This window comes from Solenopsis invicta, chromosome 11 (assembly GCF_016802725.1).
Source record: "Solenopsis invicta isolate M01_SB chromosome 11, UNIL_Sinv_3.0, whole genome shotgun sequence".
NCBI classification, from domain to species: domain Eukaryota; kingdom Metazoa; phylum Arthropoda; class Insecta; order Hymenoptera; family Formicidae; genus Solenopsis; species Solenopsis invicta.
This window is the reverse complement of record NC_052674.1, coordinates 8,479,364-8,540,311: the sequence shown is the minus strand read 5'-3', so window position 1 is coordinate 8,540,311 and position 60,948 is coordinate 8,479,364. Positions and strand designations below refer to the sequence as shown.

At 41.4% G+C, this 60,948-nt stretch overlaps 2 protein-coding genes across 2 annotated transcripts; both read left to right on the top strand.

The window, feature by feature from the left end:
* The first annotated feature begins 5,768 nt into the window (after positions 1-5,768).
* Positions 5,769-8,188, top strand: LOC105208056. Its single transcript, XM_026136877.2, has 3 exons — positions 5,769-5,876; positions 6,140-6,232; positions 6,969-8,188. The coding sequence occupies exons 2-3, from the start codon at positions 6,170-6,172 to the stop codon at positions 7,299-7,301; spliced, it is 396 nt and encodes a 131-aa protein (XP_025992662.2). The 5' UTR covers positions 5,769-5,876; positions 6,140-6,169; the 3' UTR covers positions 7,302-8,188.
* Positions 8,189-24,467: 16,279 nt separating this feature from the next.
* On the top strand, positions 24,468-46,971 carry LOC105208059 (octapeptide-repeat protein T2). The gene is made up of 3 exons (XM_011177813.3): positions 24,468-24,785; positions 29,676-45,645; positions 46,004-46,971. Exons 2-3 carry the CDS (start codon positions 45,508-45,510, stop codon positions 46,553-46,555), a joined length of 690 nt encoding a protein of 229 aa, XP_011176115.1. The 5' UTR covers positions 24,468-24,785; positions 29,676-45,507; the 3' UTR covers positions 46,556-46,971.
* The last annotated feature ends 13,977 nt before the right edge of the window (positions 46,972-60,948 follow it).

The window sequence follows — 60,948 nt, the reverse complement described above, 5'->3', positions numbered from 1 at the left end:
AGTAATTTAATTTCTGCTACATTTGTGTTCTCATTATTTTTACTTTAATAAAATATAATAGCGTACATGTTGATACTGAACGAAAATGCTTGGTTGGCATGCGACAGATTTTTGTTCGATGGTAGAACTATTAATTAGGAGAACTCGTATCTGAACATTAACGTATGTGAACATCATGCTCGATGCAATACTGCTGTACATCATTATCTCATTATTCGCTGCATTATTATTATTGCCGAGAATGTCAAAATGTGCCTGTCTGCGATTAAAATTATCATACAACTTTCGAATTTGATGATTTCATCTGGCTAACTACAGGGCGCACGCGGCCGTTCGACCGTGCTTCTGCGAAAATTGATGAATTTTATTGCTTGTTCGCTCCATATAAAATTACGAGAGTGTCGTTTAAATTGGATTCTTCTTATCGCGCGCGACGGCGACAGTGCGTGCAAGGAGAGCAGGTGCGCCGCGATGCATGGCCTTACACGCATTGGGCGGATAATTTCCGTTGCAACCTTGTTGTCAGACTAGGAATCACTCTGCCGATCCCTATTTATAATAATTTACGAGATCATTTAAATTCCATATACGCTGTCGTGATATCGAGATGCTCGTTTAACGGCTATCGTTATTTTATTACTTTTTTTTATCAGCCGCACGCGGCGCAGATCTTGTTCGTGTAGATAACGAAGACGAATCCTGCGGGTTGTTTCCGATTCTCAAAAAGTCTCCGTTGCACCTGGGCTGAATACTGCGTTAAAATTGCGACACGGCAATCCTTTTGTAACGGAACAAAATGTAAAACTGAAATCCTCGATTCTTCCAGATTGAATATCGAATTGGAAAGTCTTTACTTTATAAAAAATAAACTTTTTCTAGCTTCTTGTAGCCTCGAGACATTTCCGATTAACATTAACGAGAAAAAGTCTGTGAAAGACGTTTATCAAATTCAAAAGCAGATTTACATTGTGACGATTGTTGTTCTCGTCTAGGTTACCGCGCGTGTATGTCATTTTTCTTTCATCGTCATGCAGCGCGCGGTGCAATCATCAACGCTAATAGGAACGCGCCCGCGATCACCCCGAGATGAGCGGCGCGCATCCTCTCGTCGACTATCGCTAGCGACCACTTTTAATTGGACGAAATTACAAGGTGCGCGAACAGAGTGCATAAGGACGACTTACGCGCGCGCGAGAGAGGCTTCACTCTGCCTTCGGGTACAATATATGACGGTGTCCGGTACCGCCGCCGCGCCGCACTGAGATATCGTGCTTTACCGTTAAGCGAGCAGAGATGGTTAATTATCCCGTTTAAGGCGGAGGTGAAAAGCCGCAGTCCCTAACGTAGCGTTCACCCGAGTAGACGTCGCTCGATCCAGCAATCGTCGACGTCAAAAATATCGTGGCGGTCCAGCGGACAGCTGACTCGACCGTTCAGAGGGTGTCCTGAAATTCTCTCTGATACTAGAAAGGATCTCCCCTAAAATTCGTGAATTCCAACCTAGAGATAATGCGAGTTGAATAGAATAAAGGGAAGACACGTCCATCCGCCTGCGTGCCCGTAAATGGCACAATACATCGTAACTGCCACAAACTCGAAGAAAGAAGAGGAATAGGAAGAAAACGAGAGAAAGCGACTATATCGCGGCGTCTGAATATAGAAAAAAAAATCAGCGTGCCATGCCGTTTGCTTCCTTCAACTCTCTACATTCGTACAATTTCATTTGAATCGCATATATTATGAGGGCGCACAATGGCCCCTGTGCATCGTCTCCCGCGTTTCAATTGAATCGCGCGAAGCCGAGCTTATCGCTATTCTTTACGCCTTCCCACGCGTATCTTTTACGATAATGCACAAGAATACGTAAACGCGTGATTCTTATGATAATGCACGAAAGGCGCGTAAAGCGTTTATCCTTACGTTACAAACTGCAGGCGCTCAAACAATTACAATCTCTCTCTTTCTCTGTTCTGAGACGGAATAAATAATCAGTTAATATCATTACGCAATTTTTCACTCGTAAATCCAAAAATTGGAGCATCAGAAACTATTTCGAATACATTACACATTTGCATTGGTTTCTAGATATTAACATACGTAGTTTGTGTAACAGAAGTCATTCTACCTAAAAGAACGAATAAATTCTTAGAAAGTTAAAGCTTCAGATTCTTTTCCGGTAAGATCGTTACGCATTCTTTTTGGTACCGATACAAGACGGCAGTGACGACAAGGAGAGAGAGAAAGAAAGATCGGTTACAGATACGAAGAAATGGCGAGATGACGAGGAGTCGACATCGCGTCGAGGATTTAGCGATCGTATATGCGGGCGAGTATCGGTTACGTTCTTCTTTCGTGGGTGCAACCGAACGAAGGAGCGCCGTCATGGCACCCATTCTTGCGTCAGATTAAGACGTTTATGCGCCCTATTCGAAATAAGAAAACGCACGCGGGACCGTGTCTCTCTCCTCGGGGGATCGGGCCGACTGCCGGATTAGTATCACACTCGCGATGCCTGATGGGAATTAACGACGACGGCGATCGTATCGCGTTGAATCGATTCTCACGAAACGCAGTCTTCCACTCTTCATCCTTTGGTCTCGGCTCTCCGTGATCGCGAGATAAAACTTACCACTCGGATACGTGACAAAGTAATTAAGCTTTCGGACAAAAGTTATATACATTGAAACTCGCGTCTCGTCTCTCGACACCCGAGATGTCGAGGATCCCCTTTGAAATTGATGTAGCGTTATAAACCGTAGTCACGAGAGCTAAACTATCCCGAAATTTAATACGATCTTGTTTAATGTCTACGACAATGTCTGCACTACAAATTAAATATATTTTAATCGTTTTGATACGGACGATGAAATAATTTTAAATTTGCACCGAAATATTCGATTCACTTTTTGAATAATAATAATCGACAGCGATTTCTACTTCTCCCATAGATTTTTACCAGTTTTATTCCTCACACCTTATCAAGCGTGGCTGAATCATTGTACGCCTATTGAGAAATTTCGCCGCTCGTGCCAAATGGACATGGAAATCGGCGTGTCAGCGAAATTCGTCGCGCTTCGATCGATTTCACCAGTCGCGCATAAAGGCGTGGGTGTCATTCCGGACCTCTCTCGCGGGGACCGGTTTCAAAATGCTGGCCTAGGGGCCCGATTTCCCGGTTGGATCCGTGCCGCGCGTGTGCCGGCAGCATTCTGCTGCGAGGGGAGTCGCCTATCGACTCTCTGACATCGGTCGTATCTATTACGCGAGAGATCTATTATAAACTCGACATAACTACGCGACGCCAATCAGCGTGACAATATACACAATCTCGATATGTGTACAGTAGGGCGCGGCAAAATCTATCATTCGCCGTCTCGAGTTGCGATAATACGTCCGAAAAAACCTGGCCAATATCCGTGATTAAATTAACTTTTATTGAAAAACAAACACACTTTAAAATAGCAGGTGTGTTTTTACGAATAAAAACATTTGTAACACTCGCGCAGCTCTCACCTAAAGTCGTATTTTCTTCCAAGATCGCGGCAAGGTAGACGTAATGCAACGGTAGCTTTTAAGAAAATTGAAATGACCTCATGACCACCTGTTCAGACTGACAGCTGATAGAGCCGATCGTGCTTATCGATCTCGCGCCAAGTAGGTTTTTCACGCTTCGATCTGTTTTTAATTGAAATTACGACACCTCCGAACGCGTATTTGCGAGCGGCCGGTGTCTGTATGACATGTCTGTTTGACGCACGGAACAAAACCGGCGCGACGCATGAAGCCGTCTCTCGTGCGTGCTTGTATGCGCGCGCCCTGACACGGCGGCAGTGCGTAAATCAGTACGTAAATCGGTGGTAGAATTAAGCGACACGGCTTGACATGTATGTACACGCGCGCACGTACACAGGCGTCTCCGTGCTCGCGCGATTGTCCGCCCTTTCGCGCGGCCGGGCCCACACGTATAGATAGGTAACGCGAACACGCGGTCCCGCGAAGTAAGGCTTAGACCCGCGAGCGCAGAGCTATTTTCATTTTTGCCGCGAGCAATCTAGGCGCAAAAAAGAGACACGCCAGACAATCGCCCCGCGCCCACGCGCGCACGCCCGGCGAGCGCGAGCGTAGCTGGCGCGAATTGCGAATCGCTCGCAGGCCCTGGCATAGCTTAGCGTATGGCGCGCGCGGCCCGTGCGTCCTTTGTGCGGCTTATCGGACGAAGAAGAATGATAATGAACCGTTGATCGTTAGTCATCCTCGAGTCCAATATTCTAAGCATTAATCTAGCTTTATATACAAGAGATTGATTGTAGAGAGAGGGAGAGAGAATATTAATAAATAATAGTCAAAGCATTAACGAATAACTTTGTTGAATGAATTTGTGATCGTGGAGCGAAGGATCGTGGTAAAAGGTACCGTCGCTCGCCACGTATATGTAAATAGCCAGGAACTATTGCACACATCCACTCGTCATTTTAAACTAGAACTTTCACGCGAGACCTTTCTAGTAAGTCGATTCGCGACACTTCCGTGTCGAGTAAACGAAGAAACGTGTAATCGCGAGAACGCACACACGCTCGGGATACCCGGGTAATTTGCGATTATAGTCGGTGGCGTGTGTTACCTGCTCGTGAAGAAGCACGACCTGTATCGAAAGAACGTTCCGATGGTACCGGGGCGTCGAGGGACAAGTCGTATCGTACCACGAAACACGTGTTTAGCAGCATTTTATTGTCGTAACACGACTGCGCATTGAATATGCAAATATAAACGCTCTTCATAGCCCGCTTCTTCATTTGGTATTGATAGAGTGCAATATTCAATTTTATTTCGCCATATCCCCCCCTTCCCTCCCGCACCACTGCCACATTAACGTGCTCATTTCTATAGTACAGTATCCGAAAACTCACAAACGTGTATTTAAATAATGTGGAAACTTTTTTATAAAATTAAAATTGTTTTATAATAAATTTACTACATATACATACATATATAACAAATTACTTTTTTTGGCTCGAAGAGTACTTTACAGCAATAATTAAAAAAAATTTTTTTATTTATTTTTTATACTTCCATAAAAATAATACTCTTAGAGCCATTCAACTTTTATTTAGAACATTTTCTTCTATCTCTTGTAGTTTTAACAATAATCGCTTGAAAAAAGAAAAATCGATTTTTTTCAAAAGGGTGTCTCAATCCCTAAAACTGAAAACGGGCACAAACAAAAAATACTTTTGTGTTATGGATAAACTCTTTTTGTGTACAAAAAAAAAATTTCAGAATTTTCTGAATTTCCGAATTCGTGAACGTTCCTTGTCAGTATAAGTTTGATCAAAATCCGAATTTTTTAATTAAAAATGGGTGGCTCACTTCGTCATGAATTACCCTATAAATATGCATATTTAGTCTATTACTCTATTATCAAGATTGAAAAACTCTTCGATTCCAAACGATATCGAAATTTTTTTACAAAACTAAGATTGTTCTATAAAGCAGAATTGGAAAGACTAAAATAAAAAACCCAAGAAGTAAAAATAGCAAATACATGCCGTTTACAGCATATAACTCACGTACATGCTTTTATTAGGCAACGTTGCAAATGTTTAAGAAATATAATAATATTGCATCAATGTCATTTATAAAATGTGTATACAAGCAACTTTAGTCTTTAAAAAATATTTGACGACATGCACATTATTTTCTCGGATGATTTCACAATTGTCATAAAATATTCGTAGTGTCAGCGATTCTGTCAAAATATGGGTATACAAAACGCCAGTTCGAGAGTCACTGCCAGTCTCGCCTTATCTCTTGCGAAGAAGTTACGAAGACGTTATAATATTTCCAAAGCTGTACGAAAAATTGATAGTTTTTAATTGGTAAGTTTTTTTTATACATTTTTGTAGAACTTAATACATAATAAAAGATTTATTCCTCTTTTGTATTTTACTTATTAAATTCTATTTCTAATATTTAAAAAAATAATATTCCGCAGTAAATTCAAAGATGTGTGTAATTCTTCGCTCTCTCACTTTCAATAATTTCAAATTGTTTAATAAACAAATAATTTAGAAAATAAATTTTTGCTGTCTTGAGTAAGTCATTAGAGAATCTGCATAAAGCTTTCTTAATCTCATTCCAGTTTCTGGTAATCATTCCATTAACAAGTTTCATGCAAGGTAACCCTGAAGCAAGGGTTTATAAATTATGGTTCAGCAATCCACCGCAATACAAGGTACACTTCCTTATTCTCATAGAAGAATTTGTTTAGTTTGATATTTTTAAGAGAAAACTCACCAATATTAGTATACCACATTGTTTCAATATTTCTTAGATAAAAAATAAAAATTTTAAAAATATAAATATAAACTAAGAAGTGTCTTCTATCAGATGATATAATAATTTTTGTAATACTGTTTTCACAATATTATGTTGTATATTCTAATAATCGTTTTCATAACATAACAAAAATAGATAAATTGCGTTCCAAAACTGGCATATTAGTGACAGAATTCAGATATAGTCCCGTAGAAGATTTAAATATAAAATAAATTGATGAACTAAAAGTAATAAAATATATTTCTATGTATTAAATAATACAAAATATGACAAAAATGGTACAAATTTTATTATCGTTTTTTAAAAATTCGTTTAGTATATTTTCTATAGATTTTCTATAGAAGCCCCGAATGTAGAAATTATGAGTTTTTACTTTTTTAATTAACCAGGCAGATCGTGTTTTTATCAGTATTAATACAATACAATGTTTAGTAGAAATAAAGGACTGCCGCTTTAAAAGATCTAAATATTAGCCAATATTAGCGACCTTCCTCTAATTAATTTGGAATAAATTTAACATCTATATCAGTTTACCTTACAGAATAAATACGTGCATCACTATATTATTGTCAAATAGCTTGAGTTATTAATGATAACGCAAATGCTAAAATTTGTCATGTTCTTGTACACAGAGCAGTCCAGAGATTCAATTCCGTCAAACTCATAATGTGGCCGTAAAATCGCCGATGAGACAACAAATCGCACCGACCATAAGGGGTGATACGAACTCGACACTAGCTGAGCTGCAGGCGATGGGCTTTAATTGGGTCTTTGGCGTGTTACTGCACTTTTCGAATGAAGAACAGCCCAAACAGAGTGGACCGACCAAACATGATATAAGTTACGTGTTAGGGGATTATAAATCCGCCGCAGTACGATTACGTACAACCGAAGGTCAGGTATCAACGAGAACGTGTATCAGTTTAAAGTTCCACCACCTAGTATTTGCAAATCCTCTCAGTTAACTGAGCAGTCCAGAAATTCAATTCCGTCAAACTCATGATGTGGCCGCAAAGTCACCGATGAGACAACAAATCGCACCGACCATAAGGGGTGATATGAACTTGATACTAGCTAAGCTGCAGGCGATGGGCTTTAATTAGGACTTTGGCGTGTTACTGCATTTTTCAAGTGAAGAACAGCCCAAACAGAATGGACCGACCAAACATGTAAGTTACGTGTTAGGGGATTATAATCCGCCGCAATACGATTACGTACAACCGAAGGTCAGGTATCAACGAGAACGTGTACTAGTTTAAAGTTCCACCACCTAGTATTTGCAAATCCTCTCAGTTAACTAAGAAGAAAAATGATAAATTTAATTTTAATGGCAAATTTAAAATGAAGTAGTATCTACTTTACTTGCGTTGCAGTCTAATATTCCATCACGCAATTAATTAGAAATTTAGAGGTAAGCATATTTATCCAACAGTTACAAATCGTTCGTCCGTCATCCCACAACGTTTGTCGTAATAACAACCAAAGAATTGGCCGTTACGCTTGTAAGTTGTGTTGTTAATTTTGCTATAATTAGACATTAAGTGAATGAGTAACCCCAACTGTCTGTTTAAATGTAATGTACATGGCACATTATCACTTCATATATTGCCAATTAATAGATTCATATTTAACAAATTATTTTTAAAAACTCTCTTAGATTATAAGCTATATGATGGAGAGACCGAATTAAGAAAAGTTATTTCCATATTGCAAACCTTTGAAGTCATACTTTACATTACTAATGACGCAAATAAAAACTATCAATTTATTAGACGGATGTCGTTGAAAAAGGAGTATTTGTCCATGTCACGATTATGTATAATTGTATGTAATAAAAAGATCGATTCGAAAATTGTTGCCTCTGCTTCGCTATCGAGATCACTGTCCCGTATCTCTCTCATGCCCGATACGCGATCACCGTGCGGAAAGATAACACAGTAACGACATGATTGATTCGTCACTCGAGCGAACAGGCTGCGAACACGGCGCCAAAACGGTGTCATAAAAGATTGTTACCTGCACAATACCGATTTTTCCCTTTGCGTCGCGCGTGCATGCGCGCTTGATTATTACTCCTCTTTTTCAACGTCATCGTGTGTGAACTATCATTTAGTGCAATAATCGATTAATATTACTATTATCGTACCGCTTTTTACAGACGCCGTTCGCGGCAGCGAAATGTCGGGTGCGCTCTGTAAAAGTTATTAAACGCAATAGCAGCTCGGTGCGGTATACGAAGCAGGTGGCGATTTCTCTTGTGAATTATATGCGCAATGAAAATACGCTATTTACTCTGTATTCGATATAGTTCTCGATTAACCGGGATCATAAATTACGCCAAGCGGGTCGAACGGAAGGAAAAGTCGACTACATAAGAAGGGTTGTCGTATGAATCTATTACTCGCTTGAAAAATGTGGAAATCGCAGCCAAGACCGGCCTTTTATCTTTCGTAATCGGGACAAAGAGACATATTTTCTTGTCTTTTGCGCTCGCAGAAAATCATACGTCTCTCTATGTATATTATTTATTATATATTATAGATATAGGTATTACGCAATTGCTCTGATTGGGATCTCGAAAATTATTAATCTTCTCATTTATTCAAATGACAAACCCAAGTGTATTAAGGACGCTTGTGATCAAGCACAGAGCTAGTATAAAACAGCACAATTAAGAATACAATAATTTATGATACCAAATGATAGAGCACAAATATAATTTTGTAAATTTCTTTCTTTGATGCTCGATATTACGTTTGCTGTGTTGCGAAATAATTGGACGAGAAGCCGCGAGGCGAATAATTGCACTTCCGTGGGTTATATTTAAAGGACAATAATAAAATCAAACGTGTTGTGGCGTTGAAAATTTTTAGCTTAGGGCACCGTTCACAACATTGACGGCACGGCTCGGGTATGAATTAAATAAGAAAATTGAGAATAATTAATATTGCAAAATTCGATAAGTACCACCGACTGGGAGGGCAGATATCTCAAGAGAGCGGGAGAAAATAATATATCAGAAGCGCGCGGCTACCGGAGCGCCCGATCTTTGCTACGACGCCCCAGGGGTATCGGGAGTGGTATTCGGCGTATGAGAGGCAGGTAGGTGCGCATCATTCGACGGGGGTATCATCAGCCGGTAGACAAGCTAGTGTGTACGAGCGACCTTCGTTATAAACCAGGTGCACTCGCGTACTCGTCCCACGCGCACAAGCATCGGACGCGATACGAGCACGCGAGGAAGATGAGAGAGGCGCACAGCGCAGTCATGAATAAGGAAATAGTGCTCGCATATTAATACCGGTATCCTGTTGTTGTGTTCCTTTTCATTTGAGCGATACTTTTATTCACGTACTATTCGACGGATTTATCAATGAACTTTGTATGAAAGAAAAATGAAATTCTCTCTTATATGTAAACTTTGCAAGCGTTAAACTCAACGATACGTGAATATCCGACCATGGACGCCGTTCTTTCTTGGGGCAGAGAACGCGCGAGATTTTCAATAAATAAATCCGGAAACGATGAGGCAGGGGCGAATGAAATTACCTCGAAAGAAATTACAGCGTCGAAGGGCTCGGGAGCTGTTAAAAAGAAAGAGGCCTGCAGTTAGGTGGAGACGCAAAAGAGGGAGATGCAGCAAGATACGAAAGAAGAGTCGCAAAACAGCGGGGGTGAACGGGAGAGAACTGCAGAGAGGGGGAGGAGAAAGCAGGCTTACGCTGATAAACACGTGTAGCTTTTAGCGAGGCATCCTGAAGATTGTATCTGCCGTAAAATATGCCCTCAGGAGACAATATTAACTGCTTCGTGCTTCTGCAGCTATCTTTGCCTTTCGCGCGCGCTTTTCCCCCCTCGCTCCCTCGCGCTCCCCGTTGGACCGAGTTGCCTCACCAACCGAAAAGGATCCACCCTAATGAACTGCGCACGCTTGCAACACAACGCGCAATATCCTACCAAATGCTTTTCGCCGGCCATTCTCCCGCCGCCGCCGCCGCCGCCGTCGAGAGTGCCCGGCGCTGAGTTATCGCCCGTCCGAATCCTTCGCGGCAACTCGCCGGTAATTAAGCGCATTTAATTATTATTATTTCTTACACGCGGGTGGCAAACCCGCGTCCGCTTTGCGGACTCGCACATACCTTTGATCTCCCTTCGCCAAAGACAAACGTGGGTAAACTTTGATTCAGAGGAACGCGCGTCGTAGAAGCGCACACTGATGTCGCTTGAACGTAAGAACATCCTTCGGACAACACGCTGAGAAAAGAGAGAAAGTTAAATTGAACAAAACGACGACGAGGATTCCCCTTCCGCAATGACAAGGCACATGTATAATTATAGAATTATTAAAAAATTACTCGTAATATCGGTGTAAAACTTAAGCACTTTCGATTTGCCAAGCACAGCCTTATTTTCTCATGGCACGATGTTTATTTATGCTAATTAGTATGTAGATATTATCTATGCATATAAGGATATTGCAGCGGGTTAAAGATGGCCGTTTAGAGTTCCCTTATCGTCAACCGTTGACAGCGCATACCTTGAAGCATGAGGCGCGTGATAATCCGCAAGAGAAAAAGAAAGACCGCGACGAGGCAGCATCAAAAGAGCGCATCACGAGATAAGAACGCTGCCACACTGGAATAAGAAGTTTAACCCGACAGCGGTGTACCGATGTCTCCTGCCGATTCTTACTGATGATTACGCACCAAAGTGAGACCTTATCGACTTTGTGACGTTCGTTTCCTAACAAAGTTGTTACTGAAGGACAGCTCGCTCGGCATCGCTCTCTCGTAATAGGAGACTAAATTAATGCACGATGCTAAAAGAGATAAACTTATCCAAGCGTACGATTTTTTATATTTGTCGAAATAAGGATACGGCATTGCAAAAAAGTGCTTTATTTTAAAAAATTATTTTAAAAACTGAATAAAACAAAAGAAAAAAGAAGATAATTGACGTGAACGTGAATATATAGATACTCTTAAATTTCAAGTGAGCTTTCGAACTCAATCGACGAAAACAAATCTCACGCTATATCGAGACGAGCAACATTGTATTAATATTGTAAAAGCGTATCAACGGGTCATCTATGGAATCTCCGGTACGTACCAATGAGATACGGACTCGTCCCACTTTACTAATGTCATTACAGGACGTTGCCATAAGTTCCCGCCGTTCCCTGAGAATGCCAGCCGATTATGCACGCTGATACCGGACCCAGTAGCACGGCGCCGCGCCGTATAGGACTCTCTGGTCCCAAAAGTATTCGTCGTTCCGCGTGAGTGGCCGAGCCGAGTGAAAAATAATCGCGGCGAAATCGCCACCTCGAACAAACCAGGGGATCAGGACCTTAACGGCCTTTAACCGTTACAACGTGATTTTTTTGCGCCTCGAGAACGGCGATTCGCACGTTTTACTGCCAGCCAGTCGCGTAACTTTCTCGCTCGAGGGGTTCGATATTACTGGGACTCGCTGTTATGTCCACACACGCGGATATCGACGGAATGATGAGTGGAAACTAACCAGACTACCACCAAAATATAGGTATGGAATCATGAAACTGTCTAAATTAATAGACACTTCCAAAACGATGCCCTCTTCGTGTAACAAAAAGTTAATAAGTAGGATGCGAACTTAATAACTTCGGTAGTTAAGTGGTTAGAATTGAAAGTTCTGTCATTGTCCTTACTCCTTCTTCCTGTAATTATTAGAAATTAATGTCTAGAAGACGAAACCACAGGCCGGTGGAGCGATTTAGAAATAGCATATTCTTGCAAACTGCACGAAGTAGGCAATTTCTGGACGCGGGAGGGAATCGTTCAATGGCTATGAAGGTACGAGTTAAGATTTTTTTTTCGCTTTTTATATCGTCGATTTATTCTCGAGTAGCAGGTGGAGGCGTATACTAAGTTCACGCGAATGCCAACACATTTAAAGTACATGAAGAAGAAGGAGATGGAAGAGGAAGAGGATGAAAATTAAAAAAACCGACAAAAAAGTGAGGAGTAAGAATGACGTGAAGCGGAAGAGAAAAAAAAATTAAAAAAAAATAGAAGAAATTTATAAATTCAAAAACAGTGCCAAATAATACCATTATACTGTTACAAAATAACTGTAACCTAAATTTATATGGATTTTTATAAGTTTATAATTGAAAATAATTTTTAGTAGCATCTCAGTATATTAAATAAGACATGTACTTAAAAATATAAGTGTTTAATGAATAATTATTTTCTAAAATGAGATTCCCGATGGCGTGTTAAAGATACCATAAAGTAATGAACGGAAATAGCAAGATTCTCAAGATAGATCGAGGTAATCTTATCTCTTCCAAATCGATACAAGTAATCACGTGATAGTTCGAGACTGCTTTCATTGAAGAGACATCGTAGGTGTCATTAACAGCTTCACAGCTTAAGGATATAACCAACACCCACCTTTATCCTACCCACTCGCTCTTCATCTACACTACATTGTGTAACCACGAGGAAACAGTAGTATCATAAATATCTTCGGTAGTTTAAAACGACCGAGTAGACTTTCCATGGCGACGAGCTGCGCGGCGACAAGCGACATCAAATTTTCGAAATAGATCATAAACTGTAGACGCTAACAATAAGAAGTAAGCTCTAACGAGTTCTTGGACAATGACTTTTCTCATCTTCACAACCTAAAAGGTCGTAAATCCTGACGATGATATTTTTCAAGGAAATGTAGACGCTTTCTCAGATAAGGCAAAACCTGTTTTATACTCCAATTTTATTCCGCTATACGACAATAACGTTTCGTCAGTGGAATAGCGATGAAAGTATTACAAATTTTTTGTGATCAGCAATCAAAAAAACAATTATATACATATCGGAGAAAAATATTTAATTTTGTTACTAATAAAATTATATACGAATATATGTGTCATGTTGTATCTATTTAATTGTAAATTATAGTAATTAAATAACCATAATTTCGTTTTTTCTTTGTTTTCTAGATAACAATGCGCAGTTTCACGCCAACTTATAATAATAAAAACGTATATGTATAATTATAAAATACGGGTACTATTTTACGTTACTCGAATTCAATCGATGTTCTTATCCGTCGCTCTATCGACTTCAGACTTGTACAATCTGTATAGGCAAGGCAAAAGAGGCGAGGCAGCTGCCTTCGAAGATGCGTCGCGACTCCCGTAGGTACAGCAACTCTCATTCGGATCTGAAGAAACGAGAAGTCCCAAGAAACCACGGTTGTACCTATGCGATTAATGTCGATGGCACGCGTAGAAACATGTAGCAAAGTACAACGCATGAAAGCGTGATTGCGGAAGTGTCGAAGCAGTAGCATGTTGTAACGCGATCTTTAATCTTCTCGGAAAAGTGATCTTTAATACAATCTTCATTAGTAATCATTAGCGGAATTTCTATAGTACGTAGTACGTAACAAGTAATGACGTGTACCGTTTTATACGCGGATTTTTAAGGTGATTATACAAAAATCAACTATGTATATTTGCGTTACCGTAGGATAGATGGAAAAGTTTAAAGAGCTGCATCATTGAGCCAATGCGTAAAATATGCGGTTAAAAACAGGATTAATAAACTCAAAAGCAAATTCCTGGAAAAGAATATAGCGCAGTATATTTGCAAATATTTTCTTTACTCATATCATAATTTTCCTTTCAGAATGCGTTTTTTTTTGCATAAACAAGTTCATAAATAGCCCCTTTAATTCGTTGTAATTTTGCGAGTTACAGGAATCTCTTCCGTACACGCAAGCTGTCACGCTCACATCGATTTACAGGATTTCTTGGCAGGTGTACCGTGTGAAAATCACGATAATTGGATCCAATTATCCTAGCGGTCCAATTATGATCGCCCTATACCAAGGCGTTCATTCAGTTACAAAATGTTTTTGACGCATAATCTTCGCTATCGTATACAATCATCGATTTACAGCTGAAAAGCGAATCAATTCTGTAATTTCCAGTCACGTCGTAATAATGAATATGTCCTGCCATCGTTTACATGGATGTAAAGACATGTTCCTACCGTATACATGCCATGGTTTTATGGTCGTGACCTTTCTGCCGTGGCTTTTATCGCTTCGTGACTTTATTTAACACAAGAAACGCCATTTCGTCAATTCCAAGTGCCGCCGATCGTAAACTTTGGCGACCTCGTCGTTTCGCACACATCGCCGTCGCGGCGTCGTCGTCTTACGAGATCTTAGAAAAGAGCTCGCATGAGAACCACGATGATTGGACCCAATTACAGGTGGCGCGGGCGTGCTCAGGACGTTCTTGTGTCCCTGTCGAGCCGCGTTCAGCCACATCCTCTCCTCTCTTCTCGGCTCTTCATTCACCCTCCCCCACGTTTCCCCTTTCCGTCCACGGGAGTCGGCACAAGATCCGCCTATGTTGTGTACAAGCCTGCGTGTTTCTTGGCAGGTGTATACACGTATTTTCCTCCCTCCTTCCCCTCCCCGTTGCTCCGTAACACAGCCGCCACTCTCGTTCGCGTCTCTCTCCACCCGCCCGCACCCAAAGGAAATTAAACCCCACTTAACTCGCTGATTATCGTTGTCACGTACGACCGTCGTGTTACGCGGCGAGCGCTCGTGGAACGAACCGCGTGCTCGCTCTTGCTCGCGCTCTCTTTCTCTCTCTTTCTTTCAAACGCGACGCAAAAACTCCGCCCGGAGAGAAGGGATGCGAAAAAACGAGAGAGAAACGCGTTGGTGGGGAAGGCCAGGCAGGTTCTCCGAGTGGAGAACGAGCGGCAAGGATGACCGAAGGCTCGCTCCTCGTGTGTGTGCAATTGAATTTCAATTTCGCGCTCGACATCGACGCGATGCCGCGCAGTAATCTCGAGATCAATGCGTTTCGTACGCGGCGCTCTTTCTAGTGGTATCGATACTATCTCTCAGTCCGCGACAGTTATTCCACATAATAATAGTATAATTTATAATACACAGTTGTTGAAAAGAACTGGCCCATTATTAAAATATAGGAGATGCGTGATTTTCTAATAGATTTAAGTCTCTATACAGTAGCGAGTTATCAACCGATAAACGGAATACGGATAAACCGAAATACGGAAAGTAGTTTCATTACCGCGCCCAAGTCCTTTTTAAACGAAAGGGTTGAAGATTATTACTTGAAGATTATATTGCATCTATAGGCACACGTTTATCGAGTTCGTTACAGAAGAGGTCTATCATCAATTCACGTCATTATAAGTTGTTGCGGATTAATATTGCAGTGGTTATTTCACAATAAAGAATTATATAAAATATTGCGCAAATGTTACATTACATACAAATCCGCTTGTAGAGGCGTATAGGATTAAATCATGAACGCATACGAAATTATCCAGGCCGCAAATTAGATATTAGATTGTATTCATTTGGGACCGTTTGAGGCTGTGGCGTAAATTATACGATTATACCGTTTCATACGGGCGTTTTCTTGTTCCGGTACGTGTTCGTTGCCCGAACACGTTCCGTAGTAGACAACGTCTGGTGGTAAATGCGCCAATTACCGCCGGATAAGTCGACACACGCTAGAATTGAAATTCAACTTTGTAGAAGGGAAGACAGATTGCAGGGTTCCAGCCGCGAGGTCACGTCTCTCAGCCTGCGCTCAGCTTCGAAGCCGCTTCGAAGGCCGTTCCATCGCCGTTTGGCTACGGCTAACGAGATGTGACAGCATAATTTTATATTCGGAAGAAAAATGCAATTTAAAAACGAGGCGGCACAAGTACGCGCGCACATCCGTACTTTCAACGTTCATCTCCCTCTTTTCCTCGGGCGAGCCAAAGCAGCGTGAAAATTCCCGAGCCCCTTTTTGATTTTATACTACGGATAAATTCGGAAATTAAAATTATTATTTATTTTAATAAAGAGAAGTCGATAGACAACGATGCACGGCGAACAAGAGGGATAGACGAAGAGAGAAGCGAGTGTATCAAAGTAGATTTCGCCATAATGAATTCCACCCTCAATGGGTAATCACGGGCCTCGCTTGATTATCCGTTTCTCCCTCGCGATAGCGGCGAGGAAGGCGGGGAAGAGAGGTAAGGAAAGTAGAGGAACGACCGAAGGGTAGCACCGGTGGTTCGGGACCCCGGTGGAGTAGCACTTAGGGCCCTCTATACGTGCCTCGGATGATACCCTACAAGGAGCAACGGCGGCAGTCGACGCTGCCGGCGTGGTAATGTTTTAGTGCACGGAGGCGGAGGCGTGCTCTGGTAGTTAGGTTCGCCTTCACCAACCGTCGTGTTACACCGCTGTATATATTCCGTCGTCGAAGCTGGATGCTGCCGCCGCTGTTGCTGCTGTTGTTGTTGCTGATGCTGCTGGTGCCGGAGCGGTGCATCGAGGGGGAAGGGGGGAAGGCAACGTGCACGCTATCATTAGGAGAAGCAAGAACGAGAGGAAGAAGGTAGAAGGATGGATGAGATGCGTACCCCCCTCCTCCGCCTCCCGCTCTTCCTTCATCTCTTCTCTTCTTGTCTCTCTCCCTCCCTCTCTCCTTCATTCGCTTCGAATCTCGATTCTACACTCTTCTCCAGAGCCCCCTTCGAGTCTTATGCTCCGCCAGAGAGCGGGAGGGAACGTCGGTAGCCGACTCACGCCTTAGGCTACGGCTCTCTTATATGTAGAGCAATCCTCTCCTCCCCCGCCTGTGCTCTTTCCTTCGTCTCGTCCTTTGCGAGTCGTTCTTATTTCTTCGACCTGGTCCTTCCCCGAGGCTCCGAGGTCTGCGCCTTCTTCGTTGGCGTTTACGTGAGCCCGCTCGTAACGGAATCTCTTTCAGAATAGTAAAATGCCTTCGCTGCAGGATGTCGAATTTTGGAGTGGAGGATTTTTCTTCAAAAATTACTGATATTACTTCTTGGTCAGCTGTACTCGTCTGCGCTGTTAATTTTTTAGTGTTTGTACTTATTTTTGTTTTTACGTATTGCAATAAGTATCAGATATAAGTATATAATTAATTTCTTTTTAATAAACAAAAAGGACTTAGAAGCTGTCTTCGCATGTACCTACAATAATTGCTATTGGAGATACAAGACTTTACACGTGAACCAACAGAAGGCGTCAAAGATCTCTCGTTGATCTCTCATCGCCGTTTCTTGAATATACGGATCCTATAAAATTTTTTATTGGCTTCCAGCGTCCAGATGTGTGTACCTAACGTACCGCCTGGTCAGGTCGGGCGTGCCGCCGCGGCGCATTGCGAAAACAGTAAAACTGAGATAATACCGGCGGATTGACGACGGCACGAAGAAGCAGATATCCCGTTTTAAAGCGTCGTTTGCATATTGTGCGCCTCGAGGCGGCGCGTTTTTGGCCGCGCTGGTAACGGTGGCCTGCCACTTTCCACTTGGCTATTTTCTTCCTCCTCGTCCCTCCTGATGGCTCCCGCCTTCCTTCTTCCCGCTTCCCCACCTTCCCCCCGAACGCGTGTACGTATGCACCACGAAGAGAGGATTATTCCTCATCACCGATCCCCCTACAGCGAGCGATCTGCAGGGATCGCGGGGAGCTCGGTTCAGAGACTCGCTCGATCATTCTCGATCACGCATACTGGATCGCCGCCGCTCATTCTGCCTCTCCCGATCACCCGAGGGCGATCCTCGGTCATTCACGCGATTTCCATTCATCCGGCGAGAGGTCTACTCGTGCGCTAAGAAATCTTGAGAAACCGGATACTACGTAGCACCAATCGGGAATACACAGCTTGTTGTCTTGTAGCTTTACACGAAATTTCAAAGGCGTAAGAATTACGAACGTTGTCTCCCTTTTAAAATATTGTGGTAGAATATATAACTAACAAATGAACCAATTATAAATTTGATGTTAAATCTTATAAGATATCACACTACGTTTGATTTAAAATTAGAAATGTTTTAACTGTGTAATTTACAAGGTAACATCAAGACTGATTTGAGAATATTTTACATTTCATTTCTGAGTTATTTCATATTTTTGTATCGTTGTCACTATTTTTACAGGCTGAAACAAACGTTAAAAATATTTCTGAATTCGCAACAGTACACATCTTATAAAGTGCTCCCAAACGTTATCTCCAGAAGGTCTTATTCTTTTAGTTTTTGCCGTTGGTTGATGGGGGTTTAAACGTTGGAACGCGAGCGGAAGACCGCAAGAAAAATCGGCCGTCTCTTAACGACCGTCAACCCCTCTCGATGTCGAAAACGTATGGGCGGGCGTGGCGCGAAGCAATTTGGGGAAAACATAATTTAGCGGGCGTGGCAAGCACCGCGCGCAAGGTGCAACGAAAATGAGATTTTTTATCATACGTCATCGCGATGCACGCGAGTGCCCACCCCCTCCTTGCGAGTCGATCTTTTCGCGCTGCTTCTTCATGCGTACTTCTTTAATCGCGGAACATATCTTGAATCGAATATAATTATTGAGACTCGCGATAATTTTACAGCACAATCTGTTTGGTGGATGTAAATTTTTAAATTATTATAATTTTTAAATTATCATTTGTGCAGGCACTGTGACAAGTGCGAAGCATGTTTGTTTGACACATACAATTGGAGTATTTCGAGAAAAATGATTATTTTTATAAAATTTTACTTTTTTAAATTTATAAATAGATTCTCAGATAGCAAGCTGCCGTTATTTGTCGTCATTTTAACGTCAAAATAACGTTTTTGACATTTTCACATTAAAATGACGACAAATAACGTCAGCTTGCTACCTGGGTTGCCAATTTCCATTTTTATTATATATAATTTCCGTCGTTTCACTCTCTTCTTTTAAAATCGCGATTTAATAACTTTTATTCATTGCAACGAGACATGAGGGTACCTTCGCTATTTCTCGCAAGAAGGTTCCATATCCTTTATTACAGCTGCTATATGTAATAATTGCAACCAGTAACGTAAAGGGAACTTCGCTCTTCCGTGTCTTTATCACCCGGCCTCTTCACATACACACGTCCGAATGCTAAGCGTAAAATGCGCGAGTGACCGCGCGCAATTCCTCGCAGTTGGATCGGCGAGGCGCGAAAGAGGGTGAAAGAAACACCGGGAAGGAGAGAGACCAAGCGGATTCGCGCTCAGCGGAGATATATCAATCCGAGTCCGTATGAATCTCGCTGACAGGCTTAAGGCTCGCGGCACGAACGAGTCTCGGACAGGTGCGATTTCCGTGACAGAGGCGCGATGCGTGTGTATGCGCGTGTGCGTAAAGCGTCCGTGTGCAGTATTCGAGGCCCGGGCGTGTGTATGCCGGTTGAATTAGGTGGAAAGGCAAACAAGACATACGCCTTCTTTAGCGCGCTCAAACGACGACGGCTCGAGCAACGGCCATTAATAAGTCGAGCTGTGAATTGAGACCTTTTTTTTTTTCTTTCGTGTCGGGCGAACATCCTCGCGTTCGTCTCGCGATTCGTCGCGACGCGATTCTATTCTTCGTTCGGGGGAATGGTGCACCTGTGTGAATTATTAATTGAACTCTTGTCCCCGTTTCTAGAAAAAACATTGCCTATTGTATATTTTGTGAACATACCTACAAAATGATATGATTAGAAATTTTTTTTGAAATCTCTCTTTTCGTGATATCGTACAAATTTTATGTTCTCAATGTTTTTATGATCTCAGGAATTTCCTAACTAATCTTAAATTTGATTTTTGCACTTGTTGAAAATTCGGTAGTAAATTATCCAAATTATAATAATTACATTATCGTATTACGAATAGTAAAGATAAAAAAAAGAAATTTGCAGCGTACTTTCCTTTACTTCATCAAAAATTTATCGTTGAGAAAAAAAACATTTATAAATTTTTGCGTTACAAATCATGATTGGACATATAGATAAACGCGACAACGAGAAAAACAGTTATCCTCCCAGATCGGCTCATTTTTGCTCGCGTTCTGCTACAGACCTGGACATTTACATGCAAAAATATTTACGAGATCGTATAAGAAATAATAGCAATTTTTTTAAGTCAACGGAGCAATGCTAGAGTTTTAGTTATGTTAATAAAAGCTTGTTGCAGACTTTGAGATATCGTAATTATAGACGGTGCGACATGCGAAATACGATGTCAAACGATGTTGGACGCGTTGATTTATATGTGATAATACACCATATTAATTGCATAGGAAAGCATACATGATATACAAGATAATCACGCTCCTAATCGTAAATTTTAGAAAAACCGATGTCGCTTCCCATTAAATCAACAGCCAAGTTTCTTTTGAAGTACTCTTATCAAGTGACACCGCTATATCTGCCGAGCCTACAAAATAAATCGCAACTCTGTTACAGCATAATCGCCTATAATTACGGATTAAGATACTCTCGAGCTAACGAATGATATCAGCGCGCTGCAAAGTCGTAACATAGAATTTACCTCATTCCGAAGAAATAGATTCTCATTTACGGACTTGCAATTACTTGGAATTGCGATTAATTCGATGCAACGCGCAAATACTTCACGATCGACTATTCGCACCGATGCTCCGTATTCTTCCGTTTTGGCGAAAAATAAAACTTGGCGTCGTTTGACGCGCGCTATCGGCCGCGGAACATTTATCGGTGGAGACACGCGACGCACACACACACGCTTATAATGTGCAATGTGTGCAACGTTTTTGCACCGTGCGGACTTTTATACGCTCGCGCAACGTAAGGCGGTCCGCTTGGACGACGTTGACGCTAATTAATGCCGAGTCGCTCATTTGCATGCATGAAAACGATTTTTGCCGCACGCGTATGCTTATATCGTATGCGCCGATATTAATTGCGGGCGCTACGAGTGTATTAATCGGCCGAGAGAAAGAGGGAGATACACGGCGAGAGGGAGATCAATGACTCGCGGCGGATCACAACGCACCGCCATCATTGTAAAGTCCATCAATCGATGCTGACTTTATCGATCATTTGTCGTGATCGCGTTAGAATCTAGCGAGTGATACCTACTCTCGAGATCCGACACGATATCGACAAGCCACATTTCGCAATTTCTTCATGATCACCGTCGTCGTCGAGCGATAGACAGCCAGCCAAACTAGCAAAAGCAATTTAATTGGCAAATGTTAATCGACGATGCACAGGAATCTTAAAACGTGCAATATCACCGCGACATTGTATCGATGCGCGATTTATCACTGTCATCGTAACGCATTTAATTAATCTTCGTTAAAGGACGTCAGATGTCTTGGTTCGCGCAACAGCTTACAAGCAGTTAAGTATCTAATAGCCAGCAAGAATTGAATATTGCCCTTACGACGGTGACCATACGCTTGAATGCAGAATCGATTAATTACTTTCAATGTTTTATTTATATTCCTTTTTCTCTCGGCTAAGGTAATTAATAATTTTCCATAGTAATATAGTGTAATAAAAATTTAAATATCGTTATTATAACGCGTACATCGCAGCGATGTATAATCACGATTAAATATTTATCATACGTTTACGAAACGCAGTGACACGCTTGTTACGTTTGCTCGCGTTAATGAAACGGCATCAACGCGAACTGTCCGTTAGTAATAAAGATGGAAACAGATGAGAGACGTTCAGTAGACGATGATATATGGCTGCGCTACGAAGCAAGGTCGAGGTTCCAACAATATTTGGAACGCACAAGCGGGGGTGTTTCTATTTTCGCCGCGACGTGTCACCGTCTAATAATACTTGCTTTGATGTACTGCGCATCGTTCAGCATTTAATAAATCCACATGTAGCCGCTCGCCTTTCAAAGCGACTCGGTCTGAAACCGAGACGTCTCGTTCGTTCGCAGCGTGGTTCTGTTGACGCTCAATCAAGAACAGGCTTCAAAAGTTTTAAAGATGTTATGGTTGAAGAAATTTTACGATGAAATGTCAGATCAATAGAACGTGGTTAAATGTTCATTGATTTTACTCCTTTAGAAATCGAATAATGTACAACAAAATTGCTTTAATGGCATATAAAAGTTAAACTTTTTTCCAAACATTGTTTGAATTTTACGCCAAATCTCTAATTTATAATTATTATTTTTCAATTATATACAGTTTGCAAATGATATTTTTATGTATTGAAAATTAAAAATCTAAATAATAATTGTGTTGCATAATATTTAGAAAATTAATTTTAGAAAAAAATTTTACAAATTTTTTAGTCGATACACATCAAAGTCTAAAGTATGATAATGCCACTTTTTAACATCGTTAGTCGTGTTAATATTATCTGCAAATATATATTTTTAAATGCAGCGGTTTGCGTATCAACAGTCTCTTCTGCTGAATTCTCAAGTGCCAAATATCCATCAAGTTCAGCATTCAGCTCCGGCTGATACGGTGTTATAAGATCACGCATACTATCGCGACATGAAAAATCATGTAACTACGGAGGCGGCGCAGCGTCAAAGGACCGGCATGTCCGAATAATTTGATCGCTGGCGCCTTAATTGCCTTTAAGCCTTGGCATGCGGGCGTGATTTTGTAATCGTAAAGGCGATACAACGATGACGGATGACTGCGAGCGATAAGCAGGTATCCTTTCTCGAAGAGAAAAAAGAAAAAAAAACTGTCCTCTGATACGAGATTCGCTTACGCTTGTTATATCCGTGCGATAAACGAGGACACGAGGATGTAAATGATCGCATTTTTTACCGCAAATACCGCTGTCAAAAAAACTTGCGAACCACTGGACTAATTTATCGAAATATCCTCGTTATAGAGTAAAATTAAAATATTTAATAAATATATTTTCCATATTTTTAATTTCTAATAAATTTAACTTTCATTCTTATTTCTTTGCTCTCTAATCTTTTTTTTTCAAGTGTGTTTAAACATAAGAAAAAAATTTTAAACTTATTTTTTCTTAAGCTAAAAAAAAATTAGATTGAGGTAAAATTACGATACACGATATGAATAATAATTGCTATTCTCGCGAGGAAATCTTGCAAGAACAGCAAATGGATTCACGACTGCGACTCTCGTCTACCAACCAGGTTCTCGTGGCAAAATCTCTCAATTTATTATTTTACGTTTGTCTATTAACTTCCTCTCAGCTCTTCCTGTTCGCGATACCACGAGCCACGCTCGTAGTCGACTAGTTTTCCTGTCTCGGGCTTGGTCTTGCACTCGATGAGATACATCATAGAGGAGAAAGAGAGAGTGAGAAAGAGAGGGGGGCGGGAGGGAGGGAGGGAGGAAGAGAGAAATTTTTTTCCCGAAGAGGCAATTTACGGTAAAATTGCTCGGCGAGGCGTGAAGAATTTTGAGAGGCGTGCAACAAGTGGTTGGGTGCAACAAGTTATTGCCGGCGACGTCTGGCTCTTTCCAAGCCTCGTCGTATCTTCACTCTGTTCATACGACTCTCTTCGTGCTTTTGTACGCGACGATGCATCCGAGATGTGTGCATCCTCGGATTCAACATGTTTCACATCACGTTTCGCGACAATCTTATCGAAACCTAAAGGAGACACCTCACCTCTCGGGGTGAAGGTAGTCTTATAGAAAATCTATTCTGTGTATAAGTTATCGACGAATAACAATATCCGATGGATAAAGGTTCGATTTCTTATTGACGTGAAAGATATTTGAGCGCTGTAATACTATTCATCATTTCTGAACCCGCTATTATGCAATTCGACTTGACGAAGATATAAAATGTCGTTACAAGCCCAAAAGTATAAAGATTATATGTAAACTCGCCATTCGATTCTGATAAGAAAGGATATTTGATTATCCTTTTTTTTACTTTCAAATCATTGAATTCGAAACTTTGATATATAAAGTAAAACTTCAATATTCAGCAAATTAAATTAATTATTCTTTATATTCAGTTTATTTAAATTTATTGGTTTATGCTCGCAAAATATTGTTCTTTAGTGATATATACTGTAGAATAAATACATTAAATCTCATGGTGATAATAATATTCAAACTCAACATTACTGATAGTAAATTCTCTTTAACTTATTTAATAATTTTTAACGTTTACTATTACTATTTTACATGACTGGTGTCGCAAAGTCGCGGGATGTCCAGCGATAATCGATTAACCGCACGCTCGCGCTAATAATCTCCGCGGGCGATTGGACGATCGCCCTGGACAAGGTCCAACGTGACGAGCTCGTAGACTCGACCGCAGACCCGCTTCCGCGGCTCGCTTGAAATAGTAGCGAAGAATCGTCAGCCGCGTACGTGGCTGTGGTGCATGTGTCTAACGACGACGACCGCGAGAGACGAAAGGGGGTCGAACGCGACCGTACGTAGGGCGACTCTCCTCGCGGAATGAGCGATGATTGTAACATTTCGCACGGGCCGTGCCGTCGCTGCGAAACGACATATACGTCATCGACGACGAGGGGAATAGAGGCACATCGTGGTGCGCGTCGGTCACGCTGTCCCGCGATTGGCAAGACGGACGACAGGGCGGATAGACAAATGGAGAACGCCACTGTTAGCCGTCGTTCGCGTGGGTGGTAAGTTCGTCGCGTCGTGTCGCATCGCCCGTCCGGGGCGATCGTCTCGTCGCGTGAAGCCCGTAGAAATATTGTTCCCTCTCTCTCTTTCTCTCTCACACACACGCTCGCTTACGTAACTCATCGAGCTGCACAAAGTGCACCGAGACTTTTATCGCGTGTCTTTTGTTAGACGATTATGAAATGTCCCTCTTGCCGCTCTCTTCCCCTTCACCGTCTCAAGAGTTCTTCGGTACGCATTGCTGAGCGTTGGACATCGACGAACAGAGAGAAAAAAAAAATATTTAAAAATGTGTTAGAACAAATAATATGAGAATAAAATAAAGAATAATTTTGCAGTCGCATTACGTTTTTATATAAAAGTATGATTAGAGTTTTTTTTTTTTTTGTAAATAACGATTTTTAATAAGAAAATTGATGAAGAATAAGATTGTGGAACTGACCAAGAGATTACTGCTCTCTGGTGTCTAGCCGAGATACTATTATCGATAGCTATCTATTATAGGATAATTGTATTTTCATGCAGTCAGAAGAATCTTTGGGCAGATGATCGAAAATCAAATTTATATTTGATACATACATAACACAGCAACTTAATAACGTTGAGTTCTCCATTAAAAAAAAAAAAAAAAAAAAACAATATAATACATTATTTATATTTGATTGTAAAGTTTGATTCCTTTTTAGAATCAAGTATAATTATCGACATTTTTTCGGACTAAACAGATTTTATTATGAATTCTCTGTAACATGATAAATCGATATCGTCTTTTTCACGATTTTAGTGATAACGAATCATCAATATAAATTACGAGATACTGATCCTCTTTAATCCTTTACTCGATAACATCTTTTATATCTCACTTTTATTCATGCAAAATTTATCCCGCGACGTTTTACGATCGTGAAATCGGAATCACGTGTTCAAGTTAGCGACGTGACAACTTTGTTTTCGACACCACGAACGGGACACCGCTATTCTCAAATGACGATGGCATGTTTCAATCGCTGTTAATTAGGCATCGTTCGCAGGTCGGCAATATCGCTGTCGACGACGGGACAGCTCGAACTGCGTTACGCGTTTAGAGGCAGCGGCATCGTGAAAATTACACGCGCTGCCGAAGGAATGCAATGAAGGCGTATTACGTGAAACTGCGTCAGTGCGGCGTCGTGGAATGCGCGAAGAGTATGGATTCTCTGGGTGAAACGAGAACATAACGAGTCAGGACCGAAAGGGAAAGTACTTAAGGTGCGGCAGGGTAAAGGGAAGAAGCGTTCGCTTATATTTAGCGAACGGACTAGCCGAAGGGAAGAGAGAGAGAGAGAGAGAGAGAGAGAGAGAGAGAGAGAGAGAGAGAGAGAAAGAGGCGCCTGGAACATGATCCTTACAACACTTGCATTGTTCACGTGGAGTATAACTTATGAGTTATGACATATCTCTCGCAAGCGCGTTACTCATCTTTCTCGCGCTTGTTCGCCTAAATAAAGTAGTCAAATAAAAGGAGTTTCGTGTCGTACATTGTCCCGCGACAAGTCGCGTTAGCGAGAGCGGCTAATAAGCGGCGCGAGGCTGAATCGCCAAAATTGTAACAAGTTGGATGATGAGTGAGTCATACACGCGGAGTTACGTTGTCCGACAACAAAGTGTCAAGTAACATGTAATTCTGTCACGTGCGTGGATGCGTGCGTGCAAGATGCGAGCACGAAACATCGTATTGCAAATCCACCGAGAGTCTCGAGGCAGTCACGAAGGAATTCTCAACGGCCGTCGGACGTTCCCGGCGCGGCGATACTGCTGACGACGGTGGAATCGTCGGCGACGTTTACGCATCTAGCGATATAATTGCTCACCGCGACGATACGATAAAACATCCACGATGTTTACGGCGCCGCGTGCGTCAGTACGCACGTGTTTTCAGAAACGGTGTGCCTCGTGCCCGACAAACGTAATGTTTTCGTATAAATTTGCGTAATATCGCCACTGTATATGCTGGCATTAAGAGGATATACTCGTAACATATTTCAGTATGTCCTAAATTACGAAGAAGAAAACCCAAAGTAACGAGTTGTACAATGTATTTGATATTTCTCGAACTAATGTGTTCTTGAGTGTACTGTGTTAGCAAAGTATGATTTCAAAATTATACATTTCCCGTAATCTATGCTAGCTAGGAAACAGCAAATCAATATATTTTAGAAATCGAAAGAAATCAATAAATTAACATGTTGGTCTCTACTTAAGAATATAAGATAGTAATTTTTTAAATAAAATAGTACATTTAAAAAGTAGACATTAACACAGAAAGAGTGCCAATTTTCAAATTTATATAGTTATAAATTAAAACAAAACTTTGTGATAATTTTGTTGCATAAAATCAATAGTGCACTCGCAAATTTTATTAAAAAAAATAATGCGTTAAATTATCTAATAGTATTTAATATTTTTCCTGATATCTAGTCACAGACATTCCACTGCCATGTTTTGACAGACAGAAATGCATGTTCGAACCTTTCTAATCATTCAGTTTAATCTGACTTGAGTTGCGAACTATCAATCACAAACTTTATTATAATAATAATTGCGAAATGTCACGAGCATCATGAGTCTGTACTCGCCGCCCACAGAGCAGCAAAATAGCAGAAGAGAGAGAAAGAGAGAAGTAATTTTTTGTCATATTGTTTATCAAAAGGAATGTCAGGGGTGGTAAGGAAGTAATAATAACGATAGATGATAATACGGTTCGACTCTGCACAGGATCGCCGAACGAATGGATCACTATCGTCTTTCTTCATCTTGTAATAAACATATCTCTTTCTCTCTCTCCCCCTTCCCTCTTGAAATCCTCTTTTGCGCTGTTCTTTCTTTGTCCGTTCTCATCATCGATCTCCGTTTCGTCTTTCAGTTCGCTCTCGCGTGTGTAACATGTCTGAGGTGGGTGGCCTCAGACTGAACGAACAATAGTACACGTGTAGCCATCATGCCGAACTGTCGTGTTACCTCGAACGAAACAACGAAATGCGGCCCGATACCTCCCACTACCTCCTATTCGCTGTAACCGAAGATTATTCGCGATTAATTTAATCAATGATGCCTCCCCTCTCCTCTCGCAAATTATTGAATACCTTATATTATCCAGTCATTGACATTTCATTTTCTTGTTATTTTTTAAATAAAAAATTACATCGAAAATTATTTAGAGAGTTTATTAAAATTGTCCTTTTTATATTTCGTTCTTTTGTCAAGCCCATCATAAAACCACGCGAGCACTTGTAGGAACAATGTTCTACAAGTATTAGACAAGTCAGATTATCATGTCGCATTTGAGGAAACAACAGAGTCCGTCTGCTGCCTCGTACGCATGTTTCTCTCTAATTCATATTTGTTCTCTAGGCAGAAATTGTTTCGGACATTCTTCATATTTTCGTTATGATGCAGTATAATATCTAAAAATATCATTTTCTTCAAGTTAACTATAATAAATTTTGTTTCAGATATCTTTATTTTTAATTAATTAATTTTTATTAATTTTATTAATTAAGCTTGAGATAAGCCTAAATAATTTTGATTTGAACAAAGATAGTACAAAAGCAATCGATGAGAACCAACGCTTTCTCGCGACACTAATATGTGCCTAAATTGACAATCATTGCCTGTAATCATCATCTCTAGCAATTTGACAAGGGGACGCATCGTAATCAAGACTTCATAACACGCAAATAAACTGTGGACCAAGTACGCAAGATCTTCTCAAGTATAATTCAGAAAGCATAAGCTGCAAATTATTCTATCGAAAGATAGAATCTCGTATTGTCCGCTCTCTTCGATAATTCTGAAAATCACCAATCACATTTTTTTTTACCATCAATTTCGGTTACGACGCGCAACGCATCGCATTGAAGATCAAAGACGCATCAGTGCAGTGGACAGCTATCGTATTTAGATAAATTTACGAGATCGTCGTAAATCGCCGATGATCTACACTTTGATTAGACGGACCTTCGGGGTCACTGATTAACGATATCGCATTTTGGCGCTAACGAACGTACTGCAATTGAAACTGCCATCGTCACCTGCAGAGCGGAATTTATGCATCCATGGCATCTATCAAAGTCCCGGAGCGGAGGCAATACTAAGGTCATCGTATGGTGCTGCATGCATATTCTTGTGAGACACGACGACGCCAGCAGAATGCAAATGCAGCAGACCTTAGTAGACGACGAAGACAACGACGACAACAACGACGACGACGACGACGACGACGACGACGAGGCGGTAGACGACGACCACGTCGACGCCTCGTCCGCGGCGACAGCGCCTGACGTCGAATATGCGAGAAGCCGAAGAACTCTCGTGCTCGGTTATGTAACCGCGCATGAAACTAATATATCAGAGTTGTCCGGCGTTTGTGGCAAACTTAGACCGCGCGTCTCGAGCCAAACGTTCTCTCGCTTGCTCTCTCTCTTTCTCTCTGAACATTTCGGTTCTCAGCAGACAGCGAATGTTTAATCAGAGAAAAATTCGATAGTTCGATAATGCTCGTCACGTTGTTGTAAACTATATTTGCACGTCCACATATTTTGTATTAATCGTGTATTATAGAATTGAGCATTTCAGAAGCGCAACGCAATAAACATTTTTAAAAATCAATACAATCGATGGAGAAATAACAAATATAAGACATTTATATTGATAAACGTTAATAACGTTATTTATAATTAGAATGCTCATAATAATTTTACATTTCCTTGTCAAATTTATTATTGCTAATTTCATAAAGAACTTTTTATTAATTAGTTAAAAAATTCCAATTAAATACCGACGGTTAAAATTACGATCGTCAGACATAGCAAAAAAAAAGATGAGACACCAATAAATAATTCCTTTTTCAGATGATTTTGGCAGGAGCCCGGAGAGAGAGAGAATTTTTTCGCGGCTAGAAAGACCGACGAAAAAGAGCGAGCATCTGGTGCTACCAAAAAGTCCCGAGCGTTCCAGACTCTCTTTTGCCTGTATGTATCATCTCTATACGGTTTCTGTACTTTTTCGTTCTTCCGGCTTGTCATCCTATATTGTTCGCACAAACGGTATGCTTGTTCTTTTTCTGCGACTGGGATAAGATGTTTAGTCTGACGCAGCGGTGGGATTCGTGGGACATTATGAAATTAAAAGAAGAAAGAACAGAGGAAAGAAACTATAATAAGAATTTGTGCATTGTCACTTAATCGAAATTACTTTTATCAACGTAATAAAGATAATAACGAACTCTTTACTTTGGAAATACAACTTATCTCACATTAAATCTTCACTTTTCCCAATATTAATCTTTAATTTTTTGTACAAAATTGTAGTACAAAAAAACCCAAGTTCATAAAATAAAAATAACAAGTATACTGAAAACGTAATTACTAAAAGAATATTAAATAAACTTCGAATGACTATTAAGATTTAACTTGTCTAGATCTTAAGATAGCGAATCCACTACATAAGGTCTCTATTGCGTCACCTAAGAACGTGCGCTGCGGAAAATATTAGCCACCAGACTATATTATGTGGCAGACTATGTAGTGGCTTTACGTATTACATAATTCAATATTGTGCGTCCGCGAGGCGTTTGCGTATCGCGGCTAGCAAGCAATGCTGTAATGTCTCGCGTGACAACTTCCGCGCGTATATTACGGACAGGGACCGCTTTAGCCAGCTGTCATGATCGTGCTGACGAATTCACGAAGAGAAGCACACTGTCGTCGTCGTGCGAGGCTGGGCTGTCCCTTCTCGATTTCAGGGTGTGCCCGATGATGTCGCCGATGCATGGCTGTCGCAACGCCGCGACGCGTTATACCCACGTATACGTACGACTCAGGGCACGCACGTCACTTCCATTGTCAACGGGACGCACGCGTGACACAGGCGTGCGACATATTACGCACATAAGATTTACCACGGCGACACCCACGTGGCAGATGGGTTACATGATACAATTGTTGGAGATGATCGCGAGCTGCATTTCCGATTCGCGACTGCTTCATAAAAATTTAAATAAGATATGAAGAAAAAAGAGAACGGTAGAGACTTGTAATTAAAGAAATATTGGAATCATGGTATCTGATTTTTATTTCTCAGATGCGAAGTGAATGAAGAAAGCTGTGAGATTTACTTATATATTTCTCCAACAGAATTTTTTCAGAAGAACATGTTCCCTAATGGATACACGAGTATATAAATTGACCTCAGATCTGCGATAGCGTCAGTTTACCAAATGTGGAACATTTCGTATAAATCATCATGAATATGAAAATTTAAAAATTATATTGATGCAGCCAATGTAACGAAGAGTCGTGCTTGACTATCGATTACAACAAAATCCAACTTTAATGACAATTTTACACAACTGTATACCGTAATAACATTCAATAACTATATAAATTGCAATAATTGTGGAAATTAACATCCATGTTGCTAATATCCAGGTAGGTATGTATCCAATGAATGTGTTTACAACTGAAAGTGAGAAAGCATTCGAGAGATGCAGAAACTCGATAATCAAATGAGCCATACTCTCGTAACTGTACCGACGAATGTAACTCATCGTGTTCAACCACGAAGAACGCCGCATCGCATCGCATGGTAGCCGGATTCGCGGCCACAAGGGTTTGGGGGCTGAGAACGCAATGCAATTAACGTGGCGTTACATGACAACGCAATGTAACGCGGGGAATCGTCAAAATTAGTAAACAGCGGGGAATTCACCGACGGCAACACCCACATGGCAGACGCGCTCAACAGCGCGGAGCGCGCCGCGTCGCCCCGAAATAAACCACGTTAAATGGATCGTGACCGTTTGGACAATGAAAATGCGAAGTCAATTAACCCGGTAAAGCTGGAATCCCTGAAACGATTCGCACTGATCGTGTTCGATGGTAGCATAGATCGATAAAAATTTGGAGCAACGCATACAAATGTAATCAGCGTTTTGCTAGTAAGTCAGTACATCTAATTGATTATTAAATAATACGTTATATATCGTAGAATCTATATCATTGAGTACTTCTACACCATATTACTAAAATTCAAACATATAATATGTAAATTCGTTGCACAAGAAAAAAACATTTAGAATTCGGATTAGAATTTTATAAAATGCAAAGATAATTTAGTATATTTTTTAGAGTGCATAGAATATAATACATTATAAAAAATAATATGCAATATAAAAATGTAAAAGTACATATCATGTATGAGATGATGTATGCGTAACATAAAATTCACAACAAAAATGCCGCGAGACATAAACGTATTATCCGCTTAGCAAGGGAAGACGCATGAAAGAGGTAACATCGGGGATTAGAGCGTTGTAGTAATAGCGGTGAGGCGTTTAGTGTAATTATTGGCTCATCAGCGCAATAACATATCAGCTCGTTGCAATTAACGCTGTGCGGCATAAAAGTGTCCGTTAAGCGACGTGGCAGGTCGTAAAAAAAGACAAAGTGTGAGCGTTCAGACGAAACAGTAAATTATGCAGAATGTTTCGTTTAATCGGCGGATCGTTACGTCGCGGTTAAATTTAGGCTAATCTGCGAAATTATAGATAAGAATAACACCTATAAATTGGACGTTTTCTCCGTTCTCTGCCTTTCTTTTTTTTTTCAGCGCTACCACTTTGCCAGATCCGTGCGGATATATTACGAGCGGCATTTAAAATCCAATTTGCCGAGCAAAAAATAAGCACGGATATTAACTTGGAAGTCACGCGTCGTTTATAATTATTCCTAAATATTGCCGACAATTTTCTTCATATCAATTCAGAGGTTAATCGCAGACAGAAACAAACGATGTTAAATGAAATAGAATTTAAGCTTTGAAATAGTCACGGGTCATCAACGATGGTCACGATAAAGCAATGTTCTCGTGTATGAAGCGTGTCGACCTCTGTATATATTTAAAAAAAAAATCGAATCACGGAACCTGTTTCAAGCGGGGTTATACGAATCGATCGGAGAAATGGACACACAATACGCTGTAAAGCGATGGCTGCTGGAAGTTGACAAATGCGCGTTAAAACAACGATGAAATATGTTGTAATTATGAGATATAAGGAAACTCATGAAACAACCGTACGTAATGGGATTATAATCGCCTGGCGTGGATTTTCAACCTCGGCATCGATGGGTTAAATACAGGTTTCGTCGCGCTCAATGATACATATTAGTCCGAACATCGTTTAGAAGCCAACCACGTTAGAGAATTGTTGGAAAAGAAACAGTTGTCACGTTGGATACGCGTTAGATACATTTATGTTATTAAGTTGGTTGACGTCCAACAAGCGAGCAAGCGAGCGTGCCGTTATTCCGCACAGAGCACACGCGCTCTCTTCCCAATAATAGACGTCTTTTAAATATTTCAATCTCTGCTATTTTACCGCAGAATTTACGTCGCGCAAGAATGGCGATGTTAATGCACGTGCGGTTGTACGATAACTTACCATATAAAACGCGTAAAAGTAGAACTTATTTGGTTTAATTAATGGAAACCGGCTAACCGGCTACTAATGAGATAAAATCGAAGAAATATTAAACAAATTTTTCTCCATACGTCATTATACGTCATATTATTAATTGGATAAATCCAATTCATTTTACGGTAATTTTTATTACCGTAATTATATCTTTATATAGCACCATTAGAATATTAAAGATATCTTCACGTTTCCGAATGTATTTCAATTCATAAGCTGTGACATTTTTTTGCAACAGAAAATTATCTCCCCGTCATAAAATCTAGAATTAGAGATAAAATAAAGGTATTCGTAATTATTTCTTGATTTGAAATTTTTCCAGTAATGCCGCCTTCTTTTTAAGTCTACTTTCTAAAGCAAAGAGTTGATTTACTGGATAGTAAATCTAAAATTATTGGCGTTTTTATTATCACTTAAACATAACAACGTGCCTGCGATTTTTTTAACTATTTTATTATTTTAATTATTTTTCTCCAATATCTCTCTCTTGAATGACCCAAATCAAAATTTAAATTATTATTTGAATATTATGTAATTTTATATAAAAGTGTTTTCTTTAATTTTAAGAGTGGATAATGGCAAAATGACAAAACAGCCTTCTCTAATCGCAATAAATCATTTCTGTATATATTAAGTGGTCTAACTTTACGCAACATTGGTGACAAATTCTACTTCTCAATCGACGCATACTCATTTTGTCAACTAAATTTCGCGCTCATGGTAGCGCCATAAAGTTAAAGAAGTTGAAAAAAATCGCTTGTCAAGCATTGATTTTTGACACGATATAAACACAATTTATGCGGCACGCCGCGCCTTGATGTATCACATGTTGCAAACCGGCCCGATCCCTATCCTTTCATTCGTTTTCAAGCGTTTGATTTATGACCGTCTCTTATGTGCACTCGTAAACGTTATATTGGTTTCCCGCGGTAGGGGGACCGCGTCTGCGACTTTGGGAACCAATTAACGCCCTATCAGATACACTATTAAAAAAGAAGTGCAAGCGATGCGAACAAAACATGTACTGATGTTACAGAATCTTTTGAACTTTTCTGTTATGTGTAATATACGAAATTATAAAAGGAAGAATGTCCGTTTGCAACTAGAAGATGATACAAAGGAGATTGATTTTTTATAAATTTAATAATTATCGTAATGATAATTATCAATATCGGCTCATCTCTTTGATAACTCCGTTCTCTAAACTGAAAGTTGTATAAAATAGAAACCTCGATTTTTTCTTTATTTGCGCGAACCTCTGACCGTATGCGGATAAAGCGATGAACGAGACGTGTATTTGTTTCTTTTATCCTCATCCGAGACGGAGTTTAGATGGGGGCAAACTCTGTCTGTTGGCACTTTTTGCTAGCACCTAGACACTGGTGGCTCAAGCGAGGGCGTGCTGACGTGAGACGCCATGACGCTGAGTGCGTTCCAAAAATACGACGGCACTTTGGCACAGTGTACTGCATCCACAGTGATTCTAGCGGTTGTTTACATCGATAAAGAAGCTGTTGCGCGTACCATTCCGCACCATTAGTGATCTCCTAAGTTGTTCGTGACTCTGAGAGAATCATCGAAGTCACTTACTGTCTTCGGCGCTTTTCATCAAAAACATTGCGTCATCTTAGCACCTCTTGGACTAAAACGAAGTGCAGAGCCTTGAAAACCGACAGCTCCCATCTTTTATCGGTTATTGATGGTGTCTAAATGAATAAATAAATTTACAAGTGAGAGCGTTCCTCAAATAGAATTTTGCAAAAGTGTTTAGAATATTCAGCGTGTAAAATATACAAAAATTATACGTTTAACATGTAAAATTACATGTTTTAAAAAATTGTATATTTCCCCAAATGTAGATTTTTATACATCTATTAATGTATGTAATGTTTTATGTGCTGCCGTGATGCATCATTTAACGCATATTCATTGTACTTAGCGCCGCAATTCTTCAGCAGAAATTATTATCTCCACCTCATCTCTGCGAATATTTATGTAAGCGCACCTGACATCAATATTAATGATATCGCCTTTGTTAGCTGGATAGCTCGCGTTGATTTATCGCGATTTTCGAGACAATTTGGTAAGATCGTTCCCCGTGGACGCGCGCAAGCCGCTAGTCGACCATTCGCACCGGCTATTATTGTCACGGGCGTCACGATACGAGGGCGACGACGAGTTCTCGCGCGGGAGAGACACGCGCGAGTACATTCATCCGCGTTCACAGGCCGCCATGCGGACCTCAGCCCGTTCAGAGCGGCGCGTTTCCACCATGGCCACGATTCATAGTCTCACGGGTGTACCATTAATGAGAGTTCCTCATTGCGGCAACTGGCCACTGTTATTATAGCTGCTCATAACAGTCAAGCATCGCGCAGGCCGTCGCGTTGGCAGCCGCCGTCTACCGTCTGCACGACTGTGAGGCATTGAGCGTCTATTTTCACACGCGCCGCGCGTCGCAAACAGCCTCGCTCCTTGTTGCACGATCCCGAGTGAATGTCCAGCGGTGTGGACCACCCCCTGGTCAATTAAAGTCGACGAGCCGGAAAGATTTCGGGCTGGAACGGCGGCGTGCTTGGAACGAAGTCAATCGTTTACGCGACGTTGAAAAAAGGATGGAAATCCTCCAAAAGGAATGATGGAATTTGCCAACGTATTTGCATTTCAAATAGCAATTATTTCAACGAATGCGTTTCAATATGTAAAATTGGAATTACATAAAAACAGCGAATGGGATAGCTGTAAATGTGGCAAATCTTATGGAAAAAGATTCTATTTCATACCGCTTGTATCACACGCATTTGGAAACGCTTTTCGCAAAAGGATTGGAAGAGCGAGAAATTTAGGGCACTTAACAACTTTTATCCCTGCGCAATTAAAATTAATAAAACGATAATTAATAAAAACAGCAAAGACCGGGTTCTCTTTCTCTCTCACGCGTGTCGTTAATTCGTTATAAGCTCCCGGGGGACGTTTTCCACAAGCCACTTTGGCGCTCTCGACACGACGAAGAGGACACGCTTCTCCGGTATCCCTCAAGAGCAGAGTCGGCCGTCATAAATGTCATTAACTGATCGCCAGCGTTTACGCGCTTGAGAGCCGGTTGTCATCTCTTAACATGGCGGATATCTTCTCCGCCAACGGCAGAGTACGCGTAGATACGATAACTACACCGCTGGTAATTATTCCCTTTAAGCACATCGATTATCATTTCATTAACTGACACCGCCGCTCGACCGCGTATTCTAATTTTCTTCAGGGCGAAGGTACGGCGCGTCAAATTAAAGTGACTTTAAATCTTTATTACGTCTCAAACTTGACGTTGCTCAATATTCTCGCTTAAAATGGATCGCAGGAGCGTGTAAAATTTTCTGGATGGCGGACGTCCTTGCTAATGTAATATCGTACCTAATTTAGTTGCATTTAAGTTTTATCATAATTATAACTTTCATTAATTATATTAACATTTAATTATATATTTTCTATAGATAACATAATATAATTTAACGTTTATAACTGATTTTGAATAAAGTAATATATTTTGTCATTGAATCTGATGACTGTATTAAATCATGCTTAAAAAGTTTGACGTAATAAAAATAATAGAAAAAATTTCAATGTATAAAAATAAAATTTTTTTTCGTATTTATAAAAAAAATTTCCTTCTTTTTTTGTAACGTTCAAGATAAGAAAACTTTGATTCCAATTTCTCTCGTTTCTTTTGTAAAATTTAACAAAATATATATTTTTTCTTTCTATATAACAAATATGTTTCAAGATTTGTACGCAATTTAAAAAATATTTATTTCACGCGTGACTTTGATAATGTAAATATCGCGATATCTCCAAGAAAAAGCGGCATTAATCTTGCCTTCCAAAATTCGCACGTAGTACAGAGAATCGAGAGAGGGAGAGACATTACTAGTAGCGAGCGGGTGTTGGAAACAGTACAAAAAGAGAAATCAAGCCAGACAGTGGAGGGCGTGGGAGATACATTTATACACTCGCATCTGTGAGCTTAGAATCGCATGATTTAGTGACTACGGAAGGAGATCGTCGCGTCCGCTTTAAGCGGCTCTTCAGTCGTCCTCGTTTGCGAGAAATGGCGTTTCGCCGAGTTAAAGCGTCTCATCGATCATAAGTAAAATAGATTGCAAGATTATCGGACAGACGGTCAAGTACTTTTAACCTTCTTCATGATTTAATTCCGCAAGACTTACTAAAACTTTTATAAGAGTTCCATCTCTCTGACGGAAAATGATCGTATAATTTCGCAGAAAAACAATAAAATCACATTTGTATTGTATATTATGTAGATTATCTCAGAATTACGAGTCTTTTCTATTTTTAATCTACAATTCGTAATTATTTATACTATGGAATAAATTAAAAACAGCAGTCTTAAATTATAAGATTAAAATGATTAATAAGTTTAGATGGATGCTACTTATATATTATATTATTAAATGTTTATATAAGTATGAGTAGAATTAAATTTCTTTTTGCTAAATTATGCAAAATTTAACATAAAAAAAATATCCAATGTTAAAAAAGTTGCGCAATCTTTATAAAGTTTTTACCGAAAAAAAATTGTTTTAAAACTTATCACAGAATATATGATTAATAAAAAATTATGATAACATAAATCTTGACAATAACAAAATTTTAAGTAGTCGAAGATTAATGTTCGATGACACGTATGTTGCACTCGCTTGGAATTGAATCCTGTCGAGGCATGTTCCAACATACGAGTTGCATTATTTCCTCACGCATTGTATATCGCTAGTTACAGAGATTCCATTCATGTAACAAATGTCTGCGTATATAATCCGCCAAGAGGGAATCGCGTGCGTTAACGTGCACTTCTTGCCACATTTCTCAGCTCCGACCCACCGTCCCTCTAAGCTCGGGGTGTCTCACTCAATTGTTTCATCTGCGTTATTTGTGCGATACAGATCTTTCGCATTCGCCATATGTCAAATTTAAATGCCTGTTCACGTCATACTGAGTAATATCAGGAGTTGTTAAAGTAAGTGATTAAAGACGCACTGCAAGAGGAAATATATGTCCCCTCTTAAATTAACTGCAATTAATGTGATGTTGTGGAACACAAATATCGTAAAGGCGATATCGCATAATTGTAGGTGAAATTATACATTATAAATGTGAATTTGAAACAAACACATTTATACACTTTGACATTCTATAAAATCGATCATTATGTATTCCAATATAATTCCTCATTCTTCACATTAGGATTAAATATTTTAATATCATTTATCTAATTTTAATGTCGTAAAAATAAATGAAAAACTATTATACTATGTTTATGAGAAGATTGCTATCTCTTCCCTTTAAATTAGTTACATAAGTTCCTTATCATACTTTTTCTAGTATACTTTATTTAACTCGACGTGAGCACATGAATAATCTTAAGAAAATTAGCTGTGCCTTAGAATTCCGTCGTGTTCTCGACGGTCGATACTCCGTCCGATTCCCTACGTCACCGAGGGCATGCAAACGCACTAAATTTAGATCACTATCGTTGGTGCGCAATCCGTTCTGCATTGTCGACAACGACAACGATGTTTTTCCGTATTATTAATTATCTTCGGACTGCGCGCGATTTGTAAGCGCGCGACTAATTGGAGACGATCGGCGCCGTCGAGCTACGAATTCCGACGATGATGACTAGACCACGTACGTGAATTTCGACTGGGATCACGAACACTTTGCTCGCATTGCGGAATAGCGCGACGTTAGACACGAGGGAGCACGTCCGACACAAGCGAGCGTCGCAAATAGCCGAAATAGCTAGCACGCATCCGAGAAAGTCATGGTCCGTGAAATATGTGTCGTTACGTTGTCGAAGATACCTTTACGACTTTTAAGACTTTCAGGAGTCCAATGTCGTCCATGACGGGTCCGGTTAAGCCACTTTTACGGTAAGGCCGTTGGACTCTGTGCAAGTGTAATATCGGTATTTGGATGCATCTTTTTTATCATTTTACATTGTGTGAGTTTCAATATATTTTAAATAATCAAATTCTTCAACAAGAAGAATTGTCGTTGTCATCAATTGTAAAAATATTAAAGTCTTGTTGAACAAATTGCTAGATGTTTCATTGATTCAAATTTTTGTTTCACTTAAAATAAATTTGCATACATGCAAATAGCTTAAAAAAATTAAATAAAAAATTGTAATCCAACTTTGATTCAAAATTCAACGTTAACATGTAACGAAATCCTCTATCATGTTTCCTACGCGTAATAATGTGTGAACGTGACAGCTCTAGATAATATTTCCGACGATCTCTAGCCAGACGGAACATTTCAGGAATCGGTAACGCCTAACCAGGCACGAGTCGCTCAACCTCGTTATTACATCTCTCGCCGAATTCCTTTCCGCGTTCAAGGAACGTCTCGTCTCTCTCGGGAACGTTGCCTACTCGCTACGCAAAGCACGGTGTTCGTAAATCTTTCGCCGTAGTTACAGCCGCCGGGCATTACGTTGATGCACTATTTATAAACACGTGACATCGAGACGAGTGGTAGGTGCGGGTGGGCCAAGAAAACCTACGTCGCTACCGCAGTCGAGTAGTTTCGTGTTCTCGCCTCTTCTAATACACCTGCTCTCGTGTAATCAAACGTTCTCGCAGTCTCCGCCTTCCCCACTTTCTTCTTTCGTGCACACTCGATTTCGCATTAAATTCCTCACGTGAACGAACGTTTCTCGATCTCATTTAATACCTTCTTTTGCAAAACTTACTATCAACTATTCTAATTGCAAGTAATTTTTTGTCGAATAGCTTAAATTATACTTAAAAATAAATAAATAAATAAATAAAAACTCAACATAAATAGAAAAAGATGAAAAGAAATAAAAATTATATTTAAGAAGACATATGGTAATTAGGAATATTTTATAAATAATAAATAGTGCTGAATAAGTTAAGTATTAATTGACGTGAACAAACATAACAATAATTTACAATTGTATTCATATAATATAATAAACATTCAAAAGACACTCAAATTGTTATATCAAGTTTTTTATCTTAGTTTATCTAAGTTTTATCTTAGTTTATTGTAAATAGTTCACATTTGTTTAAATCAATTTGCATTAATTTCACGCACGATCGTTTACTATGACAATCTCTCGGACAATTTGATATCTACGACATTTATCACAGCTGTCTCCGCGATGCGATTCGCCCTGATTAAAGCGACATAAAAAAAACGTTTGTTTTATTATGCGGCACTTTTGAGTCGACCAACTTGTCACTCAAACTATAGCACCTTTCGATACGCAAAAATCATACGATCGTAATTATCTTAAAGCTACCGCGGTGCAATGGTGCACACCGTGTAGATCATATTTCTTGTCGGCTCCTACCTTTCCTCGGTGCGCACTTGCGAGGAGTAAGATGTTCGAGAGCCGCGAGTGCATTAATCTCCAGCGACGGTTGCGTTAATATAATCGTTTAATACGTCCGGTTTATTAACTGCGTTCATTTTCATTGGCCCGTTAATTCACCCTTCCGTCACGAACCCATCGCAAACCAAAAATCCGGCACGCGAGAATGAGCGAGTGGACGGAAGAAAAAAGAGAAAGGAAAAAAGAGATCGTTTCGACCGACCCACCGTTTCTTCGCGTGCAACGCGATGCACCTAAACCTAACGCAGCACGCCGGCACATCAAAGGTCCGTTGATGAAATAGTACGTATAATTTGATGAAAGCCAATTCGGATTCATTGTATCAAAATTATTTTGTGCGAGGCCAAGAAGGGATAAATTTTCGTAACAATTATAAACATTATAATTTTTGTTACGATATTTAAGATAATTGAAAACGCAAGATAATTGATCACTTACGATTGATCACTTGAGCTTAGATTGTTGCAAAAAATGGTCACATCCGACAAGTACGAAAAATTATGCTGCTAATGTATCGGTGGATAACACTTTCGTAAGCGGCGCCACACATAAGCGGAAAGATTATATCTCCGCGCGAATAATTAAAATCTGGTTGCCACACTTTCGCGCTGATAGATATTCGCAAGCGGGACAAATTATGATAATAAAATTGTCAACGCGTCTCGATCTCTCCGTTCCGAGAACACCAATTATTTATTACGCTCGTAATATTCATGCGCGAGATATTGTACTACCGCTGCGAGCGAGCACTCGATGATTGGTCGATCAAATAATTTGTATATTGCGTCACGGGTAAAAACGCTAATGTGACGCGCACCAAGTCGGTTGATAATTAATCCAAAATGGCGATCCGTGGTGAAAAAAACGCGTTTACGATAGATAATGAACCGCGTCGGGTGCCGCCGGTCAAGTATGCAAAGCGAATAATACGTTCGACTTATGCGCGACTGTCGGTTGCGGAAGGCAGAAAGGTGCCCGATCGGCCAATCGCAATGATCGTGGTACCCGATGTACAAAGTGCCGATCGACACGTCGATTGGTCGACCGAACGGCGCCAGTGTCGCGAGGGTTGTGTCTTTCCACATGCGGACTCTACTGTCATTTAATAAGCGTCCTCCGGGTATATTTCGAAGCGCAATTGAGTCGTGTCCTCGAACCGCGAAACCTCTCAAGATAGTTGTCGCAGCCTTAGGTCTTTTGATCTTTACAGGTAGCAATTAACCCTACGGTTAAGCGAAAAAAAAATGATGGAATTTCTACACAGGATGTATTAAAAGTGTCTTTCAATTTTAACGACAGATACATAATAGAAAAACAGCCTCGATTTTTCCTTAATTGAAACGTCGACGTATTAATATTTCTCGAGCTATTGAACAACGATTGAGAAACTAATTGAGAAAATAAGAGATGGTCGTGGACAATTAAACAATTTATAAAATCTCATTATTTACTATTGGATTCATACTTTGTAATGTAATGTAGATAAATAAATAAAAGATGACTGGTATTATAATTGACGGAAATCGAGCACTCTACAGTGGAGGATTCATCGAAGTATGCCTCGTAACAGACCGTTGCGATCGTAAAAGGCGAAAGATCTGTGATCGGCAGAACTTAGCCTTCTTGCTAGTAAGGTCCCGCGTTCCTCTCGCAGCATTCTAACGACTTTCCGAGCAACAAGAAGTAGTCCACGTCGAGTAAAATCGCGGACGCGCATACGCGCTCCGGGAAGCCCCGGCATTGTCTTAGAAGAAGAAAGTACGCTGGCGAAGTCACGGTGATTAGACGCCGCGAGGTGTGGAGGATCGGGATCGATGGATTCCTGGAAAGAGTGAGCGTAGGTGTAAAAATGCCTCGGTGGGCAATCGTCACGCTCGGTTCGCCACATTCCGTCCAACCGGACATCCCGCGGTGAGGGAGGTGATGACTCCCCCACACACGTACATACACATACACGTGTGATAAACGCATGAAGCGTGGTGAGCCGAGTGGTGGTTCCATCGGAGCGCGCGGCGCGGTGCGGCACGTGAGGAACCGTGTGCTCTGGATTGCGTCGCTCATCGTCCTCCCGCGGTGCGGCGTCGGGAACAGCGCGCTCGTCGTGGGAGCGGCGAATTCCGTGCGCAATTGTCCTGACGCGCGACATTTGTTAGGGTCCTGTCGCCCGGTCGGAGTCCCGCGCTCTCGGCGAAGCGAATAACGAAATCTTGGAACAGAGCGCGCCGCGCCGGTTTGTTCGCTCGAGCGTCGAGTGACGTTACGATGTCACGTTCCTAGAAGTTCCTCGAGATTCGGTTTTGCCGGTGTTCCCTTCACGGTGAAGCAATGTCCCGCGACATCGGCACGGACCCCCGCCCGTGAGTTGCTGCATCGAAACGAGAATTGGAATTGACGTAATCACGGAACAAAGTTTCGCTTTCAGAGGCAACTAATGCAAATTCAATCTACGACGTGTACCATACGACGGGCAACAACGCAATTGGCGATGGAGTAAAGCCACCGCCTTTGCCGTCGCGAATGATATATCGTGGATTACGCTCGCGCGGCACGTCGATTGAATTTAATTACGGAAATACACCGGCACTTGCAATCGTTCCAACGCACGCGCGCGCGCGCGCGCGCGTCGTGTCGCGAAGAAGAAATACTGCAGCGGATAGAAACGAGGAGGAGATCTAAGTGTGCCGTCGTCGCCGCGATCAATGAATAATAAAAGGCCCGAACGAATGCCGAAGCTGCCGGGATGCCGCCGCTGACTTGTCGTGCCCCCGCTCTCAACGCGACGTTGATAAATAATTATTGGGGTATAGACGTGGGCATTTACAAGCAGGTGTGCGCATTCGAAGAAAGGCGGCATTTCGCGACACCTGGTGCTGATTACCGAACGAAATCGTCGGCGCGAGCGAGCGCGTAGCGACTTAAGCGGCCGGCTAAATTGCCGCGTTATTCCTGTAAACCGCGGCTATCCCCACGACTGTCCAATTACCGGACGAGGTGGCAAGTCGTCGTCGTCTCGTCGGGGGATATACACGCGTTCCGCGCGCGCGGCGACTTGGAATCGCGACGTTTTCTTTTTCTCTTACCAGCGACGGCATGCACCGTTAAGGACGGATAATGAGACGAGTCGCGAGACGCGGCCGGAGAAAGAGAGAAACCCTCGCGAGAGCGCGCGTCTCGTCGTATATTACCGCGAGCTACCGCACTGCGTATGCGGTAGCGCAATTTCATATACAAAGCCCGGGGTGAATCCCGACGTGATGACCCCAAACCTCCATTAGATTTATACAGTCACAATGTTGCAGACCGCTCACCGTCGCGATTCCAAGATACACACAGGGTGTTGCAGCCCGAGGCGCATTTGCATTCAGCAACGAGCGAGAGACGCGATCACGAGCGAGGCACGATTCCGCGCCGCGCTCTTTATCTTGAGCAACGCCGCAAACGTTTTGTCGTTATTAATATTACTTATATTACATTCATCGCGATGATAAATGCACGGATAGGGATTACAAACGACCGCGATCGATCGAAAAGTCACGCGTGCGGATCATCGGTCAACACATCGCTGATAATTGATCGAGTCGCTTATTTTTCTTAATTATGCGTGCCAGGATGTTGTGAGTGTTAAAACGAGGCGCGTATTAATTAAGGCGCTTTGAATAGGAGTGGTGCGTCTCGGTTACGTGACACGATATTTACCCGGCCGGTGGTACTTTACGTGTTACCTTACCTTACGCGTGTTATCGCAATGCACGTGTGGCGACGAAGCTAATTATGCGGGAAATGTAAAAAAGGATACCGCGCGCGCGCCCGAGGAATATGAAATGAGCGATGAAGAGCAAGAAACGAGGCTATTCAATGATCAACATCGACAGTTGCATAACTTAACGTGCGAGACTACTTATTTCTTGTTATTATGGCCAATGCGTTTTCTTCTAAATTATTGCTTGAATTTATTTGGGATTCTTTCGATATGCTAATACTAATAATATATCTCGTAATTATTAATATAACTCGATTATATAACGTGAGAATTAGCGTGGTATCATAATCTCGTGTCGATTAAATGAAAGAAATCTTCTTAGAGAGGTAAAAATAAGAAACGCGTTTTTCATGCATGCTAATATCCGCTTTTCTTATGCTAATATTAATTTCACTAAGCATGTAATTTACGCATCGAATTATTTCTACAACATCGCATTTGTTTGCGATTTGAATAAAATTTCGGGGTATCATTTGGAGATCTTCACTTTTTGAGCGATCCGAATCTAGTTTCCGTGGCCTCTTCCTAGCAACGCGCAACGGACAAAATAGCGCATCAATAACAACAGTTCAGTTATCTCCGGACAGGCCATCGACGAGCAACACATTCCATCCTCTCTTCCCAAAATTATATTCGGCATCTTGATATAACCGATTTTTATCGGTTATTAAATCTTCTTAGTGATTATTTAAGCGCCGGCTTAAATGTGCCGTCTCCAAGTGTTCGCGTTCACCGAGTCTAAGTAATCTCAGCGTCGTCGCGCATTTCGGAAAATCGCAAAGGAGCCACCGCGATCATTTATCATCCAGATCATCACGGATTGCGCCAGATGATAAGCGGATCGCTGAAATTAACGTCGGCGACGATCTTCTTGCGACCTTCGACTTCTACGAGCTCTTCGCATGTGGCCTCTAAAATTCTGACGAAAGCTGCTCATGAGACGGCACATAACGGCATTATCCGTCTTGGAATTTCTTCAAAGGAGATAGAAGAGACAAGAAAGGGTGAAATATGACGAAGCCAAAGATGTCGGCCCTGGTGGCCTCCGCCATTCGCAATCTGCGGGAAATTCGTGGTTCGACGTCGAAAGAAATCATGAGTTACATTAAATCTCAATATACGGGGACGGATTCCAGCATACAAAAACAGGTATTTAATATAATTAATATACAAAAATCCTTTTATCGATATTCTCCATTTTCTCGCATAAAAAGCATGTTCCATGTATTATTTCATTTATTATTTACAACTCTCCTATCAATATTAATTTCTTATTCTCTCTCTCTCTCTCAGAAGTAATTAATATGTAATAATTAATATCAATACTTATTATTTTAATCTTTTAAATTTCAAAAAAATATCTTAAAATTACTTGATTTGATTACATTATATTACTTAAAAAACAGAAAAAAATTTATTAGAAATTGTAGGTTAACAAATGCAGTGAAGCAGTTTGTTAATCATACAAGAAGTTTATTAGTTATGTAACAAATGTTTTTTTTTGCAGATATATGCTGCCTTGAAACGCGGCTTGGACTACGGTATCTTGAAAAGGGACCGTGGTTATTACAGCCTGAATACGGATCCTGAAATGATGTACAAAGCGCATACCGTAGCGCCCTTGGAGCAAGGCAGGAGAAGGCGAAGGAGGCGACGACGTGGCCGTGGAGTATCGCGAAGGCGAGGACGAGGTCGTCGAGGCCGCAGGAGAGGCAGGGGCAGAGGCAGGGCGGCCAGAGGTAGAGGCAGGGGCAGGGGCAGAGGAAGGAGGAGGAGGAGGAGGAGGAGAAGCAGAAGCACAAGAAGCAGAGGAAGTCCTCCGGCTAGAACGAGGTCCCTCGCAGCCAGGTGCAACAAGTGCTCGCTCAGGAAGCGCGCGGAGGACACTTTGAGAAATTCCCCGGTGGAGAACCTCCGAAAGGACATGACTTATTTGTATAAGAGCAACCAGACGCCGTCCAGACACCAGAGCCGTAGTCGGGATCGAAGTCAGACGCGCAGCCGGTCGAGTAGCAGTGACAAGGAGATGATTGACGACCGAAATCGCGATCAGCCGTGAACATCTGCACGCGAAAGGATACTGCGAATTTTAATTCTTCGCAGTCGTATATCGTCCACGTAAAATTGACATCAAAATTTTTAATCATTTAAAATTTTTATTAGCTATCCTAAAAAAATTATTTTATTATTATATTATTTTATTATTGTACATTATTTCGTAAAATTTGATTTGGTTCGGAAGCAAGTTTTATAATCTTTTAATCGGGACTGCAAAGAATTAATTGTTCGACGCGGTGGTTATCAATCAGTGACGCGGGGATAACTCTCACGAATCTAGATTTTGTTTTATTTTATAGCGATAAATTACAGTGGTCCGAAATGTACGTCGACAGCGAGTCTTGTTTGTAGTCTTCGACTTTTTACAAATTTTATGTTTCCTTTACACTGACTAATTATATACAATTTTATCACTAATCACTTTTGTTCTTATTTTAAGTAATTTAATTATTTCCTTCTCATTAGTAGTAAGTTTCTGGAATTCTAGAAATCCAATCAATTATTTCTAGATACAAATGAAATCAAGGGACGACGATCAATGCTTTCTCTGCTACGTTCTTTAAAAAGTGAAATCACGAATTCTCGGTGCATTGATAAGATTTTCAGGTGCGAACCCGGCTCAAAATCCTCATGGTAGTTCAAATAAAACTAATTGCTATAACTCTTGTCGCGAGGGGGTTAAGGCAGGTTAGAAAGGATCAAGAAGCGATTACTAGCATTTACCGGTCTCGAGTGAGTATGAAAGGGAGACACGGAGCGAGAGAGAAAGACATCTGCCGATTGCCGGTACCGTTTAGACTTCCTGCAGGTTCGCTGGTCACAATACCGCGATCTAACTGCTCCCTATTCTCCGACAGGACTATCCCCCGGAGGTCGACACGACGCTAATACCGGGGATCTATCAAGCGATACTAATGCGATTCTAACGGTGACTCTATCCTAAGATCCTTCTGTAGCCGGAGAACCGTTCGCCGTTCAAAAGCGAAACTCTCTTTGGTGGTCCATCCGCAATATTAATTTTGAAAAATATTAAAGCTAAAGAAATTATCTAAAAGTGCTAGTTGATTTGTCTCAGTGCTTGACGCGTCATTAGCTTTTAAAAAGACTTGCACGCGATGATGATGTCATACAAAAGCACGGAGTAAGTAACTCTGAATAAATTCTTTTTCACTACTAATTAACGGAATAATGAAACATTACAGCGTATATCTTCTTGTGAAATCGCGTAAATGGAGAGATATTTTTTTTTTTATAATCTCACTTCGTCAAAAAATAACGAGATAACGCGGAGAATAGAAGTTATTCGCGGTCGTTGGCAGGCGTAACCATCGTGTCTCGAACAACGTTTCATGCCGCTCGTCGCCGCGTGGTTCCACCTAAATGACGTGCCGGACGGACAGGAAGAGGTCCGGAGAGAAAACCTCGGTGATACCATCTTCTCTTTGCACGCGATTGCTCGTGAAACTCCGGACGCTGAGGTGTCAGTGGGTTCTCATGTGTACTGACCGGCAGAGATAGCGTCATCCCGGCACTAACGCGGTGATATCATTAAGGTAGATTTATGCTACCACCAGTGGCAGTGTCGACTCTCCGCGGCTAGATTAGGATAGCCCTCGGAGACTACGCCCGCGGACATCTCTGACTTAACTTATATCGTAACTAACATCGGTATGTGCAAGAAGTGTGTCCGAACGCAGTGCTCGCCGAGTACTTAACGCTCTTAGCAAAAAAAAGAAGTCAATTACTGCAAATGATTCTATCCCGGAAGATAGAAATAATATAACCTTTTCGTATATAACCTGGACAGTTTCTTTCTCGCTTTATATTTTGTTAGGTTATTTTTACTTGGGTTTAAAAGCAGAAGCTAATTATTTTAAATTTATATATATAGTTCATTTTAATATATATATATATATATATATATAGTTCATTTTAATATTTATTTCTTTAATAAATTTGCAAGCTTTAAAAAGTAATTCTAATATCTTATTGATAAAATTATAGTTTAGTTTTATTGAAATTCTGTTGACATGCAAGAGTGCATTTTTTAATAATTATACTATCAACTAAATACTTTATAATTTAGATCTTGGATTTATAAATGTAGAATTGCAAGATATAAATTTTTATGACACAAAATATCAATTATAATTACTTGATGTAATTATATTAAATTAATTAACTTGATAACCTCAGTTTTTGGACGCGCGGTTATTCACATCAGAGATTATCAGAGTACTTTATGTTTGCTCGCATTTACAGAAGCAAGAAAAAAGAGAAATCTGAGAAGAAACAGAGAGTACAAGAAACAAGAAACAGTGAGAAACGAATTATTGCTGAAGATCATTGCTCTAGTTCGTGTCAACGGTCGAGAAACGAGGAATTTAATTGCGCCGCCATCTTCACGGCTAATATATCCGGACCACACGAGAGAGATTTTAATTCGTGCGATCCGCATCCTTGATAACTACCGGGTATACTCGAATTAGGCTACGTCGACGATATGGAAACAGCAGGTGGCGATCCTGGCATCCGATTATAGTCCGAAGTGTTATTAACGATCGATCGCAATACAGCTCCTGTACTTAACTGTAGCGAATAAGTATGCTGCATCATCTACCAGCACTCTTCTAATCGACTGTCTTACATTATGTGAGATGGTACTGCCATTGTGTGATAGACGTATACGTATCTAATCACACAAATCCAATCTTGATGCCCGTTTCATCTTCTTAACTAGAATGCTTGACAATTCTTTTGCTTGAAAATTCTCTCTCTTTAAAAACTACTTCGATGTTAAAATTGATCAATTTTCAATTTTATAGATACGAAAGATTTGTATTAATTATCGTGCTTTCATCATCGCGAATAAATATAGAAATTAATTTTATGTACTTCTATACAGCGACTACATCTGCAAATTTATCAAAACTTCATTTTTATGTTGGACTATAACTCTCAAGAATAATATGTACTACTCTCGAAAAAAGCAAAATTGAAAATGTATTAGTAGGTCTTCCTTACAATTGCAATAAAGCCGTCAGTGGCGGCCAATCAATTTAAATCGTAACCGCGAATTACGCTATTATCATCGCTCCAATGCGTAACGGAAGATTTTGCGTCTAGTGTTCTGCCGGATTTCTTTTCGCCGACATTTCGCCCGATCAGCGTTCATTACTGCGACCGCTCTGGAGCAGCGCCGTATAGCCGTTTAACTGTTTTGTCCCGGTTGATGGATAACGCGTTCGCACATTATTACCGGACACTCCGCCAGTTTTATGAGTCTAGATTGGTACATGGCTCTTTTACCCCCGGCCAGTCTGCTCGAGACCCGAGCAACGGCGGCGCTAATAGTGTGTTTACCGATAATGATCTCGGTGCGATAGTCGCGCAAGGAAAATATCGAACGCGTAAGTTCGACGTAATTTACGAGCGCCTCTTGCCGCTTGGGCGTCGATTGCGGCCCCGCGAATCTGACCGGAAGTCGTAGGTGCGGCAGACAAACTGGGCCGCTTTTTAATCTGGATGAAAATCTCTCTTGCAGAGCGAGAGAGCGATGCAACCGCTCGCGAAAATGGGTTGTGAATAGCTCTGGTTTCAGTTCGGTCCGCCGATTGTCGTTAACGCGAAAGCGAGTTTATGTTGCTCGTTTTTACATCGTATAATTATCCATTGTGAAATTCGTTTCTCGCCCATCATGTCACACCTTTGCTGGAAAAAAGTCGTAACTAGCAAAGCCGCGAGTTCGCGGTGTCGTGAGTGTTTCGAATGATTGATATTTCGACTGGAAACGCGGATCTGGACATAATGTTATTGCTGCAGGCTAGAAAGCGGTAGTATTACTTTTCCATTAAGTCATTTGCGTAATTTAAAGGATTCGTGTTTTCCTTTGTTTGCAATTTACCGTACTAATTTCAACACACACGACATTGAAAGCGCGGTATATCATTATAACATTTTTCATCAATTACGTTTATTTATAGAATTGTAAAAAAGCCACCTATAATTTAAAATAACACATCGTAATATGATATTAAAAAGATAAAATGTTAATTAAATTATTATTCGAATTTCTATCTAACTAAACTATTTTTATTAAAGGATTGAAAAAGTTAGTTCTAAAAATGCCTTATTTTGTCCAGCCTTATTTTTGTTGTTATTTTGAGACCTTCCAGCGGTATCGATAATTACTTATCTATAGTCTTTTAATAAACTCTGCTTTAATTAATCTTGAGATAAGGTCGAAATGCGGGTAGAATGCAAACCTCTCGCAAAAGCGTGACGAGTCGTAAATACGGGTTAGCGGAAGAGCTTTGACGTTACACCTGCGACGTGCGTTTAATAGACACGCTATACGGATACGGTTTTTGTGGCATCTTAAGAGCAGGCTGGTTGTATCCACACCGGTCCTATCGCCTGTTGCAACGCAGCAACTCGCATTTGCATCGCTAATTAGCGGGGTCCTGAGCGGCTGATATCGACATTGATAGCATTAACCGCTCTGTTTTTCGTCGGAATCGCACCACGAATTTTAATTATCCTCTTCGTCCGTCGATCGCTCGTATTAGTGTCTCTGATTAATCCCGTCGCGATAATCTATACGCATTATGAGTAACCGTATGCACGGCGGGGCAACATTATGGCAGAACGTTTGGATATCTTTCTGGTTACTTTGTCAGAGAGGATCTCTGCACGTATAAATAAAGATGAGTGTGCTTAAAATATTCTCGCCGCTATCTCTAAAATGTACGGTTGAAAAATAAGACAGTTGCCTTCTGCGCCAAACGTAATTACATCACATTTTGCAGTTAAATATCATTCTATAAATAGTCTCCACAAATTTCACATAAAATGTGACGTTTATTCGCATTTATAAATTTTGTAATAATATATAAAATAATGTATAAAATTTACTAAACGTTATTCCATTGTCCCTACAGTGTCAATAGAATAGTAAATCTGTAATTTTGATCGAGTATGTGTTGTGAGATATGAGTGGTGGCTTAATCTAAAAACGAAACATTTTATTTGCGTATAGAGGAAGATTGAGCTTGAGCAAGCGTAACGGTATTGCGTGCGCTTGAATCCTTGCGTGATCAGCTTCGCACAGATATTAAAACGGCGATGCGAAACAAAGATCCTTTTCGGGCTCTTGATACTCTCGCGCAAGCGCTATATAATTTCGGAGAGTTGTCAAGAACGTCACTTCAGTCGACGGACGATCCGATCGATCGTTACGCTCTTTTTCGATCGGCTCTTGATCGCTCTTTTTCGATTGTAACGAGGTAGACGTGCAAGTGAGATGCGCTATACTCGGGCTTAGTAAGGAGATTAATGTGACGTGAACGTGCCGGTGACAACCGGTAATTTTTTTGCCGATGCCGCTATTTAATTGATTTTAAAATAAATCGTAATTATGACGGACGCGAAAGGCTACGGATCCCAGCCGAATGTATGCTTCTTTTATAGCCGAGGTCGTCGCTGTGAAACCACCACCTCTTAGCGCGGCTAACTGTAAATAATCACACGTCGCGTTGCGTAGAATATCCGTTTTATATAGTTAAAGCGCGATTCGTCGTAATTCAATGACATAATTTTTAATCGAGCCGCAGCTGAAAGAGGAGCTACCTCGAAGAGAGCACCTTCCGGTACGTGAAACCGGTAACCATCGGGTTACCGGTCTTGTATTTATATAAAGTATAAACTCAACACACGCATAGAGAGAGAAAGAAGGGAGGGAGAGGGAGAGGGAAAGAAAGGGAAAGAGAAAGAGAGAGGTACAAGACCGCGGAACCAGCAGGTTCTCCGAGTGCCTACAATGGTGTTGCGTATCCGTGCGCGGACGGCTCTATTCAGCTCCAAACAATATAATCACAACTCAGCGTTTTCCGCGACATCCGCGACGCTCCCTTATCGATCGGCGAAATCGACCGTCGATCAACGCATCCTCGTTTGAACTCAACGTCTCAAGGTGAAACCCGGTATTAATTAATTAAAGGCCTGTCCGTCCTGTTTCGTTGCAGAACCCGGTGACTACGATCGATTCAGGTGTAAGAACCGCGATTATTATTCTGACAAGAATGCGATCCGACGTTACGCTGCATCCTCCACTACTATACGTATTTCTGCACGATTCGATTGGGACTTTTCGTTATAACTGGCACGATTTTAAATCTGCTATAATTATATCTCTGAAATTACATTTGTATCGCGAAGCAAATTTATCGTTGACAAAAACAGCTTCTTAACGAAGATACAAATTATTAATATCATCATATAATATTTTTATATTTTTTCTACATAGATATATTATCCAAAACTAGATTTACTGACATCGAAGCGTAGTGTAATTTAATTATCTTCTAAATGACAATTTCACAATTACATCAAAGCAAATGTAATTTAAAGTTGAATTTCACAATTTCCTTAAAACGCCATCGTTTTATAAAAGTTCCATAATCAACAATCATGAAAATGATTATAGAAGATTAATAAGTGAACTCGTCCATTTGATTTGATTTTTGAATGAAATTAAGGACAATTTTGAAAGTGGCTGTTTCGCCTTGCAACGAATAGCCTAAGTATGGATAATAAGACCGCTCGAATTCGAAAGGAGTGAAGAACGACTAATTTATACTTTCGTGTTTGTGACCCGGCACGCAACGCAACGGAACACAACGCGCATTTATACGCGACGCTCTTTGATCCTTTCAATTTAAATTACCGTCAGGTACCGAGCGATCGTTAATCGTTCAAGTAGTAGGAGGAGAAGCGCGCGTGAGCTTGGGAATTGGTCGCGCGACCACAGATTAGTCTGTCTAACAGGAGGACCTGACGTATACAGAAGGCATACTGAATACGCCTAATCGGAGCTGGCATTGTCAATACTGCGGGAGCCGCGAGATATCGGCAAAGCTCGATTTGATCAAGAAATTAAGGCTCACTAATTACACGTCTGTCAGACCGCAAACAAGTAGCGACAAAGTTGAATGAATTAAATTAATTTTAAAGGCGATAAGTTTCTTCTTCAAATGGCTGCTTTCATAAATATTTGTTCAAAATAACTGGACAATGCATCTTTCTTGTTCTCTTTTAAGAGTTATGTAAAATACAAGTGTTATATTGTAATATATTTTACATAACTCTTAGAACAAATATTAAAAATATTCTAAAATTATATTTAATACATCTAATCCTTCGGGACGGATTCGATTCTATTCGATGCAATATAAATTGGGAAAAGTTGATTCGAATTCGATTCGTATGCGAATCATAAATTCGATTCGACGTGAAAATTCGATTCAATTCCTCATAAATGCTTCATTCGTCTTTAGAATTTAATTTTTTTTTCTAAAGATTCTTTTTCTACTTTGCTAGAAATTTGGAGCAAAAATTGACAAACACAGAAAGATTTAAGTATTTATTCTGCATACATCTAATCTACATAAATTCCTAGTCTTATGATACTCATCGTTTTTAAACATAGCAGGTCCAGTATGGAAAATTTATGATCGACCATTTTCGACGATCGCGATGTAGCTCCTTTTCCGATCGGCGAATGGCGTGATCGAAATCAATTACTCATTAATCGCCTTCGTTCGCCGGACCGACCCCCGCGTCCGTAATTAACAATGATTAATTAAACTCGATGCTCGAGCGATGTATTTTATCGCGTATATGAAATTCGCACCGCGGGTTTTCCGCAGGATGCCAACCAAGACCGAAAAGAAGGCGGAGAAAGGAGAACTCTGAACGCCAAGGATGACGCGAGGGGAGGATATGAGTAATCATTGATCGTCATGCGATCGCGGTTTCGAAATATCCTCTCTTTCTGCTCACCCATAAAGTCACGATAGTATCAATTTTTGATAAAATCTGAAATGTCCCACTAATAAATATTGCAAACTCATTAAACTTTGTTGCATATGCTAAAAATTTGTTGAACAAAGGCAACAATATCGTAAATCTATCAATTCGAGCAATTAAAGCAAGAGAGTAACAAAAAAAAAAGACTGAGAGAGTTGTCCTAATTTATTGCCATGCGCGGTGTAATGAGACGTCCAAGGTTCGAAGGAGCGACAATTTAGCCGCTGATAATCTGAACAATGTTCTACATTCGTATTACGACTGCCGTAAATTAACCGTATCTTAATGACACCGCAAGAAGCTTCACTCGGGGACTCGCCGCCCACGCGAATCGTCCGCGACATCTCCGATCGCCGCGATCTCGGCAGCCGTTCGCTTGCGCGACAGGAACCGGAATGCCAGGTGCGAGAATCCTGCGTGGATTCGTCCTCGTCCGGGAGCGGCACGCAAATTGTCCGGCTGAATGGTTTTTACGCGTCGGATAGATCGGGCCGATCGCAGGGCGTGAGCCGCCGAGTGATCTACGGGTGATCGCGAGTCGACACGCAACAAGACGTACGGCCCTTCGGAGAAGTGCTATAGAAAAAACAATTAGCCGATCTCGGCGTCGAACCAGAGCATAAATTAGCGATCGGCAGGCCCGTCGGAAGCCGGTAAGAGCCAGTACGGACGGTGGGTTAAGCTGCACTCGGATTGAATTTAATCGAGATCGAATGTCATCGTAATGGCGGAATGGATCTCGCACCTTAATTGCATCAAATCACATGGTGTTAGGGCAGTAACAATGGTGCGCGCGCGCGCGATGATATTTACGAAGGCTAGAGACCGCGGGTGGCGTCGAGAATGCGGGCCACGGCATGGTGGGTTGGTGCGCACCGTGAGGAATTCTCGGGGCGGGCGACGGACAGAAGATTTCAGATCGTGTGGGCACATTGCATTGTTCGTAATCGCGATTTAATGTTTGCCTTTACTCATCGACTACGAGTATTTCGCCCACGAGTCGCAAAGAGGATCCGCGCGAATCGTGCGCGGAAATCGTGAAAGGTTCCGTTCGCGTGATAGTGATATTTAGCAGCGTTTCGTGTAGGTGCTACCTATTAGCGATGCCTATCAGATTCAATCGAGTGATTATATCTAAAATCTCACGCATATAATGATTTATTATAACTGCTCGCCTTTGATCGTCTTCCAATGCACGTCGAGTCTCGCGGAACAATCCTGCAAATGAAATTTTCTTCTATTCGGAAAAAATAGTGACTAATCGCAACGATAAAAAAAAACAGGTTTCAGAAATAGACAATAAATTCGTTTGATTTCGCTTCACACCTGTTAATCGCTCGGAATCGACGAATAATCGCGAGCCGGAATCCATAAACTCGATAATTAGTAGCGACATAAACGATGTTTTCTACGAGTTACGGGCGCATTTGCAATAACTTATAATTTCACGCACGTTTAGCCGCGCAGTTAGTTATCACCATTGCCATTGCGTTCTATTCATTCCAAAACGCTTCATCGCGCGTCGCGCAGCGAGGCCGCGCGTTCCCTGCCATATCGGAGTATCGCAATTAAATGAGTCTTCTTTCTCCATTCTCTCCGCACGCCGCAAATACGCTACGTACGATACTCCTCTGACAAAAATATCCGGCGCGCTCGCTGGGATTCCGCGGCGAATAGAATTACCCGGGTCCAGGCACTTCGTGAACTTCTGACCCAGAATCCCGCACGGCAATGGATATATTGAAATCATTCTGAATGCCGTAAGCTCGATTTTCCCAAAAGTATAACTAAATTACCAGTGACTAAAATTAGAATAAGAATAATACCGAATAAGTATAATAATAACCGATGTACGTGTACATGTGTGAGCTTTACATCTATTTTATAATCTGTAGAAATATATAAAAATTAATCATAAAAATCTGAATTGTATTACAAGAATATTTTTTAGGAGGCATATAATAATAAGTACGAATATGTTATAACGATGATTAAAAGTATTTTCCGGATATCCGGTGTTCTCTTTATCTCCCACGTGAGATTTCTTAGAAATATATGCAATATCTCTCGACTGATGTAATATATCCTGACGCAAATTTCCCTTTGCTCCGTCCCGGATTGCAGAATCGGTATATAAATCGACAAGTCGGTAAACACGGCTTGACGGAGATTGGCGTGATCCGCCATTAGGCGGAGTAATCGACGAGCCGATAACGCACGATACGGTACATGTAATACGCGACGATTGCACAATAGCGGGGGCGATTTGCGCGAACGACCGGATCAAGAAAATCGCCCGCGGTCGTGCCGCCGAGACGCTTAAATCACACAACACCCACATGCGTCTCTCTCACGCTATGCACGTGCGAAATGGAAACGCGCGACGAAACGCAACGCGCTCCGCTCGCCGATTTGAATGAGCGAGAGGCGAGGCTGGCACGACGAGATGTGTTTTGCCACATCGCTACAATAGATCCGGAGAACAATGAAGCGGACGACAATGCGTATTATCGGCAGCGTTGGTAATTAGTTTCTCCATTTGGTCGCGCGAGAGAGACGCGCGCGAAAAATTAATCGACCGGTTCGGCGCAAATGCAATCGATCGAATTAATTATCCCGGTCTGGCATTTATTTAATAAAGGCATCGTTGAAATTTTACAACGCGCGCGCGCGGACTATTGCCAGTCTGCTGGTCGGAAAAATAATTCTGCCTTGAAAGATTTACAAGGCACGATAGTAAATTTTGATTGAATTTATTAATTAAATCAATTATGCGTTAACTATCGATTTTTTAAAAGCAGTCGGTGAGCGAGATTCTTCAGCGTATTTAAAAATCTAAGGCTATCTCGAAATATCTAATATTGGAATTTGAAAAGTATGTCAGATTAAGGTTTGAAGGCCAAGTGTGTAGCAATATTGCATTTGTTAACATATCTGCTACGACCACCGTGTGCCACGAAAGATGCCGAAGCACGGAATCATCTTCTCCTCGGAACATCGTCACGGTGCAAACAACCGTGCATCCGTGCTTCCAGATTTCCGCGGTGTCGAGCACGTAGCACCGCCGGCGGCGGCATCGGGGCGTTAAAGTGCCGTAAAATGCGTCTGGTCGCGGTATCACGCGACGAAATACGGAGAAAAACGAGAAGGGAAAGAGAGCCCAGAGAAAAGCAAAGGAGACGCGGCGATGCGGTCACACAGATAACGCTGCTGCGATAAAGCCGAACGCTAAGCCGTGCGCGCGCGCTTTGTTTCTTCTCGATCTTGGCGACTAATGACAGGATATTATACGCAAGAAACCGAACCCGGCGGTACGTCACACGGCGACGAGAGAACGATAGAGAAAGAAAGGTAGGGGAGAGGGCCCTTTAATTTAATGTCCGCGAGAGAAATCCCTGTTTTGTGGCAGGAGTACACCGTCATCTTCGTTAAGGGATCTAGGAAAATGATTCCTGGGTTGCAGAGAGACACGGGATGCAAGAAGAAGAAGTCAGGGTAGGACGAGGAGGAGAATCAGGGGGGAGGCGGATCAAGATCGCCTCCGCATGCAGCCTAAGTGCACTCGTAAAACGACTCTAGCATTTCATCCGTTCTTGTTTAGCGGCAGATTACGCGCGCTCCGCCAGAATGTGAATTAAATGTAATAAATATTAAGATCTTTCTCTCTTTCTCTTTCTCTCTCCCTTTTTTCTGACTCTCAATCACGTCCATTGATTAAGCGACAAATTATCCGTTCGATAAGACTGCGCGCGCGGATAAGACTGCGCCGCTTCGCGCCGTTCCTTCAAACGAATCGGTCGAACGCTCGTAAACCGCTTCGAAGGTAAGTTGCGCACAAAGTATGCAATGCAGCGATCTTGCGTCCGGTTTATCAATATTTTTGTCCCGCGTTTACGGTCGCGTTCGTTCGACCAAGAGTGCGTTTTGCGAGGCGCCGCGAGCCCTCTCTTTCCCTGTCTTTCTCCCGGCCGTGTAACGATGTAATGGTTCGGAGAAACTGCCGCAGTAAAAACCGTAATGAGGATGCGCATAAGCGTTCGCACCCTGAAGTTAGTCGGCCCATTTGACGTAGTCGCGATTTACTCCCCGACGAAACGGGCAGATAATATTCGTGCGCGCAATTATATCCGCGCGCGCGCGCGCGTGAACTCGTACGTTCGGCTAACGCCCATTTTTCGAACGTGACGCTTTAAGTTCGACGTGCACGTACAATGCCTGCGTACAGAACACACGCGAATCGTTCGAATCTCCTGAAAATAATGTCTGTATTTTGACGCTCGAATTGCGATTGTGCGTTACAAATAAGTAACATTTATGAAACCTCTGCGAGCTTTTCACAACCGAAAATTGCAAGGAGTAAAAATAAAGAGAAGTACGTAATATAATTTTATAATTGTACACATTATTATATTACCGCCCAAACTGTCACTGTCGTTATTGTGACTGTAGGTACTACGATATTACGAGAACGATATACATTTGGTCTTCGAAATGTACCACCTACGGTCTCACGTCATTGCGCGCGGCTCCCGAGGCGATGCACATTAATTAATATGTTTGGCATTGTGTGGTCGCTCGTCGAGATTCTATCTCGCGCCGCAGGTTTCCGCCCGCTCCTCGATGTTTCGCGATCACCGCCTCGCGAGCGTACGATGTGACGAGATTGCGCGGCGATACCGCGCCGGAGGAAGCCCTTTGTCCTCGCGTATCTCGCAGTGTCCCCCTTTGACGAGACTAGATCCCGAGATTAATGAGAGCCAAGCCCCTTTAGCTCGTACTGTTCTAACTGAAAGGAGGTCCCGTGGACTCTTACGGTGCGATTCCCCCCTTCCCTACCCTCATGATTTGTAGAGATTTCGCGTCGTGCGAACGCAGTTGAATCACTTTGACGTTCCGCCCTCTCTGCGCGCGTTTTGTATTCCTGTCTGCTAAATCGGTAGTTCAGCGAGGCGCAGAACGCCTCGAGACTACACTCGAGCGGTCGACCTCATCGGAATCTATTTTTTTATAACTCCTGAGAATTCTTTTCTCTGCCCACGAATATCCAAGCGTCGCAAGGAATTTTTGCTGGAGAATTTTTTTTCGTAAACAAGCTAAGAAATACTTCTTAATATTTAATTCTTTTCTTTACATATAAAAAAAATATATATAATAATTTTCTTGTAACAGAACAAACGGTTTTTAATTATATATCTCCGAAATATTGAAATATTATTCATGTTGCGTAGATATTGCGTTGCGCGGATCTTCAGGGAGCTTTAATCTCTTATAACTAAGAACGTCAAACGAACGTCCGACGTATTAGCACGGGCGCCGCCGTCGCGATCGATACGGCATTTCCTGCATCCGACGTCTTTCCGCGTTGCGCCACGGAATTGCGTATTCCGGCCCAGTCCGCCGCGGCCGTCACGGTTAGGGTCAAGAATGCCGTGGTAGATCGTAGCAGAGAAAGCACACTGCGGGTGTATCGCGCGGTAAGTTGTGGCCAGCAGGGTCGTGGGTCGTCGCTAGACCGTCCGGCATCATGAGAACAGACTTAAACCCAGGCATCGAGGCCCCCCTCTCGGAGAGGAGAGCCGTGGGCCTCTTACACGCGGCAACTAGCTGATGACCATCGTCCACCTGACTTGGCGAGATTTATCGCGCTCACGATAGGTAGATATAAGGTATATACCTACCTATACGTATTGCGATACTACACAAACACCACGTAAACCCGAACGTGTGTGCACACACGCGCGGGGCCCGATAGGCAGACCCTCCGCGTGGCCCAGGCACCGGGGAACCCCGCTTTGCGTGAATAATTAAACTCTTATCTTCCTCTCCGAATGTTATTAGAATTTCCTTCTTCTTTCCCGGCCGCAACGTCGATGCCCTATGAACTTGGACGATGTTTCAACGGTTGATACGAATAACGGCTGACGTAACAATCGGACAAGATGAAAGATGGTCACGGTAATTTTGTAAACATTCATCCCACGGTTTTGCGCGTTCGGATGAAATCTTCGCTCGAAGAATACTTAATTCGCGTACGGTAAAACGTACGATTCGCTTTTATCTGCACTTAGAAACTCGTTGTTAATGGCCGAGCTCTTTTATGAGACTCTTATTAAGTTGTGACGAGTAATACCCGAGAAACGCTAATATTAATACAATGATTGCGCGGCGACGTTGGTGGACAACGTCGAGTTATCGTTCCTGCGTTCCATATTCGAGCGACAATGATCGATGACTGGCTCCTAGCTCTTCGCACACTATCAACGTAACGGCTATATATCATCCCCCCTCGTGCCTGGCCACCAGGATGCTAAGACGGTTTTACGTAATCCGCAGAAGTTGGATGACCTGAATGCGACGAAGAACGGCTGTTCCGTTCGATGCTCGGCCGATGAAATCGATTTGTATGTACATTCGTCAGCGAGACCTCGCCACCTGACTGTTTTTCTTGATCGTCATGCGACAAACTCGGATAGGAAATCGGTCAACGGCGCGAAATAATTTACAGCCGACATCCCCGCAACGTGTCTC

Excerpts from the sequence above, each read along its gene's own strand:
- LOC105208059 (XM_011177813.3), top strand. The coding sequence starts at position 45,508 with ATGACGAAGCCAAAGATGTCGGCCCTGGTGGCCTCCGCCATTCGCAAT. Across the intron at positions 45,646-46,003 it reads ATTCCAGCATACAAAAACAG|ATATATGCTGCCTTGAAACG; the intron begins GTATTTAATATA and ends TTTTTTTTGCAG.
- LOC105208056 (XM_026136877.2), top strand. The coding sequence starts at position 6,170 with ATGCAAGGTAACCCTGAAGCAAGGGTTTATAAATTATGGTTCAGCAAT. Across the intron at positions 6,233-6,968 it reads GCAATCCACCGCAATACAAG|AGCAGTCCAGAGATTCAATT; the intron begins GTACACTTCCTT and ends TCTTGTACACAG.